Source organism: Panthera onca, chromosome D1, assembly GCF_046562875.1.
Source record: "Panthera onca isolate mPanOnc1 chromosome D1, mPanOnc1 haplotype 2, whole genome shotgun sequence".
NCBI lineage: Eukaryota > Metazoa > Chordata > Mammalia > Carnivora > Felidae > Panthera > Panthera onca.
This window is the reverse complement of record NC_138348.1, coordinates 11,797,457-11,869,545: the sequence shown is the minus strand read 5'-3', so window position 1 is coordinate 11,869,545 and position 72,089 is coordinate 11,797,457. Positions and strand designations below refer to the sequence as shown.

The 72,089-nt window shown below is 39.5% G+C and overlaps 3 protein-coding genes across 4 annotated transcripts in view; all 3 read right to left on the bottom strand.

Annotated features, from left to right (window-relative positions):
* LOC132661792 (glycine N-acyltransferase) overlaps positions 1-2,655 on the bottom strand; it is a 23,291-nt gene extending 20,636 nt beyond the window's left edge. The window contains exon 1 of one of the 2 annotated variants that reach the window (XM_060606736.3): positions 2,432-2,655. In XM_060606736.3, the coding sequence (XP_060462719.2) occupies positions 2,432-2,611 (180 nt within the window). In that variant the 5' untranslated portion in view covers positions 2,612-2,655. The remainder of the gene's footprint in view (positions 1-2,431) is intronic. The other variant, XM_060606737.3, reaches the window with a different exon arrangement.
* Positions 2,656-22,641: 19,986 nt separating this feature from the next.
* Positions 22,642-32,949, bottom strand: LOC132661793 (glycine N-phenylacetyltransferase-like). Its single transcript, XM_060606739.3, has 5 exons — positions 32,831-32,949; positions 29,967-30,074; positions 26,982-27,108; positions 25,945-26,116; positions 22,642-24,327 (listed from the first exon to the last, which is right to left on the bottom strand). Exons 1-5 carry the CDS (start codon positions 32,906-32,908, stop codon positions 23,925-23,927), a joined length of 888 nt encoding a protein of 295 aa, XP_060462722.1. The 5' UTR covers positions 32,909-32,949; the 3' UTR covers positions 22,642-23,924.
* Positions 32,950-50,744: 17,795 nt separating this feature from the next.
* GLYATL2 (glycine-N-acyltransferase like 2) lies at positions 50,745-58,601 on the bottom strand. Its single transcript, XM_060606746.2, has 5 exons — positions 58,324-58,601; positions 57,089-57,196; positions 54,742-54,868; positions 54,472-54,643; positions 50,745-51,439 (listed from the first exon to the last, which is right to left on the bottom strand). Exons 1-5 carry the CDS (start codon positions 58,453-58,455, stop codon positions 51,031-51,033), a joined length of 948 nt encoding a protein of 315 aa, XP_060462729.2. The 5' UTR covers positions 58,456-58,601; the 3' UTR covers positions 50,745-51,030.
* Between the last annotated feature and the right edge of the window lie 13,488 nt (positions 58,602-72,089).

Below are 72,089 nucleotides of genomic sequence, written 5' to 3'. Positions count from 1 at the left end.
GCAGCAGTTCAGTCCCATCTTCAGGCTCCAGTTCTGATTCTAGTTCTCTTGCTCTTTCCACTACATCTGCAGCTACTTCCTCCACTGAAGTCTTGAACCTCTCAAAGTCATCCATGAGGATTGGAAGCAACTTCTTCTGAATTCCTATTAACATTGATATTTTGACTGCTTCCCATGAATCACGAATATTCTTAGTGGCGTCCAGAATTGTGAATTTTTTCCAGAAAGTTTTCAATTTACTTTGCTAGGATCCATCAGAGGAATCACTGTAGTCTTATGTGGAAGCTATAGCCTTATGAAATTTATATCTTAAATAACAAGAATGAGACTTGAAAATCAAAATTAGTCCCTGACTTATGGGCTTCAGAATGGATGTTGTGTTAGCAGGCATGAAAATAACTTTAATCTCATTGCACATGTCCATCAGAGCTCTTGGGGGAGTGGGTGCATTGTCCGTGAGAAGTCATATTTTGAAAAGAATCTTCCTTTCTGAGCAGTAGGTCTGAACAGTGACTTAAAATATTCAGCAAACTGTGCACAGATGTGCCGTAATCCAGGCTGTTTTGTGCCATTTCTAGAGCACAGGCAGAATAAGTTTACCATAATTCTTAAGGGCCCTAGGATTTTCAGAATGTAAATGAGCATGGGTTTTAATTTAAAGTCACAAGTTGTGGGGCCATTGGGTGGCTCAGTCAGTTAAGCATCCGACTTTGGCTCAGGTAATGATCTTGTGGTCTGTGAGTTTTAGCCCCGCGTTGGGCTCTGTGGTGAGAGCTCAGAGCCTGGAGCCTGTTTCCGATTCTGTGTCTCCCTCTCTCTGACCCTCCTGCGTTCATGCTCTGTCTCTCTCTGTCTCAAAAATAAATAAACGTTAAAAAAAAATTAAAGTCGCCAGTTGTATTAGCCCCTAACAAGACAGACGACCCATCCTTTGAAACTTTGAAGCCAGGCATTGACTTCTTCTCTGTAGCTAGGAAAGTCCCAGGAGGGCATCTTATGCCAACAGAAGGCTATTTCATCTACATTGAAAATCTGATGTTTAGGGTAGCTGCCTTCATTAATATCTTGGCTAGATCTTGTGGATAACTTGCTGCAGCTTCTGTATCAGCACTTGCTCCTTCCCATTACACTTTGATGTTGTGAAGACATCTTTCCTTAAACCTCATGAACCAACCTCTGCTAGCTTCAGACTTTTCTTCTGCAGCTTTAACTCTCTCAGCCTTCATAGAATTGAAGAGACTCAGGGCCTTGCTCTGCATTAGGCTTTGACATAAGGAAATGTTTTGGCTGATTTGATTGTCTACCCAGATAACTAAAACTTTCTTCATATCAGCAATAAGGGTGTTTTGCTTTCCTATTATTCATGTGTTCACTGAGTAGCATTTTTTATTTCCTTCAAGAACTTTTCCTTTGCATTTACGACTTGGCTAAATCTTTGGTGGAAGAGGCTTCACTTTTGGCCTGTCTTGGCTTTCGGTAAGCCTTCTTCACTAAGCTTAGTCTTTTCTAGCTTTTGATTCACAGTGAGAGACATGTGACTCTTCCTTTCTCTTTGACACTTAGAGGCCATTGTTGGGTGATTTCTTGTCCTAATTTCAATATTGTTGTCTCAGGAAATAGGGAGGCCCAAGGAGGAGGAGAGAGACAATTTAAGGGCCACACACACAGAACACACACAGCATTTATTGATGAAGTTTGTCATCTTATAAGCACACAGTTGGTGGCACCTCCCAAACAATTAGAAATGTAACATCAAAGATCACTGATCACAGAGCAATGCAACAAATATAATAATAATGGAAAAGTTTGAAATATTGGTGAGAATTACCAAACTGTGACCTAGAGACACAAAGGAAGCAAATGCTATTGGAAAATGGTGCCAATAGACTTGCTTGATGCAGGGTCACCACAAATCTACAGTTTGAAAAAACACACTATCTGCAAAGCACAACAAGGTCAAGCTTGATCAAACAAGGTTCACTTGTATTCATCTACTTATTTCTTTTCTAACTTTAAGTATGGCAACCTTCTTAGGAATCACAGGCAGGGAACAAAACTGCCTACCTGGTAATACAACCAGAAGGATTAAATATGGTAATATGTGCAGTGTCTCCACACATTAAAGACTCCATTCACCCCCACCCCCGACGCTTCCAGAAAGCATCCAAATCTCTCCTCATTCATTTATTAGTTCAAATCAGAGACCTGTAAGAATTTTTCATAGTACCTAGCAAGTTAGCCTTCACAGAGTAAGTGCTAGATATAGGTTTCTTAAGTTAAAGTTATTTCTTTCCCTTAAGTATGTTTGCCATCATATTTTGATGTAACACAGTATGGGCATTTTGATTTGTCTCATGTAAGTGGAGATGATGTCACAAAGCAATGACTATCTTTTTTTTTTTTTTTTTTTTTTTTTTGTATGAGCCCCCACCTGGAAAGCTGTCTCCACACCAATCTTTGCAGGTGTCCCCAGGAATGAATGAAGAGCAGACTTCCAGGCGATGAAATTTCCCTCTGATGGTGTCAGTTCGGCAAGATCTCTCAGACTGAGTTTAGGTCTGTCTCCTCCAGAGATTGCTGAGCTGAGGCTCAAAATGTGGACCTTGCACATAAGCAAACAATTCTAGGTGTCAGCTCTTGTAAAATCCAATCTTCCTCTTTGGGACTCATGTTGTGGGAGCTCTTTATGCAAATTCAGGGGCTGGGAGTGTGTCACCTGAGCTTCTCTTTGCAAAACACCAGGTTGCTCTTTGCTCCCACCAGCCTGGCTATGACTCTGGAATCCAAAGCTGTGTGAACCCAACAGGCCAGGTATCAGAAGGGGGGTCATGTTGCATAAACCATACTGTCTACCTCCCCTTCCCATTCTTAACAAAATGCAATCAGAGCAAGGCAATAGGAAAGATAGGGATAAGGTCTGATTTGCAGAATCTGGTCTCTTTCCTTACACGTATGCAGAACAGAAAATATTTGCGTGGAGTGACTAAAGCCTTTCGGATCCTCCTTTTTTTTTTACGATAAGCTGTGCCCTCTTCCCTGCCTATTGTGAGGCTGCAGTTAAACATCCCAATGATTCAGCGTACACACTTCTTAGTCTCACTATTATGGAGGAGGACACGGAGGCTCAGTGTGCCTGAATTAGATGGAATTTAAACCCAGAGCCTTCTCACTCTGAAGTATCCACTACTCCACATTAGCATTTGCTCTACCATTCTCAGGAAAAGAAGGAGGATTCATAGAAAAGATATTTTGAGTCACAGCTCCTCTGTGTGAAACTACCAAGGAGGGAAGTTTGACACTGTCTGGTCCTGCCTTCATCACCCTCGTCCTTCTTCACCATAAGTAGTTGATTTCATTATGAAAGAAAGAAGGGTCATTCCCATCAGAGGAGCAGAGACAGGGGTGGCTAGTGTCTAGAGAAAAAGTAGAAAAAAGCTTGTGTGCTTCTTCAGTCCATGGGCCAGCAGAGCACATATTTCTCCCTGTCCTTTCTAGGAGCCTTGATTCCTAGAATACTAATTCTCAATTTTCTCCCCTGGTGTTGAAGTCATTATAATCATTCCTTATTCTTTCTCCAAAGCCAAAAACCACTGAAGCTGCTTTGTCCCTGGACAGTCAGCAGAGTGGACCCCTGGGTCCCTGTAGAGTCTCACAAAGGCTATTACAAAAGAGTAGTGTCCCCTGTGCCCCAGTCCCAGAAAACCTCTATCTCCTCTATAGAACTCTATCTCCTTCAGCACTAACAGTCAGTAAAGATTTGGGTCTCTACCACCCTTGTATCTTAAACTAGTCTCTTAATCTCTCTAGGTTGGTTCCCCAGCTGCCAAAAGTGTTGTTGTATTAGGTAACCAAGAATTTTTCATGCTCTTCCTTGATTCTGTGGTGGTTATCCTTGCTCTGTTATATGAAATGATACATATAAACCTTCTCACGTACTTTGGGACCAGATACAAGGAGAAAGATTCAGGAGCACTGGACCTCAGTGTATTTATGTGTTTTCCTCTGGGTGCTGGGTGCAAGTCCAGACAACGATGATAGAAGCAGCATTGCATAGTGGCTCAGAGGGAGGACAGTGGGGCCAAACTAACATGGTTGAGATCCTGACTGATCCCACATACCTACTGTGTGACCTTGGACAAATTATTTCCTCTTTCCATGCCTCTGTTCTTCTATCTAGAAAGAGGAGTAAATAATGGCACTTACTCTGTAGGGTTTAGAGGAATATTAAGTTCTCCCCCCGCCCTGCCCTGCCACAAGCGACCCAATCCATGTGTCCCTTTTTGCTGAAGAAGTTCCCATCCAGGCTCATGGGTTGCCCTGTGCCTGCAGGTCCTTAATGAGTTCCAGGAAAATGTATGAGTTGTAGTTTATCCAGCCTTTTCTGATCATTAGTGTGGGATCAGTGCTTTTTACAGCTTTCTAAACCTAACTTAGAAGCAGAAATCAGACCATATATTTTCTTAATTTAGATATACATAATAATTATAATGGCGTAGACAGTAATTGTTTAGACAAGCTCCTGGTACATGGTAAGCATATATAAATGTTTTATTAAATAAAGAATTATCGAATACAATGCATTACGCATGTACAGGTATTTAGTGGAAATATTGTTTCCCTTACTATAAACCATTTCTGCTTTCTATAGTCAGCATGTTTAATGGGGAATGTGAAAAGGGTAATTTGTATCTGCCTACCAGGTAATCCAATGGAAGGGTTTCAACTGACGTCCATATTGGGAGTCTCACCAATAGAAATGTATATTTCCTTTTCCTGCCACTGAAATTTTTGATACAAGAACCACTGCACATATATAAGGGGTAGATGCTAGATTGTACCCAATTATTATGAATCCAATTTGTAAATTATACTCTGGAAACCTTATAGCTCAGTCCCACCTAATTTTCTAACCATTCCCTGCCCCCCCCCCCATGTAATAATAATCTTTAGTCCAGATCGTACCTGTTCCTGGTGCTTAATACCAAAAATTACAACTAATGTTTTTGGAATGCTTAATATGTGCCAGATATTTTTCCAAGTTGTTCATTTAGATTTTCTCATTCATTTGATTCTTGAAATAAATCTGTAGTTTGGGAACTGTCATTTTCCCTCATTTTAGAGATAAGGATTCTGTGGCACAGAGAGGTCAAATCATTTTCTCCACTTTACAGAGCTGACAAAAAGCATATCTGGGATTTTCATTCAGAGAGTACAGCTCCACCGTATATATGAGAATGCACTACACTGCCCTACCCCATAGTGTTTCTAGCATTATGGATGTGCTTTATTTTATATTAATAAGTAATCATTGAAATGCAGGCTCACCAAGGGATCTGTGTTTTATTCAATATTTGACCAAATTCCTAGAACAGTCCCTGGCACATAGTAGGTGATCAGTTAATATATATTGCTGTTGTTAAAATGAGAAAATTGTGGAGGGTTTAACACACGTTTTGTGCTACCAGCATGGAGAAAGAGCATGAGAAGTTCATATGAAAAGGCAGGAGAATCTTTGCTCGTTTTGACATCACTACATCCCATTCTGGAATTTTCCCCAAGGAAAATAATTTTTTTAAGAGGTAAGAAAAGAATAAAGGAAAGAAGGAAGAGTAGGAAATAGAGTGGGTGCCCCACTATCTCCTCTCAATGTCTTCCAACTGATGGACCCTCTAGTTTAACTTCTACAATCAAACACAAAATTTGTTTATGGCAGGGTGATTATAGGGGTAGAAATTGACCCATTTCAAGAAAGATAACACTGTTCTCACTTTCTTGGGGTTTCTATGAGGAAAAATGCTACCACTAGTCAGTCTTTCTCCTAAGAACTCCCCCAGGATCATATGCACTTAGTGTCAAGTATTCATGTGCCTAATGTGTTAACATGATTTTTTAAATTTTAGTTAATATATACAGTACAAAATTGGTTTCAGGAGTAGAACTCAATGATTCATCACTTACATACAACACCCAGTGTTCATTCTAACAAGTTCCCTCATTAGTACCAATCACCCATCTAGCCCATCTCCCACCTATCTCCCTCCATCAACCCTCAGTTTGTTCTGTATCATCAAGAGTCTCTTGTGGTTTGCTTCCCTCTCTTCTCTAGCCTCCTTCCCCTAAGTTTATCTGTTTCATTTCTTCAATTCCACATATGAGTGAAATCATATAGTATTTGTCTTTCTCTGATTGACTTACTTTGCTTATCATAATACATTCTAGCTCCATCCACATTGTTGCAAGTGGCAAGATTTCATTCTTTTTGATGGCTGAGTAATATTCCAACGTGTGTGTGTGTGTGTGTGTGTGTGTGTGTGTGTGTGTGTGTGTATTTTTTTTCAATATATGAAATTTATTGTCAAATTGGTTTCCATACAACACCAGGGCTCATCCTAAAAGGTGCCCTCCTCAATACCCATCACCCACCCTCCCCTCCCTCCCACCCCCCATCAACCCTCAGTTTGTTCTCAGTTTTTAAGAGTCTCTTATGCTTTGGCTCTCACCCACTCTAACCTCTTTTTTTTTTTCTTCCCCTCCCCCATGGGTTTCTGTTAAGTTTCTCAGGATCCACATAAGAGTGAAAACATATGGCATCTGTCTTTCTCTGTATGGCTTATTTCACTTAGCATCACACTCTCCAGTTCCATCCACGTTGCTACAAAGGGCCGTATTTCGTTCTTTCTCATTGCCATGTAGTACTCCATTGTGTATATAAACCACAATTTCTTTAAACATTTATCAGTTGGTGGACATTTAGGCTCTTTCCATCATTTGGCTACTGTTGAAAGTGCTGCTATAAACATTGGGGTACAAGTGCCCTATGCATCAGTACTCCTGTATCCCTTGGGTAAATTCCTAGCAGTGCTATTGCTGGGTCATAGGGTAGGTCTATTTTTAATTTTTTGAGGAACCTCCACACTGTTTTCCAGAGTGGCTGCACCAATTTGCATTCCTACCAACAGTGCAAGAAGGTTCCCGTTTCTCCACATCCTCTCCAGCATCTATAGTCTCCTGATTTGTTCATTTTGGCCACTCTGACTGGCGTGAGGTGATATCTGAGTGTGGTTTTGATTTGTATTTCCCTGATAAGGAGCGACGTTGAACATCTTTTCATGTGCCTGTTGGCCATCCGGATGTCTTCTTTAGAGAAGTGTCTATTCATGTTTTCTGCCCATTTCTTCACTGGGTTATTTGTTTTTCGGGTGTGGAGTTTGGTGAGCTCTTTATAGATTTTGGATACTAGCCCTTTGTCCGATATGTCATTTGCAAATATCTTTTCCCATTCCGTTGGTTGCCTTTTAGTTTTGTTGGTTGTTTCCTTTGCTGTGCAGAAGCTTTTTATCTTCGTAAGGTCCCAGTAATTCACTTTTGCTTTTAATTCCCTTGCCTTTGGGGATGTGTCGAGTAAGAGATTGCTACGGCTGAGGTCAGAGAGGTCTTTTCCTGCTTTCTCCTCTAAGGTTTTGATGGTTTCCTGTCTCACATTCAGGTCCTTTATCCATTTTGAGTTTATTTTTGTGAATGGTGTGAGAAAGTGGTCTAGTTTCAACCTTCTGCATGTTGCTGTCCAGTTCTCCCAGCACCATTTGTTAAAGAGACTGTCTTTTTTCCATTGGATGTTCTTTCCTGCTTTGTCAAAGATGAGTTGGCCATACGTTTGTGGGTCTAGTTCTGGGGTTTCTATTCTATTCCATTGGTCTATGTGTCTGTTTTTGTGCCAATACCATGCTGTCTTGATGATGACAGCTTTGTAGTAGAGGCTAAAGTCTGGGATTGTGATGCCTCCTGCTTTGGTCTTCTTCTTCAAAATTACTTTGGCTATTCGTGGCCTTTTGTGGTTCCATATGAATTTTAGGATTGCTGGTTCTAGTTTCGAGAAGAATGCTGGTGCAATTTTGACTGGGGTTGCATTGAATGTGTAGATAGCTTTGGGTAGTATTGACATTTTGACAATATTTATTCTTCCAATCCATGAGCAGTGTGTGTGTGTATTTTATTCATTCATCAGTTGATGGACATTTGGACTCTCTCCATAGTTTAGCTATTGTTGATAATGCTGCTATAAACATCGGGGGGCATGTACCCCTTAAAATACATATTTTTGTATCCTTTGGGTAAATACCTAATAGTGCAATTGCTGGATACTAGGGTAGTTCTATTTTTAGTTTTTTGAGGAAACTCTATACTGTTCTCCAAAGTGACTGCACCAGTTTGCATTCCCACCAATAGTGTTAGAGGGCTCCCCTTTCTTTGCATCCTCACCAACATCTGCTGTTATTGTGTTGTTAATTTTAGCCATTCTGACAGGTGTGAGGTGGTATCTCATCATGGTTTTGCTTTGTATTTCCCTGATGATGAGTGATGTTGAGCATCTTTTAATGTGTCTGTTAGCCATCTAGATATCTTCTTTGGAAACCGTCTCTTCATGTTTCCTGCCCATTTCTTAACTGCGTTGTTTGTTGTTTTGGGTGTTGAGTTTCATAAGTTCTTCATAGATTTTAGATACTAACCCTTTATCAGATATGTTGTTTGCAAATGCCTTTCCCATTCTGTAGGCTGCCTCTTAGTCTTGTTGATTGTTTCCTTCACTGTGTAGAAACTTTTTATCTTGGTGAAGTCCCAGTAGTTCATGTTTGCTTTTGTTTCCCTTGCCTTCTGCCATGTGTCTAGTAAGAAGTTGCTCTGGCTGAGGTCAAAGAGGTTGCTGCCTGTGTTCTCCTCTAGGATTTTGGTGGTTTTCTGTCTCATATTTAGGGTTTTCACCCATTTTGAATTTGTTTTTGTGTTTCACCCATTTGTGAATTTGTTTTGTCTCATTCTTCTGCATGTTGCCATCCAGTTTTCCCAACATCATTTGCTGAAGAGATGGTCTTTTTTCCATTGGATATTCTTTCCTGCTTTGTTGAAGATTAGTTGACCATATAGTTGTGGGTTCATCTCTGGGTTTTCTGTTTTGTTCCATTGATCTGAGTGTCTGTTTTTGTGCCAATACCATGCTGTCTTGATGACTACAGCTTTGTAATACAGCTTGAAATGGAGAATCATGGTGCCTCTAGCTTTGTTGTCTTTTTCAGGATTGCTTTGGCTATTCGGGGCCTTTTGTGGTTCCATAAATGTTTTAGGATTGTTTGTTCTGCCTCTGTGAAAAATGCTGATGGTATTTTGACAGGGTTTGCATTAAATGCGTAGATTGCTTTGGCTATTATAGACATTTTGACAATGTTTGTTCTTCCAATCCAGGAATGCTTTTGCATTTCTTTGTGTCCTCTTCAGTTTCTTTCAAAGTGTTCTATAGTTTTCAGAGTACAGCTCTTTTACCTCTTTAGTTAGGTTTATTCCTAGGTGTCTTACTGTTTTTGGTGCCGTTGCAAATGGGATTAATTCCTTGATTTCTTTTTCTGCTACTTCATTACTAGTGCATAGAAATGCAACAGATTTCTGCACATTGACTTTGGTATCCTGCGACTTTGCTGAATTCATGTATGAATTCTAGCAGCTTTTTGGTGGAGTCTTTTGGGTTTTCTACATAGAGTATTATGTTGTCTGCAAACAGGAAAGTTTGACTTCTTCCTTGCTGATTTGTATGCCCTTTATTTCTTTTTGTTGTCTCATTGCTGAGGTTAAGACTTCCAAAACTATGTTAAATAGTAATGGTGAGAGTGGAAATCCTTGTCTTGTTCCTGGCAGTAGGGGAAAGGCTCTCAGTTTTTCCCTACTGAGGGTGATATTAGCTGTGGGTCTTTTGTATATGGCATTTATGATGTTGAGGTGTGCTCCCTCTATCCCTACTTTATTGAGCCTTTTTATCAAGAATGCATGCTGCATTTTGTCAGATGCTTTTTTTGCATCTATTGACAGGATCATATGGTTCTTATCCTTCCTTTTATTAATGTAGTTATCACATTGATTGATTTGCAAATATTGAACCAGACCTGCAAGCCAGGAATAAATCCCACTTGATCATGGTGAATAATTCTTTTCATGTACTGTTGGATTTTATTTGCTAATATCTTGTTGAGAATTTTTGCATCCATCTTCATCAGGGTATTGGCCTGTAATTCTCCTCTTTAGTGAGGTCTTTGTATGGTTTTGGAATCAAGGTAATGCTGGCCTCATAGAGTGACTTTGGAAGTTTTCCTCCTCTCTCTCTCTCCCTCTCTCTCTCTCTCTCTCTCTCTCTCTTTTTCTGCTTTCTTGCTTTCTAACAATTTGAGAAGAAAGGTATTAACTTTTCTTAAATGTCTGGGTAGAATTCTGCTAGGAAGGCATCTGGCCCAGGACTCTTGTTTGTTAGGAGATTTTTGAATCCTGATTCAATTTCTTGCTGGTTATGGATCTATTCAAATTTTCTATTTATTCCTATTTCAGTCTTGTTAGTTTTTGGGTTTCTAGGAATTTGTCCATTTCTTCCAGATTGCCCAGTTTGTTGGCATGAAATTTTTCATAGTATTCTTACAATTGTTTGTATTTCTGTGGTGTTGGTTGTGATCTCTCCTCTTTCATTTGTGATTTTATTTATTTGGGTCCTTTTTTACTTTTGATAAGTCTTGCTAAGTGCTTACCAATTTTGTTTATTCTTTCAAAGAATGGGCTCTTTGTTTTGTTGATCTGTTGTTGTTGTCATTGTTATTGTTTCTATTTCATTTATTTCTGCTCTAATGTTTATTTTTTTTTAAATGTTTAACGGTTATTTATTTTTGAGACAGAGAGAGACAGAGCATGAATGGGGGAGGGTCAGAGAGAGAGGAAGACACAGAATCTGAAACAGGCTCCAGGCTCTGAGCAGTCAGCACAGAGCCTGATGCGGGGCTTGAACTCACGGACCGTGAGATCATGACCTGAGCCAAAGTCGGACGCTTAACCGACTGAGCCACCCAGGCACCTCTTTATTACTAATCTTTAATTCTTCTGCTGGCTTTAGGTTTTATTTGCTGTTCCTTTTCTAGCTCTTTTAATTGTAAGGTCAGGTTGTATATTTGGGACCTTTCTTGCCTCTTGAGATAGGTCTGAATTGCAATATACTTCTCTCTTAGGACTGCGCTTGCTGCATCCCAAGGGGTTTGGACTGTTAGTTTTCATTTTCATTTGCTTCCATGTATTTTTTAATTTCTTCTTTAACTTCCTGGTTAACTCATTCATTCTTTATTATGATGTTCTCTAACCTCCATATATTTGAGGGCTTTCCAAATTTTTTCTTGTGGTTGACTTCAAGTTTCATAGCATTGTGATCTGAAAATATGCAGGTATGATCTTGATCTTTTTGTACTTGTTGAGGGCTGATTTGTGACCCAGTATATGATCTGTTCTGGAGAATGTTCCATGCACACTCGAGAAGAATGTGTACTCTGCTGCTTTAGGATGAAATGTCCTGAATATATCTGTTCAGTCCATCTGGTCAAGTGTGTCATTCAAAGTCATGTTTTCCTTCCTGATCTTCTGCTTCGATGATCTGTCCATTGTTGGAAGTGAGATGTTGAAGTCCCCTACTATTATTGTATTATTACCAATGAGTTTCTTTATGTTTGTTATCAATTGAGTTATATATTTGGGTTTTTCCAAGTTGGGAGCATAAATATTTACATCTTCTTGATGGATGGACCCCTTAATTATGATATAATGCCCTTCTTCATCTTTTGTTACAGTCTTTGGTTTAAAATCTAGTTTTGTGATATAAGAATGGCTATTCTGGCTTTCTTTTGATATCCATTAGCATGATAGGTGCTTTTTTTACCCTTAACTTTCAATCTGCAGGTATCTCTAGGTCTAAAATGAGTCTCTTGTAGGCAGCATATAGATGGATCTTGTTTTTTTATCCATTCCAATACCCTATATCTTTTGATTGGAGCATTTAGTCCATTTGCATTCAGAGTGATTATTGAAAGATTTGAATTAAGTACCATTGTGTTGCCTGTAAAGTTGGTTTTTTTAGTCATGTTCTCTGGTCCTTTCTAGTCTTTGTTGCTCTTGCTTTTTTTTTTCTTCTTCAAGGAGTCCCCCTTAAATTTCTTGCAGAGCTCGTTTAGTATTCACAAACTCCTTTAGTTTTTGTTTGGGAAACTCTTTATCTCTCCTTCTATTCTGAATGACAGCCTTGCTGGATCAAGTATTCTTGGCTTCATATTTTTCCCATTCAGCACATTGAATATTTCTTCTCACTCCTTTCTGGCCTGACAAATTTCAGTGGACAGGTCTGCTGCTACCCTTATGTGTCTACATTTGTAGGTTAAGGACCTTTTATCCCTAACTGCTTTCACAATTCTCTCTTTATCTTTGTATTTTGCAAGTTTCACTGTGATATGTTGTGGCATTGATCTGTTTTTGTTGATTTTGAGGGGGGTTTTCTGTGCCTTTTGGACTTGAATGCCTGTTTCCTTCCCCAGATTAGGCAAGGTCTCAGCTAATATTTATTCAAATGATCCTTCTGCCCCCTTTTTCTGTGCTTCTGGGATTCCTAGGATATGGATATTGTTTCACTTTATGGAGTTGCTGAGTTCTGTAATGATGTAATGGTATTCATGATCTAATAGTATTCTTTCCCTCTTCTTTTCAGCTTCAGCACCATTATTTTCCATAATTTTATCTTTTATGTCACCTATTCTCTCCTCTGCTTCTCCATCCTCATTGTGATTATATCTAGTCAGTTTTGCATCTCATTTATAGCATTTTTTATTTCAGCCTGACTAATTTTTGGTCCTTGATCTCTGTAGTGAGGGTTTCTCTGGGGCCTCCGTTTGTTGTTGTTGTTGTTGTTTTGTTTTGTTTTGTTTTTGAAGCCCAGCCAGTAGTCTTATGACTGTTGCTCTAAATTCTTATTCAGGGGCACCTGGGTAGCTTTGTTCGTTAAGCACCTGACTCTTCATTTTGGCTCAGGTCATTATCTCACATGTCATGTGTTTGAGCTCCACATTGGGCCCCATGCTGATGGTGCAGAGCCTTCTTGGGATTCTGTCTCTCTCTTTCTGCCCCTCCCCTGCTCGCTCTATCTCTCTCTCTCAAAATAAATAAACATTTAAAAAAATTAATTATTCTTGAGATATGTTGCTTATATCTGTTTTGAGCAAGTCCCTGGCTGTGATTTTTTTTAAGTTTATTTATTTGTTTTGAGAGACAGAGAGAGATAGCATGTATGCAAGCAGGGGAGGGGCAGAGCAAGAGGGAGAGAGAGAATCTTAAGTAAGCTCTGCACCATCAGCACAGAACCCAACATGAGGCTCAACCCCAGGTGTATGCTGTGTGTACTCTGCTGTTGTGTTTTGGCTGCTTTTTCCCACTAGTCAGTCTTCTGCAGGGCTCCTCCTTGTTGCAGTGGGGAGTGTTTGGGTCTTTAACTAGGTGTGCTTTGATTTTTTTGTTAAAATAAGCCTGGAAAAAAAGCCTGATTCCCCCCGCCCTGCCAAAACAAAAAAGAGAAAAGGAAGAGGAACAAAGAAAACCAAGCAGACATCAAAAAACCATAAGCCTAAAAAAAACCAACCAACCAAACAAACAAAAAAAACCATAAGCCTGATTCCAAGGAAAAAAGGAAAAATGATAGAAAAAGAAAAAAAGAAGCCTGATTCTGAAAGAGAGAGAGAGAGAGGGAGGGAGAGGGAGGGAGAAGGAAATGAAAACACAAACAACAGACTATTAGCCTGATTTCAAAGGGAGAAAAAGAAGGGAAAAAAAAAAAAAAAGTAAACCTGGTCCTATTTTTACCAGAATTGTAGGTGACACTTTGAAGCACTCTACCATAATCGACTTGGTGTTTGCAGGGTGATGCTTATTTTGGTCTTCTAGAGGAGACGCCCACTGTGTTGACTCAGAGTCAGTCCTGCCCCCATAAATAGGCAGTTGCCAGGCACAGAGAGGTGGGGTTTGGTGTACACAGGTCCTGCCTCCACTGGGGGCTACTGTGTTGCTTTCTGAAGTCCCATGGTGTTGGCATGGATGGGGGAAATGGTGCCCCTCCACTTTCTCAACCTCAGAGGATCTCACACCCCCCACTGTTCTGGAAGCCCTCACAAAATAGTGAGGGCAGTCAGTGTGCCCTGCACCACAGCTCTCTTGCCTTTTTGTCTTTGGCCCCCAGGTGGGATTCCAAACTTGAAATCTTAAAGGACCCAGCATAGCGTGGACCCTCCCACCTCCTCTGGAGGACAGCCTTTCCACTGTGTCTGATGTTCTTTGTCCTAGAAAAGCAGCCCCACTCTTGGGCACTCTACACAATCTGTGGCCTAACACCGTGATAAGCAGTAACCAGGTAACCTGCCCTCTGTGTGTGCTTCTGTCCCTGCCTATGAAAGGCTTTTGGTGGAGCTTGCAGGGTGTTTTGTCCTTGGGGAAGCAATACACCCTCTTCAAATGTACTCCAGGAAGGGGAATGTTCTTTCCCACTGCGACCCAAGAGATCCCTACGCCATGCTATGCACTCTGGGGCCAGTGCCCTTCTTCTCCCCAGAAGTGCGTGCCACAGCTTCACTCCAAAGTTGCACACTTCCAAAACCTCAGATTTTGAGCTCCACAAGTTTGCAAAATACCTGCAACACTCAGTACCTCTGGCTCCCCAGTCCTTGGTCTGGTGAGGCTTTCCTCTTGTGCAAACCTCCCACCATACTTGCAACCCCTCTCTCTTCCTCTCCCTTTTGTGTCTCCAGGGAAAGCGTTCCCTCCCTTCTGCAGCACTGCTGTTTTTCCCTCCCTCCTTTCACCTGCCATGTTGTCTCCTTCCAAATGTGGAGATCCCTCTGCCAGCCCTCAGATTGATTTCCTGGGTATTCCAAGTGAACTGACCTCAATATAGCTGTGTTTGAGGGATGAGGAAAGAACAGGGTTCCCCTACTTCTCTGCCATCTTAACTCCTCTCTTAACATGATCGTGAAACAAAGACCAAAGGTCTACTGGTCAAACAATCAATTCACTTTGGTCCCTAAATTACATGGGGGTCACAAGTGATGTTACCAAGATGATGGGATGGGAAGCTCTTGACTTTCTCTGTTCCTAAGGACACATTCAGAGGGGGCAATTACCTCTGAGAAATCCAGAAACTGGCTGAGTAATCTCTACACATTAAGTGAATTAAAAAAGAGCCACACTGAAATGGGTAGGAAGGGCTGAGATACACTTGCAATAAACTCTACCCTCAGCACAGCCCCTTACAATCAGGAGGGAATCCCTAACTCTCAGTTTCTTCCTGAGAAGCAAAAGATTTGGACCACACATCTAGTGCCCCATTTTTTTTAAATTTTTTTAAACGTTTATTTATTTTGGGGACAGAGAGAGACAGAGCATGAATGGGGGAGGGGCAGAGAGAGAGGGAGACACAGAATCGGAAGCAGGCTCCAGGCTCTGAGCCATCAGCCCAGAGCCCGACGCGGGGCTCGAACTCACGGACCGTGAGATCGTGACCTGAGCTGAAGTCGGACGCTTAACCGACTGCGCCACCCAGGCGCCCCAAGTGCCCCGTTTTTAAAGCTGCCACCCAAGGGATAGATCCGTGAATCACCTCGCTCTGAGAGCCATTGTGGCTTGGCATCTATGAATCTTACAGGGCCGCATCAAACAAAGAAGCAGTTTTAAAATGGGTGCATGGGCATTTCTTTTAGCTATCTCTTCCAGGCTCAGCACAGAAGGAACAGGCAAAATGCCCATCACCCAGTCTCCCTGGAAGGCTTTGACTGCATACTTTCCCAGCTGCTACCTGAGGTTCTGGCTTCTAATCAACCCATATGTGGGAGCTCACTGGGATCTTCCCAGAAACCTAAAAGAGCTAGTGAAGACATCCTCTGCCTTCTCTCCTCAGTTAACCCCACTAATAAAGCCAAGTGTCCAGCTTCTCCCTAAAAAAAGAGTTTGTCTACAAATCTAACACCTCGTCTTCTAAGGCTGCCAGGGAGGGACTGGCTTCTAAATCACCTAACTCTGGGAGCTGGCAAGGCTCAGTATTCATGAATCCTTCCGGGAACACACAAAATAGAGGTGGCTCTACATTTGCAATAACATGGATGAAGGTAGAGTGTATTGTGATAAGTGAAATAAGTCAGAGAAAGACAAATACCATATGATTTCACTCATAGGTGGAATTTAAGAAACAAAACAGATGAACACAGGGGAAGGGGAAAAAAGAGAGAGGGAAGCTAACCATAAGAGGCTTAACTATAGAGAACAAACTGAGGGTTGATGGAGGGAAGTGGGTGAGGGAAGGGCCAAATGGGTGATGTGTATTAAGGAGGACACTTGTGATGAGCACTGGCTGTTACATGTAAGTGATGAATCACTAAATTTTACACCTGAAACCAATGTTACCATTTATGTTACTTAACTAGAATTTAAGTAAAAACTTGAAATTAAAAAAAAAAAGAGGTGGCTTGGGGCGCCTGGGTGGCTCAGTTAGTCAAGTGTCTGACTTCAACTCAGGTCATGATCTTGTGGTTTCCAAGTCTGAGCCTGTATCAGACTCTGTGCTGACCGCTCAGAGCTGGAGCCTGCTTCAGATTCTGTCTCTCTCTGTTTCTCTCTCTCTCTGCCTGCCCCCCAATGCTCTTTCTGTCTCTAAAATAAACCATTAAAAAAAGAGAGGTGGCTCTAAATGGGTACAAATGCATTCCCAGAGGCTATCCTCTCTGTCTAAGCACAGAATACATAGACAAAAACAGCCATCTCCCAGTTTATTCCTGATTGCATCATATCTAATATTTTGACTTGCCCAAGTGCTGTCTGGAGATTGGGCTTCAAATTAGCTTGCATTGGAAACTGAAGGAGCTGGCTAATAATAGTTCTCTGGGAGCCTAAACAGGCATGTGTGCAATTCCCATGCTGTTGGGATATCAACAGGTCTTGGACACCCTAGTCTCCTGGGAATCACTAAGAGCAAAGGCAGTGGTTTACAGAAACACGGAGGCTTGAGGAAAATAAACACTCAGGTCAAGCTTATTGACAAAGTTTATTTCCTACACAAGACCAGTCTGTTAAGACTGGGATAGGTGGCTGTTTTATCTAATCTATAAAAACCAATACAGAGAGTCAAGGAAAATAAACAGAAGAATATGTTCTAAACAAATAAGCAAACTCTCTCTCACACACACACACAAACAAGATAAATCTCCAAAAACCAATCTTAATGAAACAGGGATAAGTAACTCTCTGAAGGAGAGTTCCAAATAACAGTCATAAAGATGCTTACTAAGGTCAGGAGAGCAATGCATGAACAAAGTGAACATTTCAACAAAGAGAAGATATTGTTATTTTTTTAATGTTTATTTATTTTGAGACAGAGAGTGAGAGTGGGGTAGGGGCAGAAAGAGAGAGAGAATCCCAGGCAGGCTCCATGCTGTCAGCACAGAGCCTGACATGGGGCTCAATCCCACAACTCTGGGATCATGACCTGAGCCAAAACCAAGAGCTAAATGCTTAACTTACTGAGCCACCCAGGCACCTTGAGACAGAAGATATTTTTTTTTAATTTTTTTTAACTTTTTTAAAATTTATTTTTGAGACAGAGAGAGACAGAGCATGAATGGGGGAGGGGCAGAGAGAGAGGGAGGCACAGAATCAGAAGCAGGCTCCAGGCTCTGAGCCATCAGCCCAGAGCCCAACGCGGGGCTCGAACTCACGGACCGCGAGATCGTGACCTGAGCTGAAGTCGGACGCTTAACCGACTAAGCCACCCAGGTGCCCCGAGACAGAAAATATTTTAAAAGTAGCAAATAAATCATTGAGCTGAAGAGCACAATAAACTGGAAAATTCAATAGAGGGGTTCAACAGCAGACTAGATCAGATGAGGAAGAGGATCAGCAAACTCAAAGACAGGTCAATGAAAATCATCTAATCAGAGGAGCAAAAATAAAAGAGTGAAAATAGCTTCAGAAACTTATGGAACACAATACAGTGGACCAATATACCCATTATAGATGTCCCAGAAGGAAAAAGAGAGAGAATGGTGCAGAAATGTGTTCAAAAAAATAATGGCTAAAATCTTCCCAAAGCTGGGGAAAGAAACAGACACTGAAATCCAAGAAACCCAAAAGGGACCAAAAATATTAATCCAAAGAGGCCCACACCAAGGCACATTATAATTTAATTGATAAAAACTAAAGACAAAGAATCTTAAAAGCAACAAAAGAAAAGTGATTTTGGGGGCACCCCTGTAGCTCAATTGGTTAAGTGTCCAACTTCAGCTCCGGTCACGATCTCACAGTTCGTGAATTCAAGCTGACAGCACAGAGCCTGCTTTGGATTCTCTGTCTCCCTCCCTCTCTCTCTCTGCCCCTCTCTTGATCTCTCTCCCTCTCCCCCCACTCAAAAAATCAATAAACACTTTTAAAAAGGTTTAAAAAAAGGAAATTTTTTTACATACAAAGAAACCCTCATAAGACTATAAGCAGATTTTTTTTCAGCAGAAAGCTTGCATACTTGAAGGGAGTGGAATGATACATTCAAAGTGCCAAAAGAAAAAACATCTGACAACCAAGAATTCTTTACCCATGAAAGTTTCCTTCAGAATTGAAGGGAGATAGGTCTTACCAGACAGATGAAAGCTGAAGAGTTCGTCATCACTAGAGCAGCCTTACGAGAAATGTTAAAAGGAATTTCTTCAAGTTGAAAGATATTCCATACAAATGTAAACCAAAAGAAAGTAGTAGTAGCTATACTTAATCAGGCAAAATAGACTTTAAGTAAAAAAAAAACTGTAGTAAGAAAGAAAAAAGGTCATTCATAATGATAAAAGGGTCAGTGTATTCAAATAATAAAACAATTGTAAATGTCTATGTACCAAATGATGGAGCACTTAAATATACAAAGCAGATATTGACAGATCTGAAGGGAGAGATAGAAAACAATACAGTAATAGAAGGGAATTTCAGGACTCCACTTTCAACAATGGATAGATCATCCAGGCAGACAATCAGTAAGGAAACATTGGATTGGGGCTACATAGTAGACCAAACGGACCTAACAGATACATACACACATTCCATCATACAGCAGATGAGTACACATTTTTCTTAAGTGCACATGGAACATTCTTCAGGACAGGTTATATGTTAGGCCACAAGACAAGTCTTAACAAATTTAAAACAATTGGAATCATACCAAGCACCTTTTCTGACCACAATGCCATACAACTAGATATCAATAACAAAGATGAAAACTGGAAAATACACAAATATGTGAAAATTAAACAATATGTTCCTGAAGAAAAATGAGTCGAAAAATTGTTTAAAGAAATTAAAAATTTTTTTTCAGACAAATGTAAAAGGAAATACCATATACCGAAACTTATGTGATACAGCAAAAGTATTTCAAAGAGAAAAGTTTATGATGACAAATGGTTAAGTTAAGAAAAAAGAAAGATTTCAAATATACAATCTAATCTCACACCTCAAAAAAATGGAAAAAGAAGAAATAAGTACAAGTTTAGTAGAAAGAAGAAAATGATCAGAGCATAAATAAGTAAAATAGAGACTAGAAAACTAACAGAAAGATAAATGAAGCTAAGAAGTTTTTTTGGAAGATAAACAAAATTCATTTACTTTTAGCTAGACCAACTAAGGCAAAAGAGAGAACACTTAAATAAATAAGGCCAGACAAGAAAGAGGAGACATTACAAATGATGACACAAAATGAAAAAGATAATAAGAAACCACTATGAACAATCATCCACCAACAAATTGGATAACCTAAAAGAGACTGATAAATTCCTAGAAACATACAACCTATCAAAACTAAATTATAAAGAAGTATAAGATCTGATCAAACCAATTACTAGTAAAGAAGTTGAATAATCAAGAACTCCCAATAAATAAAAGCTCAGGACCAGAAGACTTCACTGGTGAATTCTACCAAACATTTAAAGAATTAATGCAAATCTTTCTCAAACCCTTCCAAAAAATTGAAGAGGAGGGAATACTTCCAAACCCATTTTATGTGGCCAGAATTACCCTGATACCAAAGCTAGACAAGAATCCAAGAAAAGAAAGCTAAAGACCAATATCTCTGATGAGCAAAGATGCAAAACTCAACAAAATAGCAAGCCACATGCAACAACACATTAGAAGGATGATAAAACATGAGCAATGGGATTTTATCCCTGGATATTAGCCCACAGCTAACATCATACTCAATGGTGAAGAACTCAAAACTTTTCCTTTAAGACTAGAAAAAAGACAGGGATGCCTACTCTTGCCACTTATCTTCAACATATCAGGGAAAGGAGACAAAAGGCACAGGTTAGAAAGGAATAAGTAAAATTGTCTATACTGGTGACATTATTTTATGTATAGAAAACATTAAAGATTCTACCAAAAAACTGTTAGAACCAAGAAATCAGTAGAGTGGCAGGATACCAAGTCAGTATACAAGACTGAGTTGCATTTCCATACATTAACAATGAATTATAAGAAAGAGAAATTAAGAAAATTCCATTTACAGGGGCTCCTAGGTGGCTCAGTCAGTTTAGTGTCTGACTTTGGCTCAGGTCATGATCTCACAGTTCCTGAGCTCGAGCTCCATGTCGGGCTCTGTGCTGACAGCTCAGAGCCTGGAGACTGCTTCGGATTCTGTATTTCCCTCTCTCTCTGCCCTCCCTGGCTTGCATTCTCCCTCTCTCTATCAAAAATAAATAAACTCTAAAAAATAAATCCCATTTACAATAGCAAAAAAAAAAAAAAAAAAGAATTAAATGCTTAGAAGAGTTTTAATTAAAAAGGTCAAAGATTTGTACACTGAAAACTATTAAAAGATTAATAAAAGAAATTTAAGAAGATGCAAATAAATGGAAAATGATTCTGTGTTCATGGACCGGAAAAATTGTTATTATACAGATGTTCTCCATTCTACCAAAAGCAATCTTTATCAACACAATCTTTATCAAAATTCCAATAGAAATAGAAAAAAAAACAATCCTAAAATGTGTATGGAACCACAAAAGCCAAATAGCCAAAAAAGATGTTGAGAAAGAAGAACAAAGCAGGAGACATTGCACTTTCTGACTTCTAACTATGTTACAAAACTATAAAAACAAAGCAGTATAGTATTAGCATAAAAACAGACACATAGATTAGGGGAACAGAATAGAGAGCCCAGAAATAAACTCATGTAGGTATGGTCAGGTAATTGTTAACAAAATTGTCAAGAAAGGACAGTCTCTTCAATATACAATGTTGAGAAAACTGGATATCCACATGCAGAAAGAAAGAAAGAAAGAAAGAAAGAAAGAAAGAAAGAAAGAAAGAAAGAAAGAAAGAAAGAAAGAAAGAAATTGGACCACTATTTTACACTATATACAAAAAATCAACTCAAAATGAATTAAAGACCTACACATAAGATCTGAAACCATAAAACTAGAAGACATAGGGAAAAAAACTCCTTCACATTGGTATTGGCAGCAGTTTTTTGGATTTGACACCAAAAACACAATAAAAACAAATATGAATAAGTGGGATTATATCAAGCTAAAAAGTTTTTGCACAGCAAAAGAAACCATAAACAAAATAAAAGGCATGGTATGAAATGGGAGAAAATATTTGCAAACTATATATCTAGTAAGAAGTTAATATCCAAAATAAATAATGAACTTATACAACTCAAGGGCAAAACAAAACAAAACCCCATATAACCCAACGAAAAAATGAGCAGAGGACTGGAAAAGACATTTTTCCAAAGAAGATACACAGATGGCCAACACGTACGTGAAAAGGTGCTCCTCACTAATCATCAGGATAGGCAAATCAAAACCACAGCGAGATACTACCTCACACCTGTCAGGTTTCTGTTATCCAGAAATAACAGAGACTGGCAAGGATTTGCAGAAAATGGAACCCTTGTGCACTGTTGGTGGGAATGTGAAGTATTACAGCCTCTATGGAAAACAGAGGGGAGGTTCTTCAAAAAATTAAAAATAGACCTTCATATTATTCAGAAATCCTACTTCTGGGTATATATAGAAAGGAAATGAAATCACTATCTAGGAGAGATTTCTACATTCCCGTGTTCACTGCAGCATTGTTCACAATAGTAAAGTCATGCAAACAAGCTAAGTGTCCATTTAGATGAATGAATAAGGAAGATGTGATACACACACACACACACACACACACACACACACACAGAAGAATATTGTTAAGCTATAAAATAAGAAGGATATCCTGCCATTTGTGACAACATGGATGATTCTGAAGGACATTATGCTAGTGAAATGAGACAGATAAAGACAAATACTGCATGGTATTACTTATGTGTGGAATCTAAAAACAAAAACAAAAACAGGATTTTTGAAACTTTTAGAAACTCATATAAACAGTAGAATGATGGTTGCCAGGGGCTGGGATGTGGAGGAAATATGGAGAGGCTCATAAAAGGGTTCAAATTTTCAATTTTAAGATGAATTGTTTTAAGGGTGTAATGTATAGGATGGTGACTTTTGTTGAAAATTCTTTAATGTGTCATTGAAATTTGCTAAAAGATTAGATATTATGTGTTCTCTCTCTCTCTCTCTCTCGCTCTCTCTCTCTCTCACACACACACACACACACGGTCACACGGTAAATGTATAAAGTAATGGAAGTATTAATCAACTTGGTTGTGTGTTGTAGACTCTGGGTCTGGAGTTCTCTCTCGTTCAGCAAGAGAGCAGGATGCAGGAAATGAAAACGCAAGAGAGGCTAATGTCCAGGAGGAGACAAGAGCCCTGAATAAGGGTCCTTGCTACATTTTAATTAAGATCAGAAGGCTTACAAGCGTGATGGATGTGCACAAAGAGACAATGAAACTGTGAATTAACTTATGGGCGTGGGGGAGAGGGGGTTTTGAAGATATGCAGTGTTAGGAGTTTGGGTCAATATAAAACAAAATCCTGGTGCTGGGCGGATGGTTGTTTACAGCAGACATGAAGCCCCACCTGTGTTTACCTAAACTGGCCTAGGGGACAAGAAAGACAGAGCATGCCACCTCAGGGTCAACAAGGCATCTTTCTTTTGCTACTTAGCTCCACTCTAGGCAACTTTGCCTGCTGTGGTCTATAGCCCCATTTACCTGTTTACTTAATTTGGTCCTTCCTTCCCTTGAAAGCAGCTTTCTGATATTGTCCCAAACCTTTGTCCTATACTGGGGCCTTTGCCCTGTTTACCTAATCTTATTTACCTAATCTTTGATGTTTTCATCCAGAGGTTTCCTGTTCCTATATCTTTGTCCTATACTGGGGGCCTTTGCCCCATTTGTCCTATACTGGGGGTCTTTACCCCATTTACCTAATCTTGTTTACCCAAACTGGGTGTGTTCATCCTATGGCTTTCTAATTCTTTATGCCTTATTAACCCATCGGTGCAAGCTCAGGGAATTCCTAAGCTTATTTCCCATAGTTGTGGAAATCCTTCCACAACGTGTGTGTGTGTGTGTGTGTGTGTGTGTGTGTGTGTGTGTGTGTATCACCATGTTTCATACTTTAAATAGATTACAATTTTATTTGTCAATTATACCTCAGTGAAGCTGGCTGGGGGTGGGGGACAGAGAGAGGGAGGGTAAAGCAAAAAAGAGAGAGGAAAATTAGACTACACTTAAGGTAATACCACATCTTGGCAAAAGGGGCAAGATACGCTCATTAGCAATTATCCACTTGTAAGATAGGAGAAGCATTAGGGCAGCATGCAAATGAATAAAGAGTGTCACTGGTACCCAGAAGTGCAGGAAACTAAACAAAAGCAGGGTCCACTATAGGAGGGTCTGGCCATGGCAGACCTGCTGCATGGCAGGTCTGCTGGACCCAAAGGGGAGTCCATGAGTGGTTTGAGAGCAAGGATTGTGGTGGTTCTGTTGACCATTCACACTGTTTCCCAGAGCCTAGACAACACACACTACTTTAAAGCTAATTACAATTTATTATTTCTCTCCATCCACCCATACACTCCTCCTGCCACATCAGCCCATCCAACACTGTCTTGTGTTCAGGACTGCGTCACAGAGGCTCACAGTGCCACTGGTTCCAGTCACAGGGCATGATGATATGGTGCAGACGGTGACTGATTTTCTGTATGATTTTGTTGGTTATGAGTGTATGGTAATATGTAGGGTAGTCAAGTTTGTCCATAGTGCGGATGTGAACATCCATGACATAGGTGGAGAGACCCTGGGCCCGGTACTCAGGTACAGTACCCCCCATCCGTATCTCTCCTGTCTGATCCATCAGGCTCCAGGATACAGGGGTCCCCTCAGGCCCCAGAAGGCAGAAGGTGGGGAAGGTCTGGATACAGCGCTTGATGAATCTCTGGCTCCTCTCATTCCCACCAAAACGCCAGAATTTATCCACCAAGGCAGTGTGGGTAACATCCAGGGAGGAGAGTTTAAACATCTCTTGGTTACTATTGAGAACAAGGGAAAAGAACACAGATAAAGGTATAGATTCTGCAACCAGATTGCCTGAAATAATAATCTTTTTTATAAAATGAGACATTAACATAAGTAGGGGATTAATAGCACCTCTGTCAAATAATATAAGAGCTATTGCATGATAAGCACCTAGGACCTGTGCCACGCAAAAAATAAGAATTACACAAAAATTAAACATTAATTAATGCTGTGTCACTAAGCATTAGTCACTGTTGTGATTCTCCACTTAAGATGAGAGAATTGATAACATCTCTGTTCTACACAAAAGAACAGGTAAGCAGAAAATAAACAAGTGCCCCCAAAGCATAGGCTAGCAAGCTGCAAAGCCAGAGCTTAGAATCTTGGGATCTTGGAATGTTGGTGTCACAGAATCCTTAGCCACTGTGGGAAAGCTGAAGTCCAGAGAGAGGCAATGGTGTGAAGTGAAGGCAAGCCGCATGTTACAGAACACTGAAGTCTGAAGGCTGCTGCAGTGGGGTGAAAGGGCTTTGGGAGGTGTCCTGGAAAGATCCCACAAGGTGGAATGAGATCTACCAGTGAGCTCCAGTTATGCCCTTAACCATCCACAGTACCTGAACAAGCTATTTCATTAACTGAACCTATCTTCTGTCAGGAAAATGGGGATAATGTCTTCTACCTTGTTTATCTCATGGGATAGACAAGAGAATCAAATGAGATTGTAGATTTAGAGGTGTCTTTCAGGTGTTAGGTGCAATACAGTATGAATACAGCTTTTCCAGGCATATTAACACACACAGGGCCACAGGACTGGACATCTGCAGATCAAATCCCTATATCAGTTTTAATTCTATTCAGGCATCAGTGGAGGGAAATATTTAATGTGTTTAAGTTCTCCATATTAGAAAACTTTTGCTCTGAGAAGTAAATTCATTGAATGCATATTTACGAAGCAGTGTTTTCTGTTCTGTTCTGGCTACTGAAAACTTATTGGTGAACAACATAAATAGTGTCCCTCCATAAATAGTGGACAACATAAATAGTGGAGTTTGAAATGTTGCAGGGGAGGATCAAATAGCAAACAGGTCAATAAAATACAAAGAAGCTGATTTTGGATAATGGTAAGTGCGCCGAGGAAAATAAAACTTGGGTTTTGTGATGAAGTATTATGGGAAAGGGTAGTTTTAGGTTGTTCTGCAGAGAACTCTCTAAGGAAATGACTTTTCAGAGAGTGAATGTCAAGAAAGAAGCAGATATGTAAAGATGAGAGGAAAGGACATTTTAAGCAAAGAACAAATGCAATGGTCCAAAGGCATGGGTGAGTGTATGCGAACAAGTCTCAGAAAGAAGGCCAGAGCTACTGGTGGGAGTGAGCAAGAGAAACAAGGTGAAATCCAAGAGGTGGTGGTTTACAGGTCTTACAGGACCCTGAAGGTCCATAATGGGTATGTGAACCGAGAAACACTGATGGCTTTTAAGCGGATGAATTGACACAGTCCTTGTCACATACCAAAAGGATCACCCTGGAAATGGATTGTAGGGAGGCAAGAGTGAACATAGGGAGAGAAGTTGGGAGGCCACTTCCATACAGAAATATGAGAGTAATGCAGAGCATCTTTTTTCAAACTCACATGGCCTTGGGTCTGCCAGATTTAGGAGGTAAGTTCTTTGCCTCCAGCAGGGAAGGGATCAGTTTACTTGCTGTCTCAGACATCATATACATAATGGCTTGATCTTGCTTGACCTTGACCAATTTAGCAGCTGCAAGATTTTGTATCACCTCGTTCAGGCTGGACTGTGAACCTAGAAAGGGGTAAGGTAAGGTGAGAAGTAATTTCTCCTGTAGACACTGAAGAAGCTTCCTGGTGGAAGTATGCGGAGTTTAAAGTCGGACAGTGTTGCTTCTGGTGTTGCCATTAACCATGTGACCATAGCCAAGTCACTCCTTGAGCAACTTCCTCTTATGTAAGACAGATAGTATTAGAGATCCTGACTTTATCATTGTGAAATCAATGGAACAATGGTATTTAAAAGCAGTAGCCAACCTTGAGTGTGCACATACTTCATGCCAAGGTATTGGTCTAATACCACATTTAATTCTTCCATTGACCCTATGTTTTGGGAATTTCTGTTATACTATCTTCACTTTCTACATGTAAGGAAACTGAGTAACAGATAAGTTACATCAGTTGCTCAAATTACAAAGCAAGTAACAGGCAGAGCAAGAATGCCATTCTAGAGAATCTGACTCTGTAAGGCACACTCATTACCATGGTAGTTATCCTTGTAATCTGGAGGTCCTCTGTGGCACAAGGAACTGTCATTCTTCTTCTAGTAACGGATGGCCAGATGGGGAGTTCTACTCTCACACCTAATCATGGTAAGGGATCCTGAATATGTCAGCAAAATATATTATGAATGCTCAGCTAACAATAAATTCCATTGCTCACAGTTCCTTGTATCAACTCCACAGTTTGCAGTGTTTGACTTCTACTCCACTAAAGAGGTGGTAGCAGCTGATGCAAGGAATAAACATCAAGCTGAGTGTCTGGGGTTTGGAAGAGAAAGTAAAGGCTGTAAAGGAATGTGCTCAGGATGAAAAGTGACCCTGCAGATGTAAACATGAACAGTCACAGAAGCCAGCATACCTCCTAGATCCCTTACTTACTTTGGATCTGCAAATGTTGCTTCCAGTTGATGACATCTGATGCACCAAGGAATTCTTGGCAGTTTGTGGGATTCTTATAATAGATTTGGTAGGTGTTGGTGTAGTGATCAAAATCATCTGTCATTTCCTGTTTGGTTAGGTAATGTGGAATAAATCAAATTGATCTATACCCAGTTATTGGAACACTTGGCTTTAGTTCATTATACTGTGCTATTTTATAAACTTATGGGGGTGCCTGAGTGGCTCAGTCAGTTAAGCATCCGACTTTGGCTCAGGTCATGATCTCATGGTTCGTGAGTTCAAGCCCCACCTCAGGCTCTGTGCCGACAACTCAGAGCCTGGAGCCTGCTTCGGACTCTGTGTCTCCTTTTCTCTCTGCCCTTCCCCGACTTGTGCTCTGTCTCTCTGTCTCTCAAAAATAAATAAGTGTAAAAAAAATTATAAACTTATAAATAGTGATGTTTTTCTTGATATAGTCATTATTCCTGAATCATTTATATCATGTAAACAAGTCAAGGATTTAATCAATTACTCAACCTATGATTAAGAAAAATATACTGAACTAGATATTTATATGTTGCTTTATAATTTCAAATCAATCAAATGTGCACTGTTTAGAAAGCATTCTTCTATAATTCTGTAATCCTCAGGAGAAAGAAAGTATTATTGTCAAAGCCAAGATTCTGTTGCAAGAGTAAATCTTACTCTATTTAAAGGAGTCTCAAAAAAAATGAATAAATAAAAGAATCTCAGAAAAATTGGATTATAAATGTAACAATGTTGAAATTGACACAAGTAACCTTGTATTACAATTTTCACTTATATATGATATAGCTACACAAAATAAAGACACATGGTGTCTTTATTTTTTCATTAAAATTTTTAAAATTCAAAGTATAATTAATATACAACATTACATTAGTTTCAGGTATGCAATATATTGATTCAACAATTCTATACATTTCCCAGTGCTCATCATGATAAGTGTACTCTTAATCCCCTTCACCTCTTTCACCTATCCTCTCCCCCACCTCCCTCTGGATACCATTTGTTGTCCTCTGTATTTAAGAGTCTGCTTTTTGTTTGTCCCTTTTTTCTTTGTTTGTTCATTTGTTTTGTTTCTTAATTAACACATATGAGTGAAATCATATGGTATTTGTCTTTCTCTGACTCATTTCATTTATCATTATACCCTCTAAGCCCATCCATGTTGTTGTAAATGACAAGATTTCATTCTTTTTGATGGCTGAATAATATTCCATTACATATATACACCACATCTTTATCCATTCATCTATCGATGGACACTTGAGTTGTTCCATATCTTGGTTATTGTAAATAATCCCACAATAAACATAGGGATGCATATATCTTTTCAAATTTATGTTTTCATTTTCTTTGGGTAAATACCCAATAGTAGAATTATTGGATCATATGCTAATTTTATTTTTAATTTTTTGAAGAACCTCCATACTGTTTTCCATAGAGACTGCACTAATATACATTCCCACCAACAGTGTATGAAGGTTCCTTTTGCTCCACATCCTCTCCAACACTTGCTTCTTGTGCTTTGTATTTTAACCATTCTGACAAGTATAAAGTGACATCTCATTGTAGTTCTAATTTGCATTTCCCTGATGATTAGTAATATTGAGCATCTTTCCATGTGTCGATTGGCCATCTATATGTCTTTGAACAAATGTCTATTCAGATCCTCTGCTAATTTTTTAATTGGGTTATTTGTTTTTTTAGTGTTGAGTTGTAGAAGTTCTTCATATATTTTGGATGTTAACCTCTTATTGGACACATGATGTCTTTAAAATGTAAACCACATGCACTATTATTTAAAAAAATAATTTACATTCCTCAAAAAATGAAATTTGAACACAAAATTTGTTCAAAGAGATCCTCTGAAATTTAACAAATGAAAGATTAGGTTATTTGAAGATGAAGGAAGGGATCAGAAAACAACCACCCAACAAGGGGGTAGAAAAAGGTAGAGGGGCGCCTGGGTGGCGCAGTCGGTTAAGCGTCCGACTTCAGCCAGGTCACGATCTCGCGGTCCGTGAGTTCGAGCCCCGCGTCAGGCTCTGGGCTGATGGCTTGGAGCCTGGAGCCTGTTTCCGATTCTGTGTCTCCCTCTCTCTCTGCCCCTCCCCCGTTCATGCTCTGTCTCTCTCTCTGTCCCAAAAATAAATAAAAAACGTTGAAAAAAAAAATTTAAAAAAAAGAAAAAGGTAGAAGGTGTTGCACAGAAATGCGCTAATAATTTCATTTATTATTTCAATAATTAATGTAAATGTCTTCATTTTTGTATTCTGTTTAGTTCAGTATTTTTAAACAGCACTATACATTTAAATTTTATTTGAAAAAATTTATGTTAAAATGACATTATATGGTTGCATATTTTGCATGCATAAATTTTTACTTTATATTTTCCAATATGCTTATAACAGATTTGTATTTGAAATGTATTAACCACTTAGTGTGAGTGATAAGTTGGCACTGAAAATGTATTCCCAAATATAGGCATTGCAATTTGTTGTTTACATTTCCTTAAAACTCTTCATATTTACCTTTACATATTTTTAGGTGTCATTTTTCTGCTTAGAATGCCCCTCTAGTCTTGTCAGCCTGTCAAACACCTATTGATCTTCAAAATCCAGTTTGGGTGAAATGTCTACTAGGAAGTTGCTCTGATCCTCTCCTTGTACACCCTGACTTCGGTGGTTTAATCATCTCTTGGATAGTGCTGCTGTGTGTATCTTGTATGTTGTATGTTTTTGTACAATTTTCACCCCATGTTGTAATTTATTTGCTTATCTGTCTTTTCCTCCAAGCCGTGAGTTTCTTGAGAACAAGGACTTTTTCACCATTATGCAATTCATTTCTATATCCCCTGTGTCTACCGCATTGCCAGGTGCATGGTAGGCACATAGCAAATATGAACACAAAAGCATATTCATTCCACATCTGGCACCTTACCTGCTCCTGAGGGCGGATAACCACTGTTGTAAAATCAGGCCATTTGTCCACCACGGCCTTTAACTTGAACGGGTTTCCCTGGTTCATGTGGAAGACAGTTGTATAAACCTGTAGCAACCCAAAAAACTCAGAGGGTCAGCTTATTAAGAAGGGCTGATGAAGTGCCTTGTTTGATCAGGACAAGGATTATTTCTGCAAAATCAGGGTGATAATTTATAAGGCATATGGTTGAAACCACCTTCAGATTCCACTTCATTACTCCAAATAGAAATAGGGTTGGGAGTCAAACCATAAGAATATTATATGAATATAGTTAAATATCCAGGTAAATAAATTGATTAATTAAAAATCAGGGGTGTCTGATTGGCTCAAGTCAGTTGAACATCTGACTCTTGATTTGGGCTTAATCATGATCCCAGGGTTGTGAGATCAATACCAGCAGCAGGCTCCATGCTCAGCTTAATTTTCTCTCTCTCTCTCTCTCTCTCTCTCTCTCTCACTCCCTCCCTCTCACTCTCTCTCTGCCCCTCTCCCCAACTCACACTCTCCTAAAATTAAAAAAAAAATCATCCACTATCACACTGTAGAACTTAGTGTTATAGCTTTCCATTTTATTTCATTTATTTACAAATACACATAAAATTTTTAATGTTAATTTTTGAGAGCAAGAGAGAGTGCAAACAGGAGAGGGGCAGAGAGAGACAGAGACACAGAATTTGAAGCAGGCTCTAGGCTCTGAGCTGTCAGCACAGAGCCTGCTGTGGGGCTCAAACCCACAGACGGCAAGATCATGACCTGAGCCAAAGTTGGATGCTCAACTGACTGAGCCACCCAGGAGTCCCATACACATACAATTTTTAAGCAATGAAATTACCTAATATATATTAGTTTAACATGTACCCCCCCCACACACACACTATACTATGGGTATATTTCCATATCAATAAACACAAATCTACATAATCATTTTTAATGACTGCATAATATCCATCATATGAAAGAACTCCAATTCAATTTTCCTATCTCCTATTGCTGGTCATTTCAGCTTTTTTGAATTTTTTAGTTTAACAGTTTATTCTTCAAGGAATTTTTTGTATAAATCTTTGCAAATATGTCTATTATTAGAAATATTAGAAGGGCGATTTCTGGGTCAAAGGTCAACTGCTGTTTAAAGACTTTTTTGTTCTTACACATATCTCCAAATTGCTTTCCAGAAAGGTTGAGTTCTGACCTATTTAATAAGTAAAGACAGAACAGTGCTAAGAACCTGAGTTTTGCTGACCAAAGTCTGTGAATATCACATATTCAGCAATCTGTTTTTTAATCTTTTCCACAAGCATTTATTCGAACACCAGTGCTATCAAGAAGGACATTGTAGAGTCTGAGAAAGAGAAATCCTCCAAACTGGAAGGGTCCCTGTGGTTGTGAGGAAAGGAAATACAGCAATGCATACCAGTGTGGACCTTGGGAGCTAAGTGCAGTTGGAAACATGATGCTTCAGCAGATTGTATGGAAAGATGCTAAAGACCAAGGACCAATGAAATGATAAGTTCCATGACAAAGGACCACACCTCACCCTGTACTTCCCTACTCCTGGCATATTTAATACCATATTAAACTTAATATGAGAGGACATACATGGTATTATTTCAATTCTTTCAAAGGTCTTAAAAATATGATCTTTGTACATGTTCCATGTGCACTTGAAAAGAATGTGTATTCTTCTATTGTTGAGGGATGTACTCTGTAAATATCAATTAAATTGGTTCATAGTACTTTCCAGATCTTGTATATAGGTTATAGACTTTCTGCCTATTCTATAAATTACTCATAGAATCTTTAATGTCAAAATCTTTTTTTTGTTTTGTTTTTTGTTTTTTAATTTTTTTTAATGTTTATTCATTTTTGAAACAGAGAGAGACAGAGCATGAATGGGGGAAGGTCAGAGAGAGAGGGAGACACAGAATCTGAAACAGGCTCCAGGCTCTGAGCTGTCAGCACAGAACCCAACGCGGGGCTCGAACTCACAGACCGCGAAATCATGACCTGAACCAAAGTCGGACGCCCAACCGACTGAGCCACCCAGGCGCCCCTAATGTCAAAATCTTTAATTACACCGATGGGTTTACCTATTTATTCTTTCAGTTCTATCAGTTTTTGTCCCATGTTCTTTGAGCCTCTGTTGTTAGGTATATACATTTCAGCATTTTTCATGTCTTCTTGGTGAATTGATACCTTTATCATAGTGCAATGGCACCTTTATCCCCAGTAATTCTAGTCCTTTTGCAACATGTTATTGCCCCCCCTAAAAAAAGACCCTACCTCTTTATGTACACGATCACTGATCTATTTCTAAAACGAAATTTCTGTCTCATCCCAAATTAAACGTAATCATTTGGGGGTTGACAAAATAGAATTTGGCCTCTTAATTTCAAAGGAGAATCATACTGGTTAACTTTTTCAGGCACTTGCTTATTTAGAAAGAATAAATCAAACATTAATGTGTTCAGCCAATTGTGCAATTCTGGGAAATCTTCCAATGTTATGTAATGGCACATGGAATGGGTCAAAGGGATGTTTTTGGTTTATCACACAGCAAAGATCATAGTGGATTTAAATCACAAGATTGCCACTCACTAGTGGCGTGACCTTGGTCAAGTCCTACAGCTGAGCTTGCATTTTCTCTTTGGTTACATGGATATGAAAGACTTGCCTTGCAGTGAAGTGATGTAAACTAAATGAGATGCAAGATGAGTGAGTGCCTGGCACAGAGTAAGTGCTCAAAGAATACTGATTCTCCCTCCTACCTCTTTCATAGGTCATTGCTAGTCCTTTTTTTTTCTCCCCATGTGTTTTACTCTCACCTTTAAGGACTCAGGGAGGCTCTTCCTCAAGGATTTCTTTAGCATCTGCAGCACTTGGGGGCCTTGTAAGTGGTACATCTTGGCCTTACCCTAAAGAGAGGATGAGGAAATATCAAGGAATGAGAAGTGATAGCAGACATACAAAGACACAAAACAGACACAAAAGTCTGTTCTAGCTAATGGCCAGGCCTTCATTCCTGCTGTTTTATTAGTGTCCCATTCACTGAATTCTTCATTGACTCCTAGGAAGAATAAGACTGACAGAAAGCACAGATCCCTCTTTCTGAAATTATTTTTCAATATTTCCTAAACTTTAAAAAATCTTTATGATATAGTTTTTTAAATTTTTTTACATTTATTTATTTTTAGTAGACAGAGACAGTGCAAGTGGGGGAAGGGCAGAGACAGAAGGAGACACAGAATCTGAAGCAGGCTCCAGGCTCCGAGCTGTCAGCACAGAGCCCGACGCAGGGCTCGAACTCACAAACCACGAGATCATGACCTGAGCCAAAGTCAGACGTTTAACCAACTGAGCCACCCAGGCATCCCTCTTTATGATATCTTTATTTTAATTTTCATATCACCCAGAATACCAATAGTTAAGGATGCACTAAGATTACCATATATATTATCTAAACATGCATGAGCATCTTTGAGATTAAGTTTCCATCCATGACACACCTGAGGTTGCCATTTAGAAGCTGTATGATGTTAGGCAAGTTACTTGTCCGTGTCTTCATTTTCTCATCTATAAAATGGCAGTGACCATAGTGCCTGTCCCATAAAGTGGTTGTGACAATTATATAAATCAGTACAGGTAAGCTACTTAGACCAGTGTGTTTGAACAAATGCTTTTATTTCTCTTGAGTAAACATGTGGAAGTGCACTTGCATGGTCATATAGTAAGCGTGTGTTCAACTTTATCAAATGCTTCCAACGTCTTTCCAAAGTGGCTGAACTATTTTATATTCCCTTAACAGTGTATGAGTTCCAATTTCTCTTCATTCCCTCCAGCACTTCTCCAGATGATTTTCTTATGCAGCCACATTTAGAAATCATTGCTATAATAGGTAACAGTTTTATAGGGTAAGTTCTCAACAATATCCTTCAGGGGTCAGAGAGAAGAAGATGATGGCAGAGTAGGAGGACTCTAGGCTTCTTTCATCCCACAAACACAACTAAATAAGTATTCAATCATCCTAAATACCCCAGAAATCTACCCGAAGACTAGCAGAACAAACTCCACAACTAGGGGAGAGAAGAGGCCACATCAAGGAAGGTAGGAAGTGCAGAGACATGGTTTGGGGGAAATATGAATAGTGGGTGCAGCAGAAGAGAGGGAGACTTGGTCATGGACAAAGGCAAGAGGGGGAGGAACACACAGGGGAATGTACAAGGAGAACATTTCCCCAAAGCCATTGGCTTGCAAAATGAGAGGGGCTGATTTTTGTGAACTCTTGCAACCAGCAGCACTTAAAACTTGGAGTTTTAAAGATCAGCAGGCTTGGTAGACACCATTTCCATCCCCCATGCATAAACACAGACCTACCTGCAGAAAGCAGCTCAGCACAGACAGTAGCTGCCTAACCTGCCTAACACCAAGCTCCTCCCTCCTATGCTCTCACGGGTCTGCCTTTCTCAGTCAAGCTTGCCTCATCCCAGGGTGACAGTTCTCTCCCACAAAAGACCAGCACAAACCCCCTCCCACACCACGTCTCCCAACCAGAGAGTCCTGCAGGGTCTCATTTTTGGTAGAGTTGGTGTGGGGTCTCATTTCATAAGTGGACCAGAGCACACCTAGTTAAAACTCACCACATTTCAGAGAGATCAAACACTACTCACTGCAGGCAAAGAGAGCACCTGCAGATGACTGGTCATAAGAATAAAGCAGCCACAACACGACAGCAGAGCACACTCAGCACACACCAGAGTCATACCCTGAATTTCCAGGCCCTGGGCACTACATGATCTCTTCTTCATAAGGTCATTACTTTCAGAATCAGGAGAAATTGCTGGTTTTTCTAACACACAGAAGAACTCAGAGAGACTTAGACAAAATGCCAAGATGGAGGAATTTATTCCAAATGAAAGAATAAGATATGGCTACAGCCAGGGATCTCAGTGAAGCAGATATAAGTAATATGGTGATGGAGAATTTAAGGCAACAATTGTAAAGATACTCACTGGGCTTGAGAAAGCAATAGAAGACATCAGGGAGACTCTTCCCTCAGAGGTAAAAGAGTTAAAAAGAATCAATTAGAGGTGAAGAATGCAATAAATGAGATTGGAAGCAGGCTTAATGCAATGAACAGCAGGCTGGAAGAAGCAGAGGAATGAATTTGTGATATAGAAGACGAAATAATAAAAAATAATGAAACTGAACAACAGAAAGAAGAATTATGGAACATGAGAGTAGACTTAGGGAATTCAACAACTCCATCAAATGTAATAACATTGGTATTATAGGAGTCAAAGAAGAAGGAGAAGAGGAGGAGGAAGAGGAGGAGGAGGAAGAAGAGAGACTAAACAACATGCTACTAAACAAAGAATGGGATTGGGAAATCAAAGAAGAAATTTAAAAATACATGGAAATAATATAAATGAAACATGATGGTCCAACACCATTGGGATGCAGCAAAAGCAGTCCTAAGAGGAAAGTATATACAGGCTTACCACAGGAAGCAACAAAAATGTTAAATAAACAACTTGACATTACACCTAGGGAGCTAGAAAAAGAACAAACGAAGCCTAATTCAGAAGAAGGAGGGAAATAATATAGATTAGAGCATAAATAAATGATACAGAAACTAAAAAAAAAAAAAATAGAACATATAAATGAAGTGGAGCAGGTTCTTTTTAAACATCAATAAAATTGATAGACCTCTAGCCAGACTTATCAAAAAGAGAAGAGAAAGGATCCAAATAATATAAAACCACAAATGGGAGAGAAGAAATAACAACCAAAAGCACAGAAATACAAAAAAATCATAAGAGAATATTATGAAAAATGATATGCCAACAAATTTGACAACCTGGAGGAAATTGATAAATTTCTACAAACATATAAATTACCAAAACTGAAACAGAAGGAAACAGAAAACTTGAACAAACTAATAAGAAATTGAATCAGTAAACAATCCAATCTGTAAACTCCCAACACAAAAAGTCCAGGGCCAGATGGCTTCACAGGTAAATTCTACCAAATATTTATTTATTTATTTATTTATTTATTTATTTATTTATTTAGCATGAGTGGTGCAGAGAGAGAGGGAGAGAATCCCAAGCAGGCTCCACACCCAGTGGGGAGCCCCATGGAGGGTTTGATCTCAGAATCATGACATCAAGACATGAACCAAAATCAAGAGTAAGATGCTTAACCGACTGAGCCACTCAGGTGACCCTACCAAATATTTATTTAAAAATATCTGTTAATGTTTATTTATTTTGGAAGAAAGACAGAATGTGAGTGAGGGAGGGGCAGAGAGAGAGGGAGACAGAATTTGAAGCAGGCTCCAGGCTTTGAGCTGTCAGCATAGAGCCTGATGTGGGGCTCAAACTCACGAACCATGGGCTCATTACCTGAGCTGAAGTCGGATACTCAACTGACTGAGCCACCCAGGCGCCCCTTAAAGAAGAGTTAATATCTATTTTTCTCAAACTATTCCAAAAAAAAAAGAAAAGGAAGAAAGACTTCCAAATTCATTCTATGAGGCCGGCATTACTATGATACCAAAACCAGATAAAGACTGCAGTAAATAAGAGAACTACAGGCCAATATCTCAGATAAACATGGAAGCAGAAATTCTCAATAAAATACTAGCACACCAAATCCACAACACATTTTAAAAAAATCATTCACCATGATCAAGTGGGATTTATTCCTAGGCTGCAGGGATGGTTCAACATTCACAAATCAATCAACATGATACAGCACATCAATAAAAGAAAGGATAAGAACCATATTATCCTCTCCATGGATGCAGAAAGAACATTTGACAAAGTACAGCATCCATTCATGATAAAAACTCTCAATAAAGTAGGTTTAGAGGGAGCATTACCTCAACATAATAAAGGCCATACATGGAAAACCCACAGCTAATGTCATCATCAATGGGGAAAATCTGAGAGCATTACTCTACAGTCAGGAACAAGACAGGGATGTCCACTCTCACCATTGTTATTTAACATAGTACTGGAAGTCCTAGCTACAGAAATCAAATGACAAAAAGAAATTAAAGGCATCCAAATCAGCAAGAAAGAAGTAAAACTTTGTTCATCTTTGCAGATGACAGGATACTCTATGTAGAAAATCCAAAAGATTCCACCAAAAAAACTGCTGGAACTAATACATGAAGTTAGTAAAGTTGCAGGATACAAAATCAATGTATGGAAGTCTGTTGCACTTCTGTACACCAATAATTAAGCAGTAGAAAGAGAAATTAAGGAATCAATCCCATTTACAATTGCACCAAAAACAATAAGATATCTAGGAATAAACATAACCAAAGAGGTGAAAGACCTGTACTCTGAAAACAATAAAACACTAATGAAAGAAATTGAAGATGACACAAAGAAATGGAAAAACATTCCAGACTCATGGATAGGAAGAACAAATATTGTTAAACTGTTTATAGTACCCAAGGTAATCTACATACTTAATGCAATCTCTACCAAAATACCACCAGCATTTTTCACAGATCTAGAACAAACAATTCTAAAATTTGTACAGAACTACAAAAGACCCTGAATAGGCAACGTAAAGCTGGAGGCATCACAATTCTGGACTTCAGGTTATATTACAAAGCTGTAGTGATGATGACAGTATGGTCCTGAAATAAAAATAGACACATAGATCAATAACCAGAATAGAAAACACAGAAACAAATCCACAACTGTATAGTCAGTTCATCTTCAACAAAGCAGGAAAGAATATCCAGTGGGAAAAAGACAGTCTCTTCAACAAATGTGTGTTGGGAAAACTGGACAGCAACATGCAGAAGAATGAAACTGGACCACTTTCTTACACTACACACAAAAATAAATTCAAAGTGGATGAAAGACTTAAAAAGACCTTTTGAGCCCATAAAAATCAAGAAACAGACTCTTAACTGTAGAGAACAAACTGATGGTTACCAGGCGGGAGGTGTGGGGGTGGGGGATGATGGGTGAAATAGGTGTTGGGGATTAAGGAATGCATTATTGTTATGAGCCCTGGGTGTCGTATGAAACTGTTGAATCCCTATATTGTACAACTGAAACTAATATTACAGTGTATGTTAACTAACTGGAATTAAAATATTGTTTTTAATGTTTATCTTTATTTTTGAGACAAAGAGATACAGAGCATGAGCGGGGAGAGGCAGAGAGAGAGGGAGACACAGAATCAGAAGCAGGGTCCAGGCTGTGAGCTGTCAGCACAGAGCCCAAGGTAGGGCTCGAACTCGTCAACTGCAAGATCATGACTTGAGCCAAAGTCAGACGCTCAACCGACTGAGCCACCCAGGCACCCCTTAACTAACTGGAATTTAAATAAAAACTTGAGGGGCGCCTGGGTGGCGCAGTCGGTTAAGCGTCCGACTTCAGCCAGGTCACGATCTCGCGGTCCGTGAGTTCGAGCCCCGCGTCAGGCTCTGGGCTGATGGCTCGGAGCCTGGAGCCTGTTTCCGATTCTGTGTCTCCCTCTCTCTCTGCCCCTCCCCCGTTCATGCTCTGTCTCTCTCTGTCCCAAAAATAAATAAAAAATGTTAAAAAAAAACAAAAAAAAAAAACCAAAAAATAAAAACTTGAACACACACACATAATACCCTTCAAATATGTAAAGCAAGAAGATGTGTAGAGGTAATTCTCAAGGCAGGCCAAAAGACTGAGATCAAAATGTATTTCAATAAATACAAATCTCTGAGGGACTCACAAAAGGGAGTTTTACCCAAGTCCTTGTTATACTGGAAAACAGCAACAGCTGAAGAAACCCTTCCACCTACTTTGTGTTCCTGGAATGGCTTACTGCAAGGAATCTTCCTTCCTCCCATCTGCTTTAATAACATGGATTGATGCCCCACTTGTTTACCTATGACAAAGCCAGACGCTGACCCTCCAAATTCCCAGTCTGTAAATGATTAGCTGAATTCTGAATCCCCACTGATAAATCAAAACAAGCCAAATGTTGGTTAAACTTCTCTTCTTCCTGTAGGCTGAGTCAATATGTAACCCCTTCTTAACAGCCCCTACAAAGAATAGGCTGAACTCAGTATACAACATTCTCTGAGCTATATTGGTCCTGCCTCTTCTATTTCTCTCTTCCCCAGATTGGATTTTCTCCTACCCTGTTTACTCTTCATAAATGGTTAGGTTGACTGTTTATCCCTACTAATCCTTCAGAACAGTTGACTAAACTTCAGTTAAGCTTCTTCCCTTAACATAGGAATCTGGACTTTGACCCACCCTCAGCCTGAGCCATCATCTGCATGCAGAAAAACACTCCATGAACTTTGCTTACTCCTCTCTATAAAAGAATATCCCTTGTCTGCTTGACCTTTCATCCGTTTGTAAATATTATGGCCTGAGGATTATCCCTGTTCAAATTGATCTATTATTCATCCATTCATTTATTCAAGATTTATTCGTTAAATCTTGATCAAAAGCTCACTCTAGTGGCTTTGTAAGGCAGTCGCCTGACCCAGGCTGAACTGCCTTTCCTGGAATTCCCTGCCTTGCATATTGCCCTCTAGAGTGGGCCACATGAGAGTTCCTAGGGGAGATTTGTAGGGCAGAATTGAAGCATCGGGCATTTAGTTGCTAACTTCATGACATGAGGCTGCAGCTGGGCTGGCAAATGTTTCACTGTCCCCTGGGTTTACCTTCAGTTTCTCTGTCATCTGGGCCAGGGTGTTTAGCTTCCTAATGAAGGAATCTGTCCTTCAGAACATCCAATCTACCAAGGCCAGAGTCGGCAAGAACTAATAAGATTCCTGTCCTCTGAACTTCAGCTTTAACATGGTGAGAAATTCTTGGACAAACGTTTTGGTTTTTTCATATGTGCTTCTTTTCCCCAGATTCTTGTCAGCTATTTGGATTTTTGCCAGTGAAACAGTCCTTTCACTTAACTTAATTCCTTTTGTGATTTGAAGGGAGAGTCTTGACCAGAACCACTAAGGCAGTGGTTGTATCTTTGTTTTTTCTTTTTTTTCCCTCAGCTTTACTGAAATATAATTGACACTAACATTGTGTACGTTTAATGTGTGCAATGTGATTATTTGATACACAGATAACTTGTGAAATGATTACCACAATAATGTTGGTTAACACCTCCTTTACATCACCTAATTACCTCTCTTTTTGTGGTAAGGACATTTAAGATCCACTTTATTAACAACTTTCAAGTATATAATACAATATTAGTTATAGTCCCCATACTGCACATTAGATCCCCAGAACTTATTTATCTTTTTCTAATTTTGTTTTTGTTTATTTATTTGTTTTGAGAGAAAGAGTGAGAGAGTTCATGTGAGCAGGGGAGGGACTTCATGTGACAGAGAGGGAGAGAGAGAATCCTAAGCAGGCCCCATACTGTCAGTGCAGAGCCTGACTCAGGGCTTTATCTCACAAACCATGAGATCATGACCTGAGCAGAAACCAAGAGTCAGACACTCAACCAACTGAGCCACCCAGGTGCCCCTATCCTACAACTAGAAGTCTGTACCATTTGACCAACATCTTCCCATTACCTCCAACCCCCAGTCCTGGCAACCACTGTTCTATTCTGTTTCTTTCATTTTGGCTTTTTTTAGATTCTACACATTAGTGAGATCGTACAGTGTCTTTCTCTATCTGACTTATCTCACTTAGCATAATGCCCTCAAAGTCCATCCATGTTGTCACAAATGGCAAGATTTCCTTCTTTCTCATAACTGGATAATATTCCATTGTCTGTGTATACCACATTTTCTGTATCCATTCATCTATCTCTGGACACTTAGGCTGTTTCCACATCTTGGTTATTGTCTATAATGCTGCAGTAAACATGTGGGTAGATATCTCTTTGATATTGTGATTTCATCACCTTCAGATATACACCCAGAAGTGGGTTTACTGGATCATATACGGTAGTTCTATTTTTGATTTTTTGAGGAACCTGCATACTGTTTTCCATAGTGTTTTTACAACATCTGAGACATAGTAAGGACTCAGTAAATGTCTGTTGAATGATTGAGTGTATGAAGTATTTATATCAACATAACCATCTAATTAGTCTCTCCACTTACCAGGGGCAAAGACTCATTTATTCATTCAACAGGTACCTATAGATGGCCTACTATGTTCTGGGCATGCAAGCTTGTACCAGATGCTTCTTTGAAAAAAGCCTCAGGCCAGAATAGATGCAGCCATGCCGTATCTTGGAAGCTATCAAGGCAGTAGAAATATAACATTTCTGAAGATTAATTTGATGCTAGATAGAAGCAGCTCACAAGGGGCACCTGGGAGGCTCAGTCGGTTAAGTGGATGGCTCTTGATTTTGGCTCAGGTCATAATCTCATAGTTTGTGGGCTTGAACCCTGCATCGGGTCTGTGCTGAGGGCATGGAGCCTGCTTAGGATTCTCTCTCTCCCTCTCTCTCTGCCCCTTCCAGCTTGTGTTCTCTCTCTTTCAAAATAAATAAACATTAAAAAAAAATTTTTTTTAAAGAAGCAGCTCACAAAAAGATCACATGTCACTAAGAAGCCAAGTTGAATTTGATACCAGATTACTAAGGATATAATATTAATGCCCAATACTTTTGTGACAACCTTCAGCGCACACACACACACACACACACACACACACACACACTAAAAACACATATGATGTTCAACAAACGCATTTGACTGAAACTGAGGAGATTCAAGGGCACTGGCACATTTTAGTGGTTGCCAGCACTGATAATGGACAAAGTCCTATAAAGGACACTTTGAAACCTTTGATGAAACCATTCCAATATTTGGAATTTATCCAAAGAAAACAACTCAAATGAAGAAAAATTCCCTATCAAAAATTTTCTAAAGCCATACCAACTTGTGGAGAAGTACCAGACACAATCTCAGACAATTTACATAAATAATTGTCTATTATTATTTTACTACTCTAAGACCCATTAACATGGAAGTTATGATATATATGCTGCTATATGAAGACTTAAGACAAACACAAAAAAGGCAGAAAATGACAATATATAAATTCTAATCAGATATGTAAAGTCTTTTTATGTGTGTGTTTATATAAGTCATATATATAATATGAAAATATAGACGGAAACACCAAATAATATCATAGGAGTGTTACGGCTGAGACTTTTTTTAAATTATATTTTTTATGGTTTTAAATTTACAATTAATCTCATCTGTATTACAGTCCCCTTACTACAATCTACCTTGTCCCTTTGCACCTCTAAGCAGGGCACTTAATTTCCTTGGTCATCATTTATCCAAGGCAAAAAATTTGACTACCTTACAATGTTACTAGAGGATTAAATACGATAATGTTTACATAGTACATCTATAAATTGTGTTATATGTCATCCAAACCAGCAGATTCCTTCTAAAGGCTGTTAGATTTTCTGTCATCCCTCTACCAAGAGCAAGCTCCCAGATCTCTTCACATTTATTTACCAATTCAAAACAAGAACCTGGCTTTACCCTGTCAAGAATTTCTCTCAGAAGTAGGATATTGCCCTATGCACAGTAGGTGCCTGATACACGTTTCTGAAATGAAAGAGCTGCTTTTTTGTCTGGCATAATTCTCAACACAAACAAGTTGAGAAATTCTTATTTACATGCAACAGTAGCATTTTGATTCGTTCTACTTCTGTGGGGAAGCAAAAGGAGATGAGGGGTCCCAGAGCAAGGATTCTCCTCTTTCTTACCTGCAAAGCTGTCAATCTTAGTCTCTGGAGAGATCCCAAAGAAAAGACAGGAGGCTGGAGGCTATTCTAGAAGATGAAATATACTATCTGTACAAACTTCTGGCAACAGGGTATGAAATGCAGTCCTTCTCTCATGTTCAGAGAGGCAGCTCCCTAATGTTGATAGGTTGGCAGTATGCCTCCTGAGGCTCTTTCCCCAGAAAGCTCAACTGCTTTCTGGTGGTAAAGTTCCTGTCACTCAGGGCCATGAAACCAGCTGGCTAAACACAGGGAAGTAGGTGGACCTCTGTAAGAAATATGTCTTTCCTTCCCTCCCCTTTCACAAGCACCAACAAGATGAGACTGCTATTGTTCACAGTTGATGTATAGAATCAGAGTTCTTAACTGTAAATAAAGAAATTCCTTATTTGGAAAGACTAAAGGATTTAGGATGCTCCCCTTTTAGAATAAGCTCAGTGAAAGTCAAGCAAGATAAACAGAAAGAAAAACACACCCAGACACATGATGATTAAACTACTGAAAACCCCGTATAAAGAGACAACCTTAAAAGCAACCAGAGGGGAAAAAAAAAAGATGTATTACACATAGGGCAATAAAATTACAAATAACAGCTGATTTTTGGAAGATGCATAATATGAAAGAAAAATAACTCTCAACCTAAAATTCCATATCAAACAAAACATCCTTTCAAAATGAAGTCAAAATATAAACATTTTCAGATAAATGAGGCAGAGCTGCCAAACAAAAGAGAAAGTCTGTAGGCTAGAAGGAAAGGAACTTCCACAACATTTTTGGAACTACAGTTAGGAAGGGAGAGCACTGAAAATATTCCATGACTTAAAACCTGTATTTCTTTCTTTTCTTAAATTCCTTAAAAACAATTCAGTATTTTTAATTCAGATATAATAACTGTATAATAACAGTGTAAAATATTTAACAATGGCACCAGTGGGGACAAATGGAATTATACTGTTTTTAAATTCAGGCATCGTATGTGAAGTGGTGTAACATTAACTCAAGTGAAAAAATGTGATAAGTTGGGAATGCATATTCATAATTATTAGAGAGCCACTCTTTTAAGCCACGAGAGCATGACTTTCCCCTGGAAAGTACACGTCTAATGGGATTTTCCCTGTCTGTGTCTCTCTTGCTGCATGTTAACAAGGCCCTCTACTGGCAGCCAAATCACAATCATAAGGAGAAACAACCCTAGGATGAAAGCCGTGGTAATCAGACAAAGAGAAAGAACCCAGCTCCTTGATAACACCAAACCAGATTTGGACTGAATTTGGACTCTCAGTTTTGTGGGATAACAAATTTTCTCATGACTAAAGCCATTTTGAATCAGGGTTGTGTTTGTTTTTCCTTGCTTGAAGCCAAAAGCATCTAAATTAATATATGATGTGACAATATCATGGAGTCATTTGAATTGTGCTTATCAAAAGACTTAAATAATATGAAAAATATATAAGTTGCAACAAGAAGTATTAAAAAGTTGAATATAAAATGTTAATACTTTTCTTCTGAGGGTTTGAGAAACCAAGGAATCTAATATTATTTCATAAGCTTCTAATATATGTCATTAGGCATTGTGCATGTTAGGCTAACATATATCCTTTCTTATTTCATCTTAACAACTACCCCATGAAGTTTCACTAATTCATTTATTTTTATTTATTAATTTATTATATATATTCATTCATTATCCATTTGTTCAGCAGGTGTTAACTGATAAGTTCCTGGCTAGGTCTTTGAGCTAAAGTTTCAATATATTTTTGCAGCCTCGAATTTTTCTTTCCAGTGTTGAGGAGAGAGCAAGCATTTAACACATAGTTGTATGAGTATTTAATTGCATTTGGGACAAGTTATAGAAGGAGAACTACAGGGTTCTAAGAGAACATGCATCGGGGAAAATGGATGTAGGTGGGGTATTAATGGTGGGTGAGTCATGGGAAACTTCCCTCTGGAAGTCACCCATAAATCCATATCTGAAGGCTGCACAGGGGCTTTTCAGGGATTGGGTAATAGCAGTTTTAGAGAACCAGAGGAAAAGCCTAAGGGGACTGGAGCAGATAGTTTCTGAGGTCTGTTCCCAGTGCAGACATCCAATGATGTGTCTTAATCATTTCTAAGCTCTGACCTGCACATAATAGGTCTCATGAACTTAGTAGACAAAAGGAAGGGGAAGATGTGATCAAGGTATGTAATAAATATTTTTTAATTTCAAAAGATTAGGATGCTTTGGGTCCACCAGTTGGGACGACCTAAGCAGGGGCACATTTCCACTGATGCCAGGCTTGGGAAGCAATTCAGAAACCTGAGTGTTTCACGATCCTTAGGGTTTGTTCAACTTCCTCTGCCTCATGTCCATAAAATGGGATGCCTTGCTGAATGAAGTGTTTCACCATGTGTCCTGTGACCTGCCCTGAGAAACTATGAAGGTGGATACTGGATGGGTAAAAGCCATTCTCCCTTCTCAGGACTGCTGTGTTGCACTCCAGGAGATGCGTATCTCTCAGTAGGACAGAAAGCACTGGATTCAGCACTAGTTAATACTCAGACTCCATTCATTCTGACCAAATTTTCAGTTACTATTCACCAACCCTGCATGGGAGACCATTAGCAAAGACATTTTGAAGTCCATGTTTGCTCTGCAAAGAAAAATTTTCAAATGAGAACCATATCATACAGACATGAAGAAAGAACACTTGGATTCTGGCTCATTCTGCCAGATGTCCTGCATGTAATACACTGGATCTTAATCCCTGCCATACTGACCCTCAAAAAGAGAAGAAATGTAGGCTAGGCATTAATTTCAGGCCCTTCTCTGTCTCCTATCCCACATACCCATACATCTTTTTATGGGCCAAGAGTTTAGTTTTAGCCTATCTTGAAACTTAAAGACAAAGTTCAGTCCAATTCTGCCAACTTACTATAACTGCTTACGACTATCCATCACACCTCAAATACACATCTATTTGTTCTTTGCCTCTCTTCTTGTCTTAATAAAGACAGTTAAGTGTGTGTGTAGGTGGAAAGGTGTTCAGTACACTAAGACAGGACTAGTAGTGGCAAAAATTCAAAATATTTTCGTTTTCTTTGGTATTATCCCTTTCAGTGCTCTTCTCCTAACTCATCCTCTGGGAAACCATCCTCTCCCTTTCTCCTGCTAGTTTCTCAGAAATAATTTCTGTCTATTCCCTCATGGTGCACTGTGTCCATATTCCAAGTGTTTCCTACTTATCTCAAATCGCTTTTGTGCTAGGTGTTAGGAATGCAAGCTATATACATCACGCTCTTACAGCAGACTGAGATACAGACCAGCTGTTTGTATTTCACTAATTGACTCACCTGCACCTCTCCCCCCATTCCTTCTCTTCTCACCAGCTGCCACTTTTAACTATGGCTTTCAATGTTCTTTGGGGCAGATTTTGTTGCTTTGTTGGTTTGTTGGTTTCATTTGGCTTCTATTATTAGAGAAAGAGATGATCAGACACAGCAAACCCACAAAACCTATCCATTTTGATTTTCTTCCTGGAGTCCCTATACTCTCAGTCATTTTGTATTTTTGAATATTAGGTCCCTCTGGCCAGCTTGTAAAACAAAACTAGTAGGAAAGAGGAGGAGGCTTCTTGAGGGGCCTCAACTTGTCCCATCTCCCAGCATACACTTTTTTTTTTAAGTTTTTATTTATTTGTTTTGAGAGAAAGAGACAGAATGAGTAAGTGGTGTAAGGGCAGAGAGAGGGAGAAGGAGAGAGAGAATCCCAAGCAGGTTCCGTGCTGTCAGTGTGGACCTGATACAGGGCTTGAACCCACAAACCTCTGAGATCATGACCTGAGCAGAAACCAAGAGTCGGATGCTTAACTGACTGAGCCACCCAGGCGCCCTGCCCAGCATACACTTTCTAAAACCTTGGCCCACAAATGGTTGGTCTGCTCTACTGACATAATCCTCACTATTTTCATGTATACAAATTAATGTTTATGCCAAATTACTGTGCAAGTTAATGAGCAACATACATACTTTAAAATGCATGTCCTACTTTTTTGTTGTAGTTATATCTCAACATTAAGCTCCACACACTGTCAGCCTTTACAGTCTATGGCAGGTGGCAATCCACTCACAATCCACAATTTGAGCAAACCCCAAGATGGAGCTGGAGGACTCTTCTTCATCCATCCATCTGGTTACCCTGCATTTGGAAGCTTGTTTCAGATGATGACCCTGTGAGAATCCAGGATTTACTGGAGTTTCCAGGGTGCCCTGATGAAGATGTGGTAGGTGTTGGTGTAGAAATTTAAATGATCTGTCATCTCCTGTATGATGTGGAGAATAGAGCAGGGGAGGTGTGAAGTAACTGTCACTTCTCCCTCACTCCACATCTATGGATCCAGACCTGTCCTTTAGGTCACAGAGCCAGGATTTCAAACAAAATGAATGTGAGGAGATTAAAGAGAAAAGGCTCTGTCCATGGAGGCAGTGTGTCCACTCTTATGTCCAGAGGCCCTAAAACACTGCTTGGCACATAGTAGGCATGCAACAGGTATTTGTTTAAAAAAAAAAAAAACTTGAAACATTTGCACTAATAATAGTGCATTGAGTGCTTGTTATGTACTAGGCACTGTGCTGAGCAAACAATGTCTGGAGGAGGCTGATTCCCATTTCACATCTGAGAAAATTGAGACACAGAAGGGATTTAAAGTACTAGCCCAGGGCTCGTAAATATGTCTAAAACCCACTGGTCTGACTAGAACTCTCCTCAATACTGCTATTTCCATGTCAGCTCTGGGAGCTGATTTCCTTCCATCTCTTGAAACAAACTCCTTCCATTCTTTCCATGAGAATCATCTCTTCTCTCATGGTTGCCTGTTTCCCAACATCTTTTCCTCTATTTTCTAATTTCCAAGTAATGTTGAATTTCCTGAAACTGTCCTATAAATGCCTTAACCCTGGGTTTGTCCGTTCAAGGGGATTTTTAATAATGGGTCATTTTCACTGTGTGCACGGGCTTTGGAGCTTGGCCATCACATACATTGTGATAGAGATTTTCACTAAAACTATGGCTAAGACCACTGTATGGTATAGGAGAAAGTTGTTAAGATAGTAAACCCTAAAATTTCTCATCACAAGAAAAACTACATCCTTTTCTTTACTTTTTCTTTTTGTATCTCTGTGAGATGATGGATGTTAATAAAACTTACTGTGGTAATCCTTTCACAATATAGGTAAGTCATTCATTTTCTACACACCCTAAACTTATATGGTACTGTGAGTTAATTATATCTCAGAAAAACTAGGGGAAAAAAGTTAAACAGAACTACTGAAGATCCAGCAGTTTCACTTCTAGTATGAACCCATACCTCAGCTCATTTGTCGGTGTTTATTAAGTCTTAGCCATTTGTTATATACCCCAAAGAACTGAAAGCAGGAATTCAAACAGATAATTTGCAACACCCATGTTCATAGCAGCATGAGTCACAATGGCCAAAAGGTGCAAACAACCCAAATAAATAACCATCAACAGATGAATGATAAACAAAATGTGGTATATACATACAATGGAATATCATATAGGCATAAAAGGAATGAAGTTTTGATGGATGCTACAACATGGATAGACTTTGAGAGCATTGTTAAGTAAAATAAGCCAGACACGGAAGGACAGATGTTGTACAATTCCACTTATATGTGGTATCTAGAACAGGCAAATTAATAAAGACTGAAAGTAGAATAAAGTTTACCAGGAGCTGGGGGACAAGGAAATGGGATGTTATTGTTTAATGGGTCCAGAGCTCGTGATGAAGATTATGAAAAATTTTGGTGTAGGTAGTGGTGATGGTTAACATTGTGACTATATTTAAGGCCACTGCATACTTTCCAATTACAGATAAGAAAACAGACAGCGGACAGGAATCCATATGTCAGCTTATTTGTCAGTGTTTATTAAGCCTTAGCCATTTGTCATAGGTGATAGCCCAGAGGTTAAGAGTACCAGCTTGGGAGCCACACAAACTGAATTCAGTTCCTGAATTGGCTATTATAGTTGGGTGGCCTGGGCCTTAGTCAAAGATGTAACACTCTCTAGTGTGGTTTTCTCTTCTTCTGCTTTTTAAAAAAATTTTTTTTTAGTTTTGAGAGAGGGAGAGAGGGGGGAGGGGCAGAGAGAGAGAGAGGGAGAGAGAGAGAGAATCCCAAGCAGGCTCCATGCTGTCAGTGCAGAGCCCAACATGGGGCTTGATCACATGAACTGCGAACACTTAACCAACTGAGCCACCCAGGTGCCCCCTGCTTTTCTCTTCTGCAGTAACCATGCCTGCCTCTCAGAGCAGTTGTGAGCTCCAAATGAGTTAAAGTATGCCAAGCACGTAGAATGTAGCCTGGAACCTGTTAAGTAGGATCTAGATATAAGCTATTATTAGCATGTGCCCTTTCTCCCTCATTTTATTGTGTCTCTGATTCCTTTGACGCTGTCTTGAATAAGAGCTTTCTACTTTCTGTTCTACAGCCAAGATGAGTTGTGGCTGCCACATTGATCGATTAAAAGGAAGGACCCAGTCAGTCCTGGAGTGTAAATTAGGGCAGGAAAAGTGGTGTCCAGAAGGAATCTGAATTCCTAAGGTGTTACCTTAGTGTATAGGTAGGGTGGCTTTAAGCCTATCTCTGCTCAGAGAATGCTGCTCATAGAGTCACAGGGCCGTTAAGGCCTTTGTCTATTGTTAATGTGTGACTCTATCATTTTTTACCAACCTAGGTGGGCATCTATTTTCAAGCACTAAGGGCATTTTCAAGATGAAGATGTTGATTCTTTTTTACTTAGATTTAAGTAAACATTATCTGTGGTGCCTTCATCCCCAAATCCCTTATATGAATGGGTCCTGCATATCAATGTTTGTACATGGCCTTGACCTCTAAATCATAGTTGATAGAATTTTTGATAGACACAGGGTTCAAATTAGAGTAAGTTTTCCCATGAATATGGACCTAAGATATACAAATGCTAGTCAGTCTCTGACTGAGAACATATGAGTTCTGAACATATGTGGTGACTTTGCTCATAGAGTAACATAAACCTGACACTCATATATGGTAGACTGGATAATGACCCCCAATGATAGCAGCTCCTAATGCCTAGAAGCTTCAAATGTTAAATTATATTGTAATAAGGACTTTGCTGATGTGATCAAATAAAGATCTTGAGATGGGAAGACTATCCTGACTTACCCAAGTGGGTTCTGAGTTTACTGACAAGTGTCCTTGTGAGAGGGGCATGGAAAGAGATGAAGGGTACAGGGGGAAAACAGAAATAGTGGGAGCAAAGGGATGCCAGACCACAGCCAAGGCATGAGTGCAGCTTCTTCAAGCTGGAAAAGACCAGAAAATGGATTCTTCCCTCCAAACTCCAGAAGGTACTGACCTTGCTGACACTTCGATTTCCCACCAACAATAGGAAACCAATACCAGACGGAAAAGTCGTATTGAAAATATGAAGTTAAGGGGCGCCTGGGTGGCTCAGTCGGTTAAGCGTCTGACTTCAGCTCGGGTCACAGTCTCGTGGTCCGCGAGTTCGAGCCCCGCGTCCGGCTCTGGGCTGATGGCTCAGAGCCTGGAGCCTGCTTCCGATTCTGTGTCTCCCTCTCTCTCTGCCCCTCCCCCGTTCATGCTGTGTCTCTCTCTGTCTCAACAATAAATAAACATTAAAAAAAAATAAAAAATAAAAAAAAAAGAAAATATGAAGTTAAGACACACAAGTCAACCTACCCAGCCCCTGTGATTAAAAGCCAATCAGAAAACCAAATGTTCACTGATGGCTACATAATTTAATTCAGTAAAATATCTCAAAACTCTTGAGAGGGCACCCAGGATCAAAAGCTGAGGGCTTTTCAAGGGTCCTTTGGAAAACTTTGTCAGAGGAAGGGGAGAATACCAGAGGAGACATTTCTCAAAACAGTCTTTTTATTCTTAAACATAGAAGCATGAAAAAGTAATAGACTTTCATGAAAGAAGACTTCAAAGAGGAAAATGTTGCTCTGAAAGGGTTATCTTGGCACTAATGATTGACATTGGATGATTTTAATTCTGAAATGTCTGTCACCATAAAGGAAAAACCTAACACCGAAAGTTCAAGCTTCTAGTTCTCTGTAATGTGGAGGAAGACAAAAATGTTGTACAAGGGTGGGTTAAGTAATGCACGGAACCAAAATAATTGGATGTTTTCGTGCTAATACAAATTATCATGATTGTATGTGAACTGATACTTTTTTTTTCACTGATGAGGAAGGCTTGCAATAGAAAATGGCACTAATCAACAATATTTCTCAGGACTGCATTTCCACTGATGCCAACCACAAGAAGCAGCCTTAAACTTCAGATCCCTCAGTGCCTGATTGTATTCCTCTTTATGTTCTGACACATGAAAATAACATGGCACTTTTTTCTGAATAACATAATTCATAAGGTGAACACTGGTTTTCTTCATATAGCTGTGCTTTCGGTATTCGGGGACAGTGTAGCCCATTCTCATCTCATAGGACTGTTCCATCACAATCCAAGAGATAAGGCGCCCCTCTGGACCCAGCACACCGAATCCTGGAAAATTCTGGAGGCAGCGTTCAATATATTTCAAGCTCCTATCATTTTTCCCAAATGTCCACTGTTCATTCACAAGCGCTGCATGGGAGGGATCCAAGGAAATGTTCTGAAAGCTTCCTTTCCTGTCAAGAAAAAAAAATGTGCATTTATTCAGCCAACATTTACAAAACACCAGGATTGTAGAAAATGAATATGACACCAATCCTTTCCTTGAGGATCCCACAGCCTAGAAGAGGAAACAGGTGGACAAAAAACTAATTCTTTGTACCCTTCAAAATGTTCCCAAATAATTAAGAGGGCTATCACCCTATGTACTTAATGATACATTTCATAACAGAGAGTTAGCATCATATAGTACAGTACATCTCAGAAAAGTCTAACCATTTATCCCAAGGAAGAAGATAAGCATATGTCTTAAAAGAGGAAGGCTATATATACACCAGAGCAGCCCTCAATTTTGCTCGAAGATGCATGTGTGAAATACGTAGTTTGAATTCTGTCCCACAAAATATCTAAAGACACAAGGTAATACTTCTTTCAACAGATATTTCCAAAAAACGTGTATCACCGGAAGATGAGAGCCATGTTGATCTTAAGCTTCATGTGTCCCAAAGCCCATCACCACATACCTCTAGGAAAGTACCAAAAATGAAACTTAACAAGCACCAATACAGGAAAAAGAATATCATATTTTTTGGTGATAACAATAGGATTTCATCCTGATTCTCTCACTGGACAAGTTATCTGAGACTGAGTCTTCTCATCTGCAAAATCAGAATCACATCCTCTCTGGGTAGGGGAGGTTGGGACAGATGGAAGAGCCCAAAGAGTTTCAACTATCTGCCCCCAGGAGAAAGAGTTTTCAGGAATTCATCAATTTTAAGGTCACTTTAAGTGGGGTTAAGTGGGGTTGCTACGCACTAAATTGTCCATACATGGGTGGGGCCTTCTTTTCTCTCTGCCTGCCTGACCTTTCCTGGCCCTGCTTCCTCAGAGATCTCAAGCATCTCACCTGACCTTGTCTTGTGGCAGAGCCAAACTGAGGCTGGCAAGATATCAAGATATGCATTTGGGTTTAGAGGAAAGAAAGAATCACCTTAGGGCAGGTACTCCATTCCAGATTTTCAGAGTTATAATATTATTGAATCCCCATTTACCATTTTTCCCTATGCATAGGTTTCTTCTAAGATTCTCAGGGGAACACAGCTGGGCCACAGCAAGATTTGAATATTGTTGGCTCTCCTGGCTAAATTAGTTGCATGTGTGAGCATATGTTTCAATTTTATTTTATTTTTTGAATTAGCAATATAATTATAGAGCATAAATGGATATTAATGAAAAATAATTCTTCCTTTTTTCTTTGATCTCCTATTATCCAGTTACCTTCTCTAAAGTCTACCAGGAATGCAATATATTTATGTAACCTTCCAGAGGTGTTTGATGCAATTTAAGATGTTTACATACTATGATAGCATACTGTATATATTATTCTATTTTATTTATTGTGTTTTTTACTTAGCATTATATTTTGGAATTCTTTCCATATTAGTTCCTATAGAGCTGATTCCTTCTTGTTAATGGCTGCATATTATTCCTTTGTCTGGATTATACCATAATGAATTGACCTGCATTCCTATTGATGGACACTTTGGTTGTTTCTACGTTATGCTATCACATATTGATTTTATCAAAGTCTTGGGGCGCCTGCATGGCTGTCAGTTAAGCATCCGATTTCAGCTCAGGTCATCATCTCTCAGGTTCATGAGCTCAAGCCCTGCATTGGGCTCTGTGCTGACAGCTCAGAGCCTGGAGCCTGCTTCGGATTCTGTGTCTCCCTCTCTCTCTCTGCCCCTCCCCTGCTCACACTCTCCCTGGCTCTCAAAATGAATAAACATTAAAAAAAATTTAAATAAATTTATCAAAGTCTTAAAATCCAATTTGAGAATATCTTCCATTTAATATACATATTATGTTACCCAACAATTCCAACTCCAGGATTTATCTTTCAGAAATATTTATACAACTTGTGCAATGATCTGTTTACGAAGACATTTCTTGTAGAATTTTTGTTATTAGGAAGAACTGGAGATAAATCAAAAGTGTGTTAATATGGGAATACATAATTGTGCATCTCCCTCTTATGGAAATCTATGCAGCTGCCAAAATACATGAAGATACCCTTATGAGCTTACATGAAAGGTTTATATAACATATTGAATGAGAAAGGTTGCAGTACAATAATTGCCTATGTTGTAAAAACAAAAGAAAAAGGAAAACAACAAAACCAATTCATACACACAAAGTACTAAAAGCATACACACTAATATTAAGAATCTTTACACCTGGGGGCGCCTGGGTGGCTCAGTCAGCTAAGCATCTGACTTCGGCCCAGGTAATGATCTCATAGTTCATGAATTCAAGTCCCATGTTGGGCTCTGCACTGACACTGCAGAACCTGCTTGGAATTCTCTCTCTTTACCTCTCTCTCTGCCCATCCCCTGTTCTTGCTCACTCTCTCAAAATAAATAAATAAACTTAAAGAAAAAATTTACACCTGAAAGAAAGATTGCGGAGAATCTAAGTGGGCAAACTTTCGCTTTTTACTTTGAATGCTTGTATACTTGGTATAGCATACAGTATTTTTTTAATGTTTATTTATTATTTTTGAGAGAGGGAGAGAGACAGAGACAGAGAGACAGAGCACAAGCGGGGGAGGGGCAGAGAAAGGGAGACACAGAATCTGAAGCAGGCTCCAGGCTCCAAGCTGTCAGCACACAGCCCAACACTGGGCTTGAACCCATGAACCTGAACCAAAGTCTGATGCCTAACTGACTGAACCACCCAGGCACCCCTAGCATGTAGTATTTTTGCAAGAAATTGAAAATAATCTCAGTAAAGATTCTCTATGTCACCATGATGTCCTGTACCCTCCCAGGAAGGCTACAAGTGAGTTAAATATATATATGGAAAGAACCTCATCTAATGAAGACCCTGCCCATGCTCAGCAAACCTCAGCTAATATAGTTCCCTCCCTTTACCCCTACAACTGTGTACCCCATAATTTAGTCTCAAATCTTGCCTTTCCAAGTCTGGCCCTTACGACAACTCAATGATTTCTTATCAGGAATTTGGGAAGCAAAAGGTAAAATCTCACTCAGTATCGTCATCCACTTTGGGCGTTTTAAGTGACTCCATCACATCCACGTGGTCATCATTGGGTTCTACCGGCATTTCTGTCATAATGAGTATGGTCTTCACATAATCCACCCGCACTGATTTTGAAACCGAAATTTTTCTTATTGCCTCTTTCAAGCTGTCTTGGCAACCTGGAGAGAAGAGAAGAGAAAGACAGGCACTGTCTGCCCCCTTCCACATCTGCTGTGAATGAACCAGAGGTCTTTGCTTCTTAACTCAGATCAGTTACCTTGGATCAGGAAGACTTGGTCCCGATTGATAACCTGGGGCCGTGCCAGGACTTCCTCTAACTTGTCAGGAGCTTTGGTGAAGATTTGGTAAGTGTTGGTATAATGATCCAAGTCATCCTTCATCTCCTGATACAAGAAACAGTCAACCTTATTTACACAGCAGTACAATTTACAAAATGCTCTTGCATATGCCTGGAGCGCTGCAGACTCCATTATTTGATACCCTCTGTTTTTCCCAGAGGTGTGGGCAGAAAATGGCCTTGGAATCCCTTGAGAAATAAACCACTATTCACAGATTTATGCTGGTCGCTTTTTGATGGTGCCCTGAAGGCACCTGTTCTTGGGACGGTGCTTAAGGACCTCTCTTGCCTGGGATGGGAGGTGCACCAGCAGGGTGTGTTAAGGGTCTAAAAGAGAGAGTGTGTACCTTATAGGGAGAAATAATGGGAACAGGGTTGGAGTCAAGACTGTGGGTCTGTGAGAAAGCCATGCCTAGGCTAATTCTGACTCAGCACTCTGGTGCTAGCATGGTGACTGGCCCTTGCTGTGCAAGTGAACAGAGAGGACTTTTAGAAAGAGCCATCACAGCAGGTTCACAGCAACACCTGGAGGGGAGAGCCCAGTCTCTCACTGCCCTGCATTCTTGCTCACCTTCTGCAGCAGATACTCCCCTGGGGGTTTTTACAGGTAAGGTTGGGTTCTAATTCTCCTGATAACTATGTAAATGGAGAAGTGTGGGAGGAGGGGTTAAAATATCTGCGATATTTTTAAAAATTTTTTAAATTAAAAAAAAATTTTTTTTTGAGAGAGACAGAGACAGAGCTTGAGCGGGGGAGAGGCAGAGAGAGAGGGAGACACAGAATCTGAAACAGGCTCCAGGCTCTGAGCTGTAAGCACAGAGCCTGACGCAGGGCTCGAACCCACGGACTGTGAGATCATGACCTGAGCTGAAGTTGGATGCCCAACCGACTGAGCCCCCCAGGCGCCGCTAAAATTTTTTTTAATGTTTATTTTTGAGACACAGAGAGAGCATGAACGGGGGAGGGTCAGAGAGAGGGAGACACAGAATCTGAAGCAGGCTCCAGGCTCCAAGCTGTCAGCACAGAGCCCCACACAGGGCTCAAATTCACAGACTGCGAGATCATGACCTGAGCCGAAGTTGGATGCTTAACCGACTGAGCCACCCAGGCGCCCCTATCTGGGATATTTTAACTCTGGGATGGAAGGGATTCAATACTTATGCTCCCCAAATCTGAAAGATGGGAAAGACATTTTTATTAAATAGACAGTTGGCTCTACAACACAGGTTTGAACTGCGTGAGTCCACTTTCAAGCAATTTTTTTTAATTCGGTAAATGTATTTTCCTTATGATTTTAAGGACATTTTCTTTTGTCTAGCTTGCTTTGTTGTAACAATACAGTATATAATACATGTAACATACAAAATATGTGTTAATAGACTATGCTATCATAAAGTCTTCTAGTCAACAGTAGTCTATTAGTAGTTAAGTTTTAGAGGAAGTCAAGAAATATATGCAGATTTTTGACTGTGCAGGGGCTGGCGCCCCTAACATCTGCATTGTTCAAGGGTCAACTGTACATGATGTATCTGTAGTTTAACAATCCTCTGACATAGTAATTTCTGTCAACTTCACTTTTTTATATTGAAGAAAGCAGCAGTCTTCCCACGGTCACACAACTTGACAGATTTAGATCTCAAACCCAGTACTGATTCAAATGTTATTGGATTATGTTCAGTCAGGTCCAAGGAAAGCAAAACATTTCCTGACCATTTCCAGCCACAAACATCTTGAGGTATATGCCTGTGATTAGAATCTCAATGGAAAAGAATTGACCAGGGGCACCTACATGGCTCAGTTGGTTGAGCGACCAACTCTTGATTTCAGCTCAAGTCATGATCTCACACTTTGCAAGATTGAGCCCCGAGTCTGGCACCTCTATGAGTGTGGAGCCTGCTTAAGAACTCTCTCTTCCCTCTCTCTGTCTCTCTCTCTCCCTCTGCCCCTCTCCCATGTGCTCACTCACTCTAAATAATAAAATAAAATAAAATGAAATAAAATAAAATAAAATAAAATAAAATAAAAAATATAAAATAAAATAAAATAATTGACCAGATGGGATCCCAATGTTATTAATAAGCCCTGCATCACTGGCCATTTGGTTTACACCCATGCCTTATTTCACTGCCCCCTCTCCCATCCAAGCAGCCATTCCAAAATCTGTATGTATCAGGGATGCCAAGGTTCTCAGCTTCAGTCCCCTCATTTACACACAGAGAACATCCTGAACATGACTGGCTTGGCATTCAGTAACTAGTGCTCTCACCTCTCTCTGAGGCCGAGTAATGACTATCTGATAATCTGGCCAGGCATCCACCAGCACCTCCATGTTGAATGGATTTTTATTTTTAATGTTGAAAACGGCACCATATACCTACAAGAGCAACAGATCAAAACAGGAGGAGATGAAGTTTTTCTTTGAGGTAGGGTCTTGGAGGTGGTATGGGCACTAAAGCCAGGAGACAGGAGAACTTGACAAGATCAATCTAGTGCTTTCAGGATGATTCACTGAACTATCCATCAGGAAGTATGCTGCAAAAAAGCCCAGGAAGGGTCCACAAAAATCTAAGTTAATCAGTGAATCATTAGGAAATGGCTCGTCTGACATTCTTTCATTCATTTTTTAAAAATTCATACCATCTTTTGCATTTCATACTATACCATTTTTGGCACCTATTATTTGTCAGATTTGTGTCAAGTGTGGAAAATTCAAAGGTGAGTATGATATGGCCACTGCCTTCAAGTTTACAAGGATGCGGAAGTATATAGTTTGATCATAATAAGACACATATTCTGATAGATGCATGCTTGTGGTTGTGTGGGATCTCAGAGAGGAAAGTCACTACCTCTCTAGGAGTGGTAGGAAACTTACAGATAAAGTAATATTTGAATTCGGTCTTCAGAGATGAGTAGAATATTTTCCTGCAAAGCAGAGAAGAAAGGCAAGTAATTCCAGGTGAGAGAAAAAGCATGCATGAGTGCTTGAAGTTGTGGCAGATTATATCTTCCCTGATGAGCTTTGAGGGCTCAGTGATTGTAGCATGTGGTATATGGAAGAGACATGTTGGGAGATTAAGCGGAAGAGACTGGGACATTTTGTAATAAACCTTAGAATTAAGGAGTGTGGACTTTTGTGCCTTGGACATGGACCACTACTGAAAGTTTAAAACAAGGGAGTGGTATGATCATATTTGTGTCAGATAGATGACTCTGGTTACCAAGTGTAGGTAAGCTAGTAATATTGTAGAAAGGCAGATATTGTAATAGTCTGGAGCAGATAAGGAATTCCACTAGAGATAGCAGTAGAATGGATTCAAACAATGTATAAAAGAGGAGAAGGAGAAGGAGTAAAGTAGGTGTCTGGATATGGGTATTAAGATCATCCTTGCCAAAGGAGTCTGACTTTAGACTTGTATTTCCATCTGCCTGGAAGGTTCTGAGCCCTGAACCTATATTCCCACACTTTACCCCTCTCTCCCAGATTTCTCCCTACTCTCTCACCTTCAAGGACTCAGGGATGCTCTTTTCCAGGGATTCATACAGAATCTGCAGCTTCTGGGATTCATGAAGCACAAACATTGTATAGCACCTGAGCCTCCTTCTCCCAGGAAGATGACCTAAGGAAACAAACATACAAACAAAAACACCTGGAAAGATGAGACAGGTGTCCAGCAAGAGGAGAAAGGAAAAATCACCTAGGACATGATACACTGCCAAAAATAAAGGGCTTTAGAAATTTTCAAGTCCAAACCTTTCATTTTGCAAATGAGAAACTAAAGCCTGGAACTGCAGCTAGACACAGGGTTCCTTGGGGATCTTTCTACAGTTCCATGGAAAGTACCATAACATATTTGGTGAAACAAATCTCTCCAAATATGATTTGAGAGAGATTTGATTTGATTTGATTCAAATCAGGCCAAGAATCTGAGGAGCAAATGTCTTCAGCTGTCCAGATGCAAACGAAGAACAACGAATCTTTTCAGAAAAACTATGCCAAGGGACCCTGAGATCCCTGGGCATTGAAACACTTGTGCTAATGTTGTCATAGGATCAGTAGTATTTTCAGACATCATGAAAGAATGCAATCTTCTGGAAAAGGTCCTAGAGACTATATAGAGTATAGTCACTTTTTCCTAAGGAACAAAATCCTAGGAAGGAAAAAATTGTTGATCAGGAATGAAATTACCCAAGTATAAATTGGCAAAATCTAGAAACTTGGATTATACCCTAGCAACCTTAAAAATAGATCAAACCCTTTTATTCAACAATTCTGCTTTTAGAAGCTCATTCCCAAGGAAGCGATAATAGGTATCTATAGATATGTAAATATAAGGAAACTCACTGCAGTATTATGATACTATAAATTTAGAAATTATCCCAAAATGGGGTGTTTTCTGTCTCAGTCAGAAAAACATGTGACTGTTGATCTCGGAATCATGAGTTTATACCCCATGTTGGGTGTAGAGATTACTTAAATAAGTAAAACTTTAAAAAGTAGAAATGGTCCAAATCCATTATAAAGGAATGCTTAAGTTAATGATGGCATATCTAAATTATGGATCACTGGGCAGACATGAAAGTAATGTCTACAAAGTGTGCTTAATGACAGAGGAAAAAGTCTGTGTTAGAAAGTCAGGAAAATATCTAATATAATACCATGTGGGTAATATAAAGATGGATAGGTAAAATGGTTAGCCATGTACGTGTATGTGTGTGTATGTTCACCTCAAAGTCTTTCTGAAATAAAGTAGTATATAAATAAGATACACATAGGATTTTTTTTCCATTCTTATACCCATGAATATGTATATATATTTATATTACATATACCCGATCGAAGTATATATGATACTTAAAGACATTTATAAGAGTAGCCATGGGGCGCCTGGGTGGCTTAGTTGGTTAAGTATCTGACTTCGGCTCAGGTCATGATCTCACAGCTTGTGGGTTCGAGCCCCGCGTCGGGCTCTGTGCTGACTGCTCAGAGCCTGGAGCCTGTTTCAGATTCTGTGTCTCCCTCTCTCTCTGACCCTCCCCCGTTCATGCTCTGTCTCTCTCTGTCTCAAAAATAAATAAACGTTAAAAAAAAAATTAAAAAAAGAGTAACCATATTTTCTAAATACTAACAAAAACAAGAAACTCAGAGCAATTGTGATGGCTTATAGAGGAGCCATCATTTTTTTTTTAAATCATAACTATCCTGGAAAATCTAGCACCTATCATATGGTATTGGTGTATGTAGCCAAAATCAAACCAAAAGGAAGTACAGCGATTAAGAACATGGTCTTTGGAGTTAAACAGACCAGGACCCAAACCTTGGCTCCTCTACTTGCTAGCTGGGTCACTTTAGGTAGATTACTTTACTTGAAACTCTCTGAGATTTACTTTCTTCATCTATAAAATGGGGATAATCATACCTACTTTGTGGGTTGTCCTAAGGATGACATCATGAAATGTATATGTATATGAAGGGCTTAGTGTTCTGTTGGATGGTGTACAGATGTGCTTCTGAGGGAAACTGTGAAGACCTGCAAACCCAATCAAGGGGACCATTCTATTGGACAGGAGCATAACCAAGCAAAGCTTCAAATATGGCACTAAATATAAGTTGTCTAAGTAAATCTGTTAGCACAAAAACAAAACAAAAGACATCTTGAGGCAAATCACAGCTCTACAACAAGCCAGTATATTTCTGGCCCTGTCTAGGACAATGGACATACTAACCAAATGGCAGATTATTCTGCTCATTCTTCAGGCCTTTTGTAGCAAATTTCCCCAGAAGAGTGTAATCTCCTTGGAAAGTAGGACCATCTCTTATTCTTCCTTACAGTTCAAGCATCAAGCACAGCACTTGGCATAGTATAGCCACCAATGAACTTTTTGTTCAGTGAATGAATGGAATCCGTGAGGCATAGAGAGGGAACCCTTGGGATATTTTTCTGGGAAGACTGAGCAACAACTTTCTTCACTCTGATTCCAAGCTTTCAACTCCAGCTCTGAAGACAATGTGGCTGCTAATGGAAGCTTTCAAATAAAGAAGAAAATGTTCAATGATGAGTTGGTTTTAGTACCTTATGTCAGATATATAAGATGTAGGGGGATGCATTAAGAAGGGATGGGAGAATGGTTGTGCATAACTTCTGTTCCCTGCTGCCACATCCCATCATTCACAGCACATGCTCTCCCATTTCTGTGCCATGTTACAGCCAAGTGCCCTTCAGGGCAGGACCCTTGCTCGGCTCCCACCAGTTGGAGACATCTATTTCCAATTCACTCTGGGGCCTCCAGGTGATAGAATCCTTCTGACTTAACCTAATCCAATAGATACTCTGTTATGATCATCCATAAAAGTAGGTAGAAGAACATAGATGTTTAATGAAATTAGGAAGGTTCCAACAGAGGAGATTGGGGGAAAGTGGCCAAAGAAGAGTGTGAAAAGTAAGATGAGAGGCATCTCAGAAGTCAAAATAGGAGAAAATTTATTTAAAGGTGGGAGTGGTTAGAAGAGTCAAATGCTGCTGGGAAACTAAGAGATGAGTACTAAAAATGTCACTGCAATATGGAGTTGGGAATTGATTACTGATCTGGAGAGAGATAGACCAGGAAATGATGGAGAAGAAATCAGGTGAAGAGAATTAGAGACTAAATGAACCATGAGGAAGTGAAGATAAGTCTTTAAAGAGCTTGGCCATAAAAGGAAGGAGAAGAATACAGGAGTATAGAGGGAGGAAGGAGAGTGTGGGAGCTCAAAGGAAGACATTTCTTATCAGATGAGAGTGGTAAGCGTATTTATGCTAACTACAGAAAGCCAGGTATGATGGAGAGTAACTGGATAGGCCCATGGATAAAACAGGAGGTGGAAAGAGGAAAGAAAAATAGCTAAATCCACTGACCAGGCACTGTTCCAAATCCTTTGTGTTTATTAGTTCATCTAATCTGTAACCTTATCTCTAAGAGTAGGTGTTGGGATTAGTTTTGGGTGGGAAGAATACCTCTTCCACTGAGGTGGAAGAGAAAGCTTTTAGTTCAGGTGTATGCCCGTGCATGTGTGTGCATGTACTTGGGGCTAGACAAAAGAGCAGGAAGGTGACAAGTTATCTTTGTCCATCTTCTGGAAGAAATAGAATGACAAGTCTTTCTTTGGAAGTGAGTAAGGTAGGAGAGTGTACCACGAAAGCGTAGAGAAAAAATAGTAAGTTTTTATGGGAAATAATTAGGGATTGAAAGGCACCTGATGTTAGCAGGAGAAAGCACAGACAATGAATACATACAGGGATCTCCAGGCATTGCTTTGGACTAGGTGCAGAGGGAAAACCACTATTTGGGAGTGATATTCATCCACACTTATGAGCTCAACACCCAGAGAGTAGAAGCAGAGAAAACAAATTGAAATGAACCAGGCTAGAGCAGCAAATAAATAAATAAATAAATAAAGGAGGCGAAATATTTGAGAACAAGGAAATACATTTAAATTGTAGGATTTAGAAGAGAGAAGGAAGGAAAGAAGGTAGGATAGAGACCAATCAAGTGGGACAAGATGGGGAGAGCACACTTTATAAGATCAAAGAATAGCAATGGTGATAGGGAAAATGTATGCAGACCACATGAGAGCAGAGTCAGAAATTAGGCTGTCAGAGGTTAGGATTTCAGAAGTAGATTAGTTCTGGATGTATGGCTGTTGGCTTCAACTTCAAGTCGATAGAGTAGGAGCCAGTAAGGGACTAGGAGTATCATGTATGATAGGCATCACCATGATGCGGCAGGAGTTTGACGAGAGAAAAGTCAGATGCTAAATGCATCCATGAATGGAGAGAAATTTGGCAGAAAGCAACAGGAAGGAGGAAGACTTCATCTTAGCCATCTGGCACAGCCCTCAAAGGTTTTTCTATTCAAATGGACAAGTAACACTTTAGAAGATGGGTTAGAGGCCAGGAGAATGCTGATTCTTGTCAAATACTTGATCATGGTATTTTTGTGGATGTCTGGAGAGTGCAGGGACAGGCACATGTATCAGTAATTTATAGTTCAAGGAAAGCATTTCTACGGCTTACCCGTTCAAAATAACACAACACTAGCATGGCAGATTCTTAAGGTATTTTCCAGGTTCAGAGACCTACAATATTTTCAGGATTTGGTTCTCAACACTGGGACTTGTGAGCGCTCCTTCCAAGGATTTGCATGTGGCGGGGGGCAGGGGGGAGTCAATTAACAAAATACTAATTATTTAGAACCAGGATTCTGATTAATTGAAAGGCTTAGAAAAAAGACTTTGGCTGTCCAAAATAATTCTGCTTACCTGAAGTTTCTTTGTAAACGTGTATACACACCACCTTCTGTCGCTGCTTAGTGTGGCAGTGGAGAGGCTTCCGTAGCTACTAACTTACAGTCATCCACACTAAAACTGGAACTGACTCATGTTGTCACTGGTCAGCATAAAGCTCCAAGAAGCTGTGGGTTCCAGTAAAGCACACTGGAGGTTCTGTTCTTTGACATTAAGTCAGACGCTTTGTGTGGACCAGAGGAAGACCAGGAATATGTTCTGTATGAGCAATTTCTATGATTGTAAAAAGTTTCCTGCTGAAGTTTTTGATTTATATGCTATCACTTATAGCTGATTGGCTATTTCCAAGTAGTAATAATGAGGCAACTTTAGAGTTAGCAGAAATGGCTCAGCTCCAGCATTATTCAGGTAGTATCATTAGGGCAAACAAAAGATGTAGAAAATTTGGCTTCACTGCAAACCTCCTGGTTTAATGTCTTCAACCTGGAAAAGCTAGAATACCCTTGGGCATTTGCTGTTAGTATAAGAACTGAGCTCATACACCTTGTCCTTTGTATTGTTTACAGTGAAAAGGACAAGTGAGGGGGGTATAGTAACACAAGAAGAATAAACAGTTACAAGACAGAAGCATGGGTGGGGCTGGAATTCATTTTGGAGAGGAATGGTGGTAAAATTTTTTCTCAAAGCGCTCTCCTCACACCATCAAGATCATCTGTGCTTGCTTGTTAAAAATACAGGAACTTTTCCAAATCAGTTGAATCATGGGCTCCCAGAACACTTGGGAGTCTGTATTTTATAATAAGCTACCTAAAAGATTTTGGTCTGCATTAACATTTGGAAACATTGAGAGAGAGGAGAGGGTAAAAAAGCTTTCAAAATTTTACCCACTTTCTGAAACCGTGTGGAACAACTTCAAAAATTTTAATCACTCATAAAGTGAGAAAAGCAAGAGGTATTTTCACACAAATCAGGAAGATGGTGTTGAGAGAGAATGAATGCCTTCCACAAAGTCACAAAACTAGCCAACAGCAATGCCTCAACTGAAGCCAAAGACCAGATTCTTTTAATGACACCATGATTCTTCAATGAGTCATTCCTTACCCTTGGCCAGTTTCTGTCTTCTTACAAACCTACTTCATTCATTTAGATAACATTTTAAATCCCACAGATGAGGATTTAGCACTATGCATGTGCTTGTTATATAAGGCCTTAAAGTTTTAGTAATTCCATTTTTTGAACCAAAAAATTTGACATACTTGTAGTATTTTATGATTAATTTGTTCACAAAATTACATTAGTTAAAATATGTTGATTCATCCTCTTTTTTACATATGTTGACCTATTTCCTGCCAATAAAAGTATACTTTCTTTGATAGTTGAGATCATATTGTGGATAGTTGAAATCACACAATTTTTATGTCCCACACTGAGTATCACATAAGTGATTTCTCAAGCCATTAAAATTTTTTTCTAAAGATAGTTTATAATGGTTGCACAATTGAAAATCCCACTTAAGAAAGAATTTTATTTCATGATATTTGGACTCTCCTAGAAACTCAGTATGTAGGAGACATAATTACTAACATTAGGTTCCTGGATGCCCTCTCCTTACTTCTATAGAACTGTATGAACAGTCACTTTTTTCTTTCTTATTGTTTGTTCTACCAAATATTCCTACCCCAAATAAAATCACTGTTATTACTTGTGCCTTTATGCAACTTGGACACTTTGGGATCTTTTATATGCAAATTGTCAGTCATCTGTAAATGTGTAGAGAAAGAAAGTTGAAAACAGAAAGGGGGGAAGCCAGATGGTAGAGTAGTATAATGAGAGATCTTGTCATTGAGATATTGCAAAGATAAGTGTATCAGTCAGGGCAGGCCACTCCAAAATTTCAGTGACTTAACATACAAGTAAAGTAAAGTTTTACTTCTTCTCCACATCACAGTGCCATATGAGGTTACCCTGTCCCACACAGTCCTATCAGCACGCAGGCTTTTTAAATTTTTTTTTTAATTCCAGTTAGTTAACATACAGTGTATTATTAGTTTCAGGTGTCAATATAGTGATTCATACATTGCCCTGTGCTCATCACAACAAATGCCCTCCCTAATCCCTTTCACCGATTTAACCCATCCCTCTACCCCCCTCCCATCTGGTAAGGATCAGTTTGTTCTCTGCAGTTAAGACTCTGTTTCTTGGTTTGCCTCACTTTCTTTAGGATGCAGGCTTTTTTCCATATTGTTATTCTGTCTTCCTCTAAGACCTCAGAGTTCTCTCTGGTCAGCTCATAGTGAAAGAGAGGAAGGACCAGCCACAGAAATGGTGCCATCACTTCACTAAAATTCCACTAGCCATAATTCAGGCACACGACTATACTTAGCTACAACTGATACTGGACAATAGTCTCTAGCTGTTGTCTCAAGATAAAAAAGAGAGAATACGGTATTGATGAGCAAATGCAGAACCTGCCACCATAAAGGAAAATAACCCATTGTGATAAGGAAGGAAGCTGGGAAATGAATCAAGAAGCCCAGTGGAGAAGGCAATCAACATCTTCCAAATCCTAAAATCAGAAAGGCGTTGGTGCATGGATGGAAAACCAAACACAAGGAAATATGTGTTGCCTACAACAGACTTCAGTGATGCTATCTTAGGGAAAATGGAAAGGAAAGAAGTAGTGATTCTGTCCAGGGAAAGGCAAATAGAAATAACTGCCTTAAGTCCTTTAGTGAACATGGCTAGATACAACAAACCATTCACTTGCCATTCCTTTACTTATCACAAATACTAGTTGAATACCTACTCTGTTACACTGTCCTAGACTGTGATGTTCAAGAGAGCCAGCCAAGTGAAGGAGAGTAGGGATGTTGAAGTTGATGAAGACCATACTCCAGATAGAGGGACAGTATCTGTGACTTCTCAGAGCAAGAGAGAATAGAGCACTTTGGAAGATGTACTTGAAGAACTCAGGTAAGACTGGAGCACAGATGGGAGGGTGAAAGAGAGTGCCAGAGGGAAAGGCACTAATCAGCCCTGTTAAGGACTTTCTAATTCATCCCAAAGGTGATGGAAGGCCATTGGAAAGTCAAGACTGGAGAAACATGGCTGGGAGGGGGATGTCTATTGGTGGGATGCACACAGAGGTGATGGCCACCTGAGCTGATACACTAGCCATTGTCATGGAAAGAGGTGGGTTGTTTTGAGATAATTCAAGTGTAAAACTGACAGTATTTAGTGACTGATTGAGAAGGAAGAAGAAGCAAAAGATGACAGAAGGATCTGTAGACTGATCTAATGGAAGCATCAATAATCTTAATTATTTTAAAGGAAAAATATGTGAGTAAGAAACAATCTTACTTCACTTGAACTCTGTATTATGGTTTTTGAACAACTATAAAACCAAATCTTTCTCTGTATTTATGAATGTCCTTACTTTGGATAGGGTTTTCACAGTCTCCAACCTTCTAAATCCAGTTTCCTCCACCCCATTCTTTCCATGAGACCACACGTTTCTCCACAACAAATTCTGCAGTAGAGGTTATCAGATGCCCAGCCCCCTATCCACCCTCCCCTCATGCTTCATGAGGAAGGATTTGCTATTTACCAAGGGAACCTTTTAAATCTGCTTATGGACATTCCATTAGAGAACAGTGAGAACGTAAACAACATAAATTTAAAGATGTTCAAGAGTTTCCAGGAATTGCCAGGACTGTAGGTTTAGAATAATAATGGTTAACGTTGATCAATTAACAAAATATTAAGCACATTCTAACTGATTAACATACTGTTTTATTTGATCCTCACCTATGAGGTAAGCATTACTAATTTTACTATCACACAGGATGGAAATAGCTGAGCCAGAACTCAGATCTAGATAGTTTGGTTCCAGAGCCTAACACCCCAAAACCTTTGCTAACAGCCTCCAATGAGATGTGGAGGTAAACCTCATTATTGTGCTTCTAATTGCCACCAGCTATTTGAGACCACATTACCTGCCAGTTTCCTCAGGCATGTGGAAAACTGAATTTCGAGAAAGGCATCAAGAAGGTAAAAATAGATAAATAACTATTGAGAGATTTGTTTGTTTGACTAGTCTTATTGAAAGTGAATTGCCAAAGGGATAAGACAGCACTTGTCTCAAGAATATTCTCAGATCAAAGTAGGTTAGAGTAAAGGTATCAAGGTCCACAGTGTTCAGGGGTGAGTATTTGGGGGATATTGGCAAGTAAGCCAGAAGGAACTTGGGCCAGAGGCTGCTGTATCCTCCTTTTCCTTTGAGTCTCCCCCACCCACTATTGGTAGAGATGCAATACAAAATAACAGTTAAAATTGGGAGTTTTTGGTCATTGGGCCTAGGTTCTCAAGCAGATCCTGCAACTTAGCATCTATGTGACTTTAAGCAAGACATTTAAACTCCCACAGCCTCAATGTACAGAGCAGTGACATTTAAACAATGATACTATCTACCTCACAGAGTTATTGATGATAAAATCATTCATGGGGCGCACTAAGCACACTTTCTGGAACCTACTGCGTGTTTTTAAATCATGGTTATCTCCCCCATGATGCCAGTGTTCTGGTATTTATGGTTTTATCTGGTTGCCTAGTGCCCATCCTCTTTTCCTAATAATGTCACATTCTTAATTCAAGAAAACATTCTGTTCCTCCGAGCCCCTGGTATGGATGCAATGTCAGCATCCCAGGTACTTTCACTGGGGATGTTGAATCCTGAGTGGATGGTGCAAGGCAGATACATGCCAATCAAAGGGCTGCTTGTGGGAGAATGCTGCTGTACTTCTTTCTTCCTGGGCCTCCAGAACTTTCCTTAGTTACTCTCTATTCCCAAGGCTGGTTCTAAGGTCTCTTCCACCACAATGAATTCCTTGTTAGCTTGTAACCAATAACCCTTATGATGAGGCACCTGTATGTGATAGTGGTACATTTGATATTCATTCATATGTTATACATTCATTTGATTCAGCATGATTTGTACATGTTTTCAAGAATTCCACTCATGTCGTCATTTATTCAAACCCAGTTTTAGCTCTGCCACTTACTGAGCTGTGTGGCTCCAGGCAAAGTAACCTAAATCTCAGCTTCTTTCTCTAAAATATGGACAATTAGACCAGCCCTGAATGGTTGCTTGCAGGATTTCCAGCTATATGAATATATGTAATTTTTAAATACCATGACAATAGTATTAACTTGAGCTTCCATACGTTTGGGAGAGAAAAGTCTTTTTTTTTTTTTTTTTTTTAGAAAAACAATGCCATGAAGAAGAAAGAATTAATGTTTAGTTTCTTTTTCTCAAGCATAGGACTATGTAGCAAAGCTTTTTTTCTTTCCCCCCTCTTTATCATCTCAAAAATCAAGCTGAAAGACTCCTCAGAGACATCTTCCCTTCTGTTCACGGCATCAAATCCTATGATGTGCTGCCCTGTCGGAGAAAATAGGATGCAATGAAGACACCTCTGGGTCTGCCAGGCCTGTGAGAATAAAGGAAGAATGAGGTGCAGGGGGAAGCCAGCCATCAGACCTGTGATTTTTTTTCCCTAATGGGCTTTTGCTTTGGAGAAGGGACAGGGGGCGTTGAGGAGGAAGGATAATATCACAGGTGAGGGATTCTTGACTCCACTTCCACGGTTGGTACCTGGGAAGGTCATGTTGTTGGGTTCCCTGTACAACCTTGGGAACAGACCATGACAGTGCAGTTGGTGTTGCATCAAAATCACAGGGAGACCTTGAAGCTAATTGTATCTGCACAAAAGAAGCCCCTGGCCTGGGCACCACACTTCATTTAGAGAGATCAGCACATCACCACCATTCACAAAAAAATTAATTTACTCAAGACCACATAGGCTCCTTCACTATTTGGGATCCAGTTCTGAGTGCTGACATATTTCCCTCTATAAATTTAAACACCTGTCCTTGTGACTAATACTATTCAGTCCCTGGGGAAATGCTTCTCTGCATTTCTAGAACAAAAGGCTACCAATCCAAATGCCATGAAGGATAGTAGGTTGTGCTGTTACTGAAACATTACAAGAAAAATGACTTAATTTACATTGCTTATTACTTAACTTACCAAGTCCTCTTCTAAAAGAGGCTAATACAATGTATGATGACATAAGGTAGCCCCTGTTGCCCATTTTCTTTTCATTCCAAGTCATGGGTCTATAGGTTCTAATGCATTAGTTAAGTATTTATAATAGTTGCATAAAGGAGATAAGGGATATTTTGCAATATTAAGTAATTAATATTGCTCTTCAATTTGTATTCATGTCAATGTAGAAATAATATCCATGAATTGTGACATCAATTCTTCATATTGTTTTAAGGATCTAGGTGTTGCTTTAAGAGATGATAAAAATAATTATGTAAGTGATTGGGATATATATATATATGTGTGTGTGTGTGTGTGTGTGTGTATATATATTTTATATATATATATATATATATATATATATATATATATATATACTGAAATTAAAATAATTTGGAGTATTTCTACAATAATAATATCTTACATGACTACCTTATTACAGAATCTGAACATAATATATAAAATTCATGGTTTATTTCTGAATTTAGGAACTACTTTAAGAATTTTAATACCAGTTGCTATTGCCTCAGCAGGGCAAGGTTTGATTGATAAAAATAAATCTCAGAGCTATAATGATTCAAGAAAGCTTATCTAATTTATCAATTGTCAAAAGAACAAAAATTATGTGAAAATTGTTCGTAAAACATATTTTGTAATTTTGATTAAATGAAAGTAAGGAAAATAAATTTTATGGAATAAGTTTGTAGTAACTTATAAATCATATAGCTCCTTATTGTATCAATCACTTAAATATCACTAGTCCATGATATAGGACACCCAAAGATATCCAATGTAAACAAACCCAGGTATTTTTGATACATTGTCAACTTTTAGTCATCTTAAAATGTATTTACTAGGGTTCTTTTTATTGTGTCATTATGCAAGTATATTTGTCAAGGTGGGAGCACAAAATGTTACTTAATAGTTTGATTACTGACTTATAAAATATAAATATTTAGACATAAACATACATATTTACACATTTAGGCATGTGGTCCTCCATCTGTCCCCTTGCCCTCAGTCCTATAAAGGTGGGGGGTGTGCCTGCTTGAAGCTTACCCCTCCCCAGCGGTGTTCAGTTTTTGTGCAGCAGGGATACTGAGTTGATTAGGACAGGACTGGTGGAGTCTTCTAGGTAAGAGCAGGTAGAAGAAGGACAGAGGGGCAACTATAGGGTCTGCAGCCAAGCAGATGATGCAGGAGGTACCAACTCAGTAAGAAGGAGGTTGCCAGTATTCCCAAGGAGCATTGCATGAGTCAAGTAATGGCCCGCCAGTTCCCCGTATATTAATGCCAGAAGGGAAAGAAGCTACCAGACAGATGGGGTCTAGAAAATCATGAAACTGCCAGCCCAAAAACTCTGTCTTAAGTTGCAAAAAGCTACTCTCCTCCTCCTGTACACTGAGACAGCATCTTGTAAAATTTCAGGAAGAGGTGAAAAAAATTAGAGACTGAATATTACCTATAAGGACTATTTAAATGCGTTAAGGATACATGGAATGTTTCCATCTAGCATAAAGGTACTCAAGAGGAAAAATAGAAAAATTATATAGAAAGTGAGAAGTCACAAAATATTATGTAGGAATTAGAAAAGATGCTTATGAAAGCTATATGACAACATGAAGAAAGATTTATTATCATGATAAATGCAAAGAAAAGTTATTCCAACTTCAATTCCAATTGAAGATGTTGTCAATTATGATAAAGATAATCATTGGAAAAATCTAGAGGAAATACATAAAAATTTTCAGTGGTTAGTTAGGGTTTGGGAATTCTGCGCATTAGTTAAGATTCTTTGGGTTGCAAGCAGCCAAAACTTTTTCTTCTAGTGTAAAGAAAAGGGCAATACCGTGGAAGGAATCTCTGAATTTGGAAGGAAATTTGGAACCCAAGGACAGCTGACCCAATAGGATTCCAGCCTGGCAATGTGTCCGGATAAACCCAAGATAACCTCCATACCCCAGCCCCGTTGACCTGTACCACTGCAATGGTGAGCTCAGGCATGTCTCGAATCCTGCTACAAAGCCCTGGGCTATCGGATCTGCTTGGTCTCACTTGGATTAAGCATCCATCTAGAGTTCAGGCAGCAGTGTCCAGAGCAGCAGGAGAATGAGCTACCAAGTACAGGGCTACTGGGCTGCACACACTTGTGGCTGAGAGGTTATTTGTGGGAAGAGAATGTGGTAGGCAGATAAACATGTCCTCTACCCTCCAAATTATCAACTATGCCACAGTGTATTTTTAACCCTGCTTTCTGTTTTGTGCCTTCCTGTGTAGTGTGGGGATAAGAGCATGAAATCAAGAGCCAAATGTTCAGGTTTGACTCCTAGCTTGGCTACTTACTGGATGTGTAATTTGGGGCAAGGAACTTCACCTCTCTTGTGCCCCTATTTCCTTATATGTAGATGATAATGGTGCAGGTTTCCCTCACTATCTGAAAGTAGAGGCTTCCAATGAAATGTTCCATAAACAGAAATGGTATGAAGTGAAAAAGCAATTATCATTAATTTATATTAAAAAAATATTTAAGCCTTCCTAGACCAAAAAGAAATAACCTTTTATAGGATTTTCTGATACCTTAAGACACATCTTTTTTTTTTTTTAAGACACATCTTTAAAAAAAAATTATTTATTTTGAGAGAGACAGAGCGCGAGCAGTGAGGGGCAGAGAGAGAAAGACATACAGAATCTGAAGCAGGCTCCAGGCTCTGAGTACAGAGCCTGACTAGAGCCTGACGTAGGGCTCGAACCCACAAACTGTGAGATCATGACCCAAGCTGAAGTCGAATGTTTACCCAACTGAGCCACCCAGGCGCCCCTTAAAGAGGTTGCTGTCTGTTTTCTCCTCTAGGATTTTAATTGTTTCCTGTCTCACAGTTA

Bases quoted from the DNA above. Each gene is read 5' to 3' on its own strand.
- LOC132661793 (XM_060606739.3), bottom strand. From the start codon at position 32,908: ATGTACCACTTACAAGGCCCCCAAGTGCTGCAGATGCTAAAGAAATCC. The intron at 30,075-32,830 runs GTGAGAGTAAAA...GGGTTGCTACAG, and splicing joins GCCTCCCTGAGTCCTTAAAG to GTTTATACAACTGTCTTCCA. The intron at 26,117-26,981 runs GTAAGTAAGGGA...ACCCCTTTCTAG, and splicing joins GCAACATTTGCAGATCCAAA to GTTCACAGTCCAGCCTGAAC.
- GLYATL2 (XM_060606746.2), bottom strand. From the start codon at position 58,455: ATGTTTGTTTCCTTAGGTCATCTTCCTGGGAGAAGGAGGCTCAGGTGC. The intron at 54,644-54,741 runs GTAACTGATCTG...TCTTCTCTCCAG, and splicing joins CCAAGTCTTCCTGATCCAAG to GTTGCCAAGACAGCTTGAAA. The intron at 51,440-54,471 runs GTGAGATTTTAC...TTTTCTTGACAG, and splicing joins AAAGTGGATGACGATACTGA to GAAAGGAAGCTTTCAGAACA.